This window comes from Protopterus annectens, chromosome 1.part1 (assembly GCF_019279795.1).
Source record: "Protopterus annectens isolate FY-2018-M chromosome 1.part1, PAN1.0, whole genome shotgun sequence".
NCBI classification, from domain to species: Eukaryota; Metazoa; Chordata; order Ceratodontiformes; family Protopteridae; genus Protopterus; species Protopterus annectens.
This window is the reverse complement of record NC_056726.1, coordinates 613,096,367-613,168,455: the sequence shown is the minus strand read 5'-3', so window position 1 is coordinate 613,168,455 and position 72,089 is coordinate 613,096,367.

Sequence of the window (72,089 nt, the reverse complement as noted above, 5' to 3'; positions counted from 1 at the left end):
GGAGAAAAAGGCAGATCTGCAGAATGCAAGTTGGTACCATGAACCCTAACATCATCATCATCTTCTTCATCATCATCATCATCATCATCATCATCATCATCTTCATTGCCATCATAGTTTTTTATTTTCTATGTTGCATTGGAGCATTGTGTTAACTGTCAACATATTTCTCAGTTCAGTGCCACTTTCTTGCCTTCTTCAATGATCATGTCTGATTGTTACAGGTGTTCTGTCACACAAACCCTCCATCTGTTTGCTGGATCACCTCATTTCCTCTTGCTTTCTTCATGTCTCTCCCAAATCTTCTTCACCAGATTGCTTCTGCTTTCCTGCCCAAACCACTATAATCTGTTCTTTTTTGCTTTCTCTGCAATTGAAGCTACTTTGGCTTCTGTACTGATGTCCTCATTTTCCCATCTGTATCACAGTTTGCATACTACCACCCATCTCCTGCACTTCATCTCCATCACCTGTATTTCCTTAACTGCTCTGCCTTTACTGCTTAGGATTTTGTAACATATAGTAGTACTGATTGCACCACTGCTTTATATAGCTTACTTTTCAGCTGCCTTTTGTCAAACACTATCACTGACATGCTGTGCTGGTAGGCTGCAGTCCCTCTGATTCTAACTTTGCCTGCTCATTCTGACTTACCATCTCCTCAACCATTCTGCCTAGCTACATGAAGCTGTTAATCTGTTCTACTATTTTCCATTTTATCTCAATTTCCAGCTTCTTTAGATCTCCTCATTTGCTGCCATGGTAACTGTCTTGTCTGTACTGTTTCATCCCATGTGCCATTAGTTTTGCATTCCCTTTCCCTATCATTTGTTGAAGTTCTTGTTCAGAGATTGTATGAAATGCCATATTGTCTGATACCGCAACTTTGTTGATCTGCTCCTCCGATCTGTTTGTTAATGTGGTCCATCACCAGTATGAGCAACAATGAGCTCAGAGCTGAAACTTTCTGAACACCCAATCTCACTGTGATCTCCACTATGAGTCCAAACACTGTTCATACGTGTGTCATTGGGTCCTTGTACATAACCTGCACTAATTCTACCAATGTTTCTGGGACTTTGAAATATATCAGTACTGTTTTCCTAGTACCTTGTAATAATCTTTCTCCAACTTTAAGGAATGTCCTGTTGGACCCTTTCCTCATCTCTAGCTTCTTCTCAACTATCTGTCTCACTGGAAACATTGGGTGCTTCATCCTTATCTGAAACCAAACTGTTCATCTTCCACCTTAGTTTCTACTGCTCTTTGTGTTCATTTATCAGTCACCCTCTCCTGCACTTCCATGTATTGTGACAGAGTTTGATATCTGTATACTGTCTTCAGTTTTGAGTGTCTTCTTTATTCTTGCACACTAACACTAGTATGCTTATCCTCTAGTCATGGCGAAATGCATTTCTCTGCTACTCCTATGAGTACCCTCAAGAGCCATTTGTCCCTTAACTCATTCAACATCTTAATCATATCTGGAGTGACCTCATCTGATGTTGCTGCTTTGCTGACTTTATTTTCCTTAGTGCTGCTCTTACTTCTTCTAGGGTGGGTCCTTCTCTCTGTTTTATCACAGGCTGTGTCTAGGGTAGTACAGCTTCTGTGAGGTTTTCATCATTGACAACTGCCAGAAGTACTCTTTTCATCTGCCATTGATGGCCTGTGAACTCATGATAAGGTTGTTGCCAGCATGCCTTATGAAGGATGTATGAGGATTATCCTCTTTTTATTTCTGTCTTTGCCTTGCAACCTGATATAGCTTCTTTGCACCATTTGCTTATTCAATTTCCAGAAGCTGGTACAGATCCTCTAATGCCTTGGCTTTTGCTATTGCAACTTCTGTCTTAGCCTCTATGTTAGCCAGTCAGTACTCCTTCTTAGTCTGATCCAGCTTTTCTGTCTCTCACTATTTCCTGCACTCCTGTCTTTTGATATCTTCCTAGATTTCTGCATTCACCACCGGCATTTTTTATGCACTTTATTTTCATACCTGGCTCAGCCACATATATATTCTATGGCCCTCAAACATGTTTTTTGAGATACTGCAATCCTTATTCACCATCACCTATTTCCTCTACATCTTAAAGTCATAGAGCCCTGAGTGTTTCCTTAATAACTTCTGGTTTTGCTACAGTCAACAGCAGATCTTCAGCCTTTTTTTGTTGACCTTAGAGTCTTTTCTGACCATTACTTGCAGTTGATTGGGGTCACCATTGGTTAATGCTTTGGGTCGTCCATTTAATTGGGGACTCAACCCTAATGTTCTTTCCTTGGTAGGAAAATATCTACTTTAGTTGAATGCTGGCCAAACCTGTATATGATCTTGTGACACTCTGTCTTGCAGAACTATGGGTTGATCACCAGCAAACCATTTGCTAGATAGAAGTCAGGAATAGTTTCTCCTTTTTTATTTCTGTTGCTCCATCCATATAGACTCAAGTAGTCTCAAATCAGATTTTGTCTGTCCCAGTATGAGCATTCAGGTCCCCCACTACCAACACTAACTTACGTAGTCCTCCTTTATCTAGTAGTTCTTAGAACTGCTGTCTGAATACACTCTGTTTCTCATCATCGCATCCCTGCTATGGGGAAGGCCTGAAATCATGAATACTGACTTGTCATTACATAGTCTTATTGCCATGACTGCATCACTAATTCTGATGACTTCTCACTGTCTTCTGAATACTCTCTCTCATCACAATTCCCATACCCTTTCTAGTCTGTTCTTTCCCTGAGTAATATAATCTGAATCCTAAGTCTAGTGGCTTTGTTGCAATGCCCTTCCATCTTGCCTCCTGGATACAGAGGATGCCCAGATTGCTCCTTACTATCATGTCATCCACTTCCAAGCTGCATCTTGTCAATGAACTTATAATGCATGTTGCAATCCTTAGTTCATGTTTGGCAGGTTGATTGGTATTGCTTCCAGTTTTTGCTCAGCAAAGCTATCGCAGGTAAGCCAAGCTGGGCATTTGGACACCAGCCACTGGCCATCAGAGGTACATAGACTCACCCCATCATTTGAATAGGCTCCTAGCATTGTTCTGACTAGGCTGGGTCCTCAGCCCTCTTGTCACCGGCAAATACCTATGTTCATTTTTCAAACACTAAATAAAAATAATGATGTAAACTTTCACACCAGTGACAAACTTCTGACAGAACTCTGCTGTAAAGAAACTGCAGAAGGATTCTACATGAACTCAAGTGGTGACTGATTCAACTAACTTCTATAATTTATGTCATTGTCTGAACTGATTGGATGACAGTCATTTATACTTCTTTGAAATGGGTGGCACTCATGTTTTAACTTACTGGCAAGCTGTTTAAAACATTCCAGACTGATAACTCATATGTGTGTATATCTATCAATCAGAGTGTGACATTTTAGCCAATATATTTAATGTATCATTTATGGAAATCACAGATTCACTCTGGAAATACTTTAAAAAGCAGCTTACTGCTGTGAAGTCAAACGTAGGAGCATACAGAGTAAAGAAATCAGTGCATTGTGCCATGATCATGCCAGTGCTTACAATCAAAATGGGTTGGCAAAGAAGACATTTAAACTGAACCTTGTCATTTCTGTTACATACACTATTGGTGATAATTTTATGCATGCATTTCTCTCCCAGCAAACGTAAGCACAGAATCACAGTTGGACACCTTGATGGCAGACCACTGTGGAACAAGCTGTCAGATTTTGAACTGATACAGTCAGCTTTAAAATCTCAAGCCATACTGGTATAATTAGAAGTCACTTAATCAGAATAGATTATTACAGGAGGTTCACTGTGTAACCTTATTTCAGGGGTTAAACCAACCTTTTTTTTTTTTTTACGAAATTAAAAAAATTCATGAGACCCATGAAAAAATTATATGGAATTGAAGAAATGTAGATATTTTTCAGAAGATAAATGTAAGGAAGGTGAACTGTGACATACCAAGATAAAAACAATTTTTTTTAAAGATAAACATGAAAGGAAAATAGTGAAACATGCAATCTTTACCAAACAAATAATTGATTTTGATAGAAATGCTTCAGTGCTGTTAAAAGTAAAACTGTTTGAGACTTACATGCAGTTGCAGAGCTCCTTTCTCCTTTGAAAGGCATTCACATTCAAAGGATATAAGTTACCTTGTTTGAACTAGATCTTTTTGCAAATCAGATTTGCTAAGAAATCATTTCATTAAATTGGATTTTAATATTGATGGTTCTTAGTTTGGTCTCATGCCTGTTTATTCTGATTGCAATTATTTATTTATGTGTAGGTTTTTTAAACATCTACTATGGCATGACCTGTGATCGTTCATCCTATTGTTTCCACATTTTATTTTGTGTTTGTGTTCCCAGTATTTTCTTTTTCCTTTACCTTTTCTACCTATTTTTTTGCATAATGGTGCTTGGTAACTTGAATTTGGGAAAAAAAGAAACAAAAAATGTTTAGAGTTAAGCTTCTGTCCACTGGGAATGCTAAACCAGGACAGCTGTACCGAAGTGTTTTGGACTCAGTGTGTGTGCATGTGTGCATGTGTATGTGGGCATGTGCACACACGCGTGCATGTGTGCGTGTGCATGTGTCTCTGTGCGCGCGCGCGTGTGTGTGTTTGTGTGTGTCAAGTTTACGATAGGCAGTATACCACGCTGTCACTCTGACCACTTCAGTAAGATAATACATCCACAGTCTGTTGTGAATAATGCATAAGTGAAATTGTAAGATTGTATTTTTCTTTTCTTTTTTATGATGTATATAATATTATCACATTGTCTTGTGCTAAGTAGGACATTATAAAAATACATACCGTAACTGAACTTGAATTTGAAACAAGGTCATAACTGATAAAAGGCCTGACAACTTATCTTAATAATAATTAATAGTACATTAAAAAGTAAAACTGACAAAGCATCCTATGTTAGTTTTTCAATATTAACTTAACAGTACGTTGGGATTTTTATCCATTTACTATAATGCTGGAAGAGTCCTTCAAGTAAAACAGTAGTATTAAGAAAGGTACTCTCATAATAACTGAACTTTGGTGAAGAAATAATATCAGTGCATATACCTTCTCACTATCCCCCTTTTTACACTTTGGATGATTCTTCATTAAAACTACTTGGTATAAATGGTATATTGTTCTTTTGTGCACTTGTTATGCAGTTGTCATATACTGCACAGAAGTCTACCTTTTAATTAGAATCTGTTATTAGAAGGAATTAGGATGGCATAGGATAATGGTGATGTTGTACTGTACTCATGGAGTCTAATGATCAGGGACAGCAATGTGACAGAGGCATTGTGGGTATTTGACTGCTGGAGAAAATTGGTGGTGGGATACTGACTTCACTGCGGAGAAGGCCATTTATCAAAAAGGCATAAATGTCTCATTTACACAGGTCTACTGTTATGCTAATGCCTGCTGATTCAAATGTACTTTCTTTTACATATGAAATATACCATCCTTACACACAAATGTATAAGTACATGTAATACTCCAGGAATTGCAATGTCCGTTTTTGAGAGAAATAATCACTAGAAAAGCTACTCTAGGATATCATACTATTGCATTATACAGTATTAACTGCCATGTAAAGGGAAGGGCCGGGACTGACATCTTACAAATGGGCATCAGTCTGAGATCAGAGAAGGTTTAGCTGCTGATTAGTTATGGCTGAATCAGCTTGCTCTGGAACAATGACATCTGAGCAGTGCTGCGTCTGACTGCTGCTGTTGGCTCAGGTTGCATTTATCACATTTTCCCTACACACTCACATAGCTTTTCCTTTAAAGCGTATACAATTATGTACTAACAGAAATGTCAAGACTTTGACTTTTCACGATGGTGGGTTGGAAAAAATACAATTTATCTAGCACCAACAGAAGTGATCACTTGTTAAATAATCTCTTTTCCTAATTAAAAATGTAACTCAACCAAAATGGTCAGCTAAAGAAGAAAACATCAGTAGCTTTGAAATTCAGAACTTTACTGAGTACATTAATGATATGTTTGTCATATTATTGTAAAAATAAGAAGTGCATATGCCCTGACCTGCCACAAATGCTGTCATCATTTATTTGCTGTGGAATGTTAAAAGTTAGCACCAGAAATCAAAATACAAAGAATCTGTACAAGCACATTATGCTAAACATGCACAAGTGGAAGGATGAAAAACATGAAACAGAAAAAAAATTGTAAATGGAACCAGACCTGCACTGAAATAAGCATATATGATCTGCAGTTCAGTAATGATTACAACAGCCAAGCAGAGTATGGAAATGCAGAACTAGTGGGAATTGTGGGAACAACACATGCAAAGGAGGAATGAGATTTAAAAGAAGGCAGGATTTGAATGAGGTATGTAAAGCTTGACTGACAATGACTGGTTAGATTACAATTGATATATAATGCATGCAACTAAAATTATGTCAACATGGTCTGTGATGTGTAATGTTTGCAACTAAAATGTCAATATGGTTGGTTTTCGTTTATATAAATGTATGACTTCCTCTGTCATACATGATAATTTAATAAAAATGTTTCTAGTTTTCTAAAGATAATTTAAAAATAAATGTTTATTTTCTAAGATAAATGAATATTAAACATCTTTTAAGTAAGTCAGGTTACATAATACATAAAGTGGTAAGTCAAATGAATCAGAAAGTGACCATCAAACACATTTAGAGAATGGGCAAATTATACATTAAACCTTGATTGGAGAATGAATGTTTTCCAGCTGGGTGTTAATGTACAGGTAATACCTGCTGAAAAATGAGTCTGCCTTCTCACAGCACTATATTAAGCTGATGTGAAGCTCAGACATTTGAAAAGCAAATAATCACCATTTTTAACACTCTTTAAGCAGCCCATTGCTGTTCAGGGAGCATAAAATTAAAATAACAAGTAAATAAAAGAAAAAGTGTGTGTGTGTGTGTGTGTGTGTGTGTGTGTGTGTGTGTGTGTGTGTGTGTGTGTGTGTGTGTGTGTGTCTGTGTGTGCGTCTGTGTCTGTGTGTGTGTGCATGACAGTGTAACAACAAGGCATGAGAGATAGCCAAGTGACAGCACTGACTGAAACAGGCAGACCATCATCATCATCGATACTTTAATTGTTAAAAGAGTTCTGAAACTCTTAATATCCAGCAGTAAAAATAAATATGCAAATAAATAAAATGTTGACAGCAGGAAGCAGAAAAATGGTCTATGTGCTGGGCTGGAGGGGTGGATTGAAGCAGTCAAATCAGGAACAGTACTGTAAAGGTGTGTGTGTGTGTGTGTGTGTGTGTGTGTGTGTGTGTGTGTGTGTGTGTGTGTGTGTGTGTGTGTGTGTGTGTGTGTGTGTGTGTGTGTGTGTGTGTGTGTGTGTGTGTGTGTGTGTGTGTGTGTGTGTGTGTGTGTGTGTGTGTGTGTGCACATGCTCGTCTGTGTGTGCCAGTTGCTAAGCCTGCCATTTTTTTTCATTCAATTGCTCAGGCTGTTAACTTTTCTGAGAGTGAGTGTGTGTGTGTGTGTGTGTGTGTGTGTGTGTGTGTGTGTGTGTGTGTGTGTGTGTGTGTGTGTGTAAGCATAATAATGGCCTCCAGGGTGTGCAGTGTCAGTCCTCAGGACATCCCTGGGCATGCATTATTTACACAGTAGCACACACCTTATTGTGCATTATTGCTTGCATATTAGATGTATTACTGGATATCACACATGGAACATAGAGTGAAAACAGATGTGCTGCATGAAATATGAATACTGAGAAGATAATTTGAAGTAAACATATCATACGGTTCTAACTGAATGCATATTTAGTAAGAAAGACATCAAACAAAATGTAGGTGTTTAATTTGATTAACCAAGTATTTTTGGACACATACAAAGCACAACATAAGGAAAAAAGATAAATCCAGGGCCATTCACATAAGAAACATAAAAAAACAAGAAAAATCGAAAAACAAGCAATAACCCACTGGATAAATGTTCCATCACTTGCTAATAACACTCAAAATATTAGAGAAGTACTTAAGTAAAGGAATGACCAAGGTGACATAAACTATAAAAACGAAAAGACGTTTATTATGTCCAAAATAAGAGGTAAGCGGTTTCGCAAGGAATTGCTTCTTCAGACCTTTTAAGAACAATTAATGAAACAACAATATATACACAAATAGTAAATTCAAAATCTCCAGTCATAAAAACAGCAGCAAGTAACTAGAGATGCATCATTAAAAATGCATCCATAAAGGCACAATGCAACCATTCTAAAAAACATTCTGATAAAACCTCATACAGATAATAAGGAAATATATAAATACTAAAAAACATATATCTATCAAAAATAAAACTATAAAGATATATTTAAAAAAAAATATATATATATATATATATATATATATATATATATATATATATATATGTTACAAATTAGTAATAATACTAATTCCAGTGATTTGTTTACTTAGGAACCCTTCTTTTCCTAAGCAAGGGCTTAATTGTGGCACGTTCATTGAGACCCCTGCCCCTATCAGCTCTTAAAATAATCATCCAGTTATTCTCCTTATATTCAGTATGGTTGCGAATGTCACCGGCTCTGACAGTGGGCTTAATAATATCTATAACTCTAAATGTAAAATGATGTCCTTTGCCACAACTCATTACATGAGTCGACAAGGCATTGTAATCAACACCCCTACATATACTATAAGCATGTTCCCTCATACGTTCTCTTAACGATCTGTTTGTCTTGCCCACATAAAAAGACATGCATGACACACACTCTGCTAAGTAAACCACATTCGTGGTCCTACAATTGGCATTCACCTTAAATCTGAACCTTCTCCTTAAATCAGGATGGTCAAAAAAGTCAGACATATTAACAAGACCACAAAAGTTACACTTCCCACATGGCTGTGTAACTCCAACCTCTACTACATCACTGGAGTTGTCCTTATTACTACATAATATCCTTTTCAAGTTCTTCGTATTCCTATAAAGGAAAGATGGATTGTCACCAACAATACCACTAATCTCTGGATCTACCTGTAAGATGGGCCAATTCAACTTAAAAATATCCCTTAATGCTCTGTGATCTCTAGTAAAGAATAGGGGTATTTTAACTTGCCTTTGTATATCCAAGTGATTGCTCAATGGGCCTTCCACTCTCCGACCATAATATGGTGCTGCTTTCCCTTCTCTAAGCTGTTTTAAATCAGACCAACATCTGGAGATTTCAGTCTCACCATACCCTCTCTGTAATAGTCTTTGCTCAAGCTGTTTAATTTCAGACTGAAAACCCTCCTCAGTAGGATTCAGTCTGGAGGCTCTGATGCCTTGTCCACGAATAAGGTTGTAAAAAACATAGTTTGGATGCATGCTCCTTCTACTTAGTAACGTGTTCCTAAAACAAGTCTTACGAAACACTCCTGTGTTGATCATAGATCCCTGCAACTTCTCTATAAATAGCTCCAAATACTCAATCCGAGTCATGGAAGCAACCATAGTGAATTTCAAATATTCACATAGCTCATTCATTTGGATAAAAAAACTTTCCAATTCAGGTCTCATCCCTCTCCAGAGAAAAAACAAGTCATCGACAAATCGTCGATAAAATACAACCTTCATGTCAAACTCTCTCAATTTAAATAAGACTGTATTTTCCCAATGCCCCAGAAACATATTGGCGTAGCTATTGGCACAAGACGTGCTCATAGCTACGCCATGCCTCTGGATAACAGTTTCATCATGAAAGATGAAAATATTATTCTCTAATACAGGTGTTATTCCTGTAAATAGTTGATGTGATAACCATTACTATTGGTGGGTTTCCTTTAATTGATTGATGAAAAATTAACATAAATCTTTTTAATTGTTCTGTCAAAATAGCTGAGCTACCAAATTTATAAGTAAATTAAAAAAAAATAGTAGTTTGTTCAAAGTTATCAAATAAATCAGAAATAATTCCATGTGGTCTCCACTGCAGGATGAAAATATTGTCCAAATAATATAAATATACCCCCTGATAAAAGGGTGATGAAAAAACAAAATTGCTTTTCCAGTTCAACATAATTAAACTGGCAAAAACTTGTGCACATGCTGCACCCATTGCAATGTCTTTATACTGTTGATTTTTTTTCCTTCAACAAACAAAGAAATAAATAAAGTTATTCTCTAAAATAAGTTCCATAATTGCAGTACTGATGACAACCTCATCATTAGAAAGAAAATTACAATTGGCAAGAAGTGCTTGTTGAAAAAAATCCAAACCCTATTCTTTCTGGATGCAGTTGAACAAATCCACTGCATCCACAGTCAAAAACCTTACATCTTCTCACCGTAATATGTTGTTAATCCCACCCAAAAATCCCAAGAGTCTCTAAAATGTGGGAATAGGTACCCAAAAGTGGCTTTACCTTCATATTGATGTAGACTGGAAAACGATAAGTCTCTGAACCCTGGGCAGGAACAATAGGTGTAAAAAAATGGTTCAAAGATGTCTTTTGAGATCCCAAAAATAGTTGGAATCAGTGGCTTAAATACATGCTCTCTTGTGATGATTGGTGTCATGATTCTATCAGAGACAGGTGGGTTTGAAATAAGTGCCTCAGGGGTGAAGTTGGCACTAAATTTATTTGCCTGTATTTTAGTGATATCCACTGGATCTGAGTAGTTGGTATTGTTGTGAATAAGCTAAGAGCAATGTAGGGTGTTATTTTCTCTCCCTTACACAACTAAAAAAGACTTGTGATTGCCTTTGTCTTTTGTAGCTAGACAGAGTTCATGGGATTCTTTCATTTTTCTAATGTCTCGTTTTTGCCTTTTATCTAGCTGTTTTTGTTTTCCTTAGTTTGGGGGCTGATTTTTCTGTTATATGCCTTTAACAGTTTCTTCCTTTTATTACATAGTTAATTAATGCTAGAGAAATAGTTAATTAATGGTAGAGAACCACTATTCAGGTTTGCTTTTAACACTCCCATTGGCTTGCAGTTTGTGCGAACTGCTGATATGACAGATTTTCCAGGTGCAAGCAGAACTTTTCTTCATAATCCTTATCATTATCTATATTGTGCATAATACTGTTATACATTAATTTAGAGACTCCATTATAGAATTTTAAGAGACTTGTACATTGAAAAGTCTAGAATTCTTTGATATTTTTTCATCTGTTTTGAAGTTTTGAAGTTTGGGAGATTTGATAGAGAAGGTTACTAGTTTCTGAAGAAACAAAGACCAACTGAAGAAAAACAAGTAAACAGTGACAAAAAGTTGCAAGATAAAAGAACTTGATAAATTACTTGTAAAAATAATAAAATACACATGTGAGCGCTTTCATTTAACAAATGTAAACTTCATCAGACAAATGAATAAAATCAATCTGAAATTTAAATAGTGCACTCTACTTTCGGAATGGATGAAACTACTGACATCATCTCAAGAAAATGAACCCCCTCATGTCCCATAATAAATAAAAGTTCTCTAACATATATATATATATATATATATATATATATATATATATATGTATAAAAAGTTCTAAACATTTGTATTTGTGCCAAACTGTTGTACATAAATCATAAGTCAAGTATTTTACATAGATAAAACAGAGAGGAAATTTAGCCATAGAATCTATGAACATGTATATGCCATCAAAAAGAACAACTTGAATAATGCTTTGGTGAGACACATTCATGCCCACAGTGACCACAATTTTAGATTCATGGCCATTGACCATGTGGACATAGATAAAAAGAGACCATGGGGTGTCAATTTGGAAGTGAAAGAACTAAAATGGCAGGCTTTATTGAGAGCAGACAAGTGGCCAGGCATCAATGAAATAACTTCTATCACACCTGTTTTAAAACTCAAAGCCCTAGAAAGAAACAAAATAGTTGAAGGGGCAGTATGATATTTAGCATGAATAAATAGTATAATATCATTTCCTATTGTAGGGATATATATCTATCTATCTATCTATCTATCTATCTATATATATATATATATATATATATACATGTGTGTGTGTGTGTGTGTGTGTGTGTGTGTGTGTGTGTGTGTGTGTGTGTGTGTGTGTATATATATATATATATATATATATATATATATATACATTTTTGCAACATTTATAAGAAGATGTGTATTCTGTATATCCTAGATGCATTAAGAACAACATGTATATATTAATTTATTCATTTATTTATTCATGTACACATTATGTAAGGTTTATGATTTATGTACAACAGTTTGGCACAATTACAAATGTTTAGAATTTTTATACATACATACATATATATATATATATATATATTAGAGAATTTCTATTTATTATGGGACATGAGGGGTTAATTTTCTTGAGAAGATGTCAGTAGTTTCATCCAATCAGAAAGCAGAATGTACTATTTAAATTTCAGATTGATTTTATTCATTTGTCTGATGAAGTTTACATTTGTAAACGAAAGCACTCACGTGTTTATTATTTTTACAAATAAATTATCAGGTTCTTTTATCTTGCAAGGTTACTAGTTTGTGGTCTAACTTAACCTATAAAGGTTATAACTTAAAGGTTATAACTTTCGGATAGTATATAGAGAAGCTAACATTGTTAGGACTAGATCATGTAAATGCTGTTCTCTACTAGGTCCATTTACAATCTGGTCCAGGAAGTTATTGTTTATAAAATCTAAGAATTTTTTGTGCACATCCTGTGAAGGTGATGCAGGTCCTCAAGTTAATCATTGTGTAATTAAAATCACCATCAAGAAAAGCATTCCTAATTAAGGGGATCAATTTTTGTTTTTTTAATTTTTTTTTTTTTTCAAATCTCTCTGATCACCAGAACCATCTGGTGAACTGTATAATTCCTTAGTGTTGTAAATACACTGACAACTAAAAAAAGATTTGGCACCCACTCAGTTTGAAGACGAAATTAAAATAAAAAAGCTCTTCTGTTTTACAATTTTAACAAGCAGCTTGCTAAAGTCAAACCACCAGACATGGAGTGGTACAGCACTTCAGCCATGTCTGCTGATGCATGATGATAAAGAAATTCTAATACTGTATTCACTTGCTCTGGCTAGGGTGGTGCAGTGGTTAGCATTGTCACCTCACAACAAGAGGTTCTCCCATTTGATTCTCAGCTGGAGCACCTTCTGTTTGGAGACTGCATGTCCTCCCCATGGTCGGGTGACATTTAAAAACATGCAGGTAGATGCGTTCATGAATGGGTGTGCCTTCTTTGAAGGTCGGGCATCGGGCTAGCAACTCGGCACCATAAAAATCCATTGCCAGTCATTAGCGGACCAGAGTTCTGCTGTGGCAATGCCTAACCAGGAAAAGCCAAAAGACACACTTGACAGCTTCAAGAGTAAGAAAAAAATGGTCTTCTGTTCACACTGAAAACAAGAAAACTCTTCTATTCTGGAACTCTTCCCAGTTACATTCTACAAATGTAACAAATAGCTTGCTACAGCTAAACTGACACACTGTGAGTGCTTCAATGCTTCAGCCATGACTGCAGTTCATAGATCTCAACTTTTCCTTTTTTGCAGAATGACCCTGATTTTGCCTCATATATTTGCTGTTTGTCACATATTTTTTTATTTTGTTGTTAATTGCTGAGGATAACAGTCATTCAATAATGTCAAACTTTATGTGAGTGCAAACACTGGCCTGTAGTACCTCAGAAAATTGGGCTATTTCATAGAACGCCTGTATAGTGGTGTTTCCCTCTTCTATGGTCCTTGTAGAACCACATGTGGCTCTCCACATGCTTCAGCCTCTGATACATTAACTGTGTCCCTTGATGGTTAATGGAAGAATTGTTAAAGCTACACATACCTTAATATTCCACAGGGACCAGTATTCCATCTATTTTAATGGATTCCATTTGTGCATGGTACATGTCTATCAGCTACAGAATGAATAGAACACACAGCCAATCCAACTAGGAAAAAAAAAACAACAACAGGAAAATCCTAGCTAAGTTTATCTTGTTATAACATCATCAGCACAGCATAAGGGACAGTCCACTTATGCTGTGCAGATGATGTCATAAGACTAAAACACGCATGTCCACAGCTAGTGGGGTTAGGTTTTATTGGCCTGAATTTGTCCATTAATCAACTTAAAAAGAAATAAGTCAGGGGCATTCAGAATTACCATATAGCTGAAACACCTGGTGTCCTTAAAGGGGTCATTTGCTTTTATCCCATAATCCTCTTTTACACAAGATTTTAAGGAGTCACTCAGTGAAAACTTAGGTTGACTAGGGTTTTTTTTTTTTTTTTTTTCCCCAGTCAGCTACAGAATGGTATCTCTGTCCACACAATAGCAGTTGACTATGTCTCTGATGGGAAGACAATGGTGTACGGGACAGTCACATACTTCTGCAATGTAGAAGGCACCAATATGTCTTCTTTTAGACACTATTTGTAAGAACAGTCTCTAACATGTATTGATTGACTATTATGGATGTTGTTCCTAGCATCATAACCTGGCCTCTGCATTTGTTCACCAAGAAATTGCATTGCACAAACTCTGTAGTGACTGCTGCTGATCTCATAACTTGTATACATTTCTGAAGCACTCCACCATCCTGTTTTCCCTAACTTGCATTTGCAGTTGGGATCATTACCATAATGCTGTTAATTTCCATGTCATTATGTAGTCAGTGGCATATGATGCAACCACACAATTTCACCTGCTCACATGATGGTACTACCTGTGTTTCTGAACTGGCCACGCCCTGTACTTCAACACTGATTCTGCTATTTCACCTAACTCATTAAACTGCTTTTTTGCTGAATTTTCACCATGATGTGGTAATTCAGCTTGTGAAGGAAATAGTGAACATAGTAACAGTAAACAATTTGACTTTCTTAAAAGGAAAAAAAGTAATAAGATCTACACTTCTAATAAACTACTGAAGTGTTCATATTTTTAAAACACCGAGAGCATATTAACATTTGCAATGCCATCTTCCCATTTTGTACACGTGGCTGGGGTGCCACATCAACAGTGATCATCACCTAGAGCAAATGTTCACACTGCCGAGTGGCTAGATACCACATGCATTTATATATCATTATGAGGCACTTTGTCTGCAGGTGCCTAGCTGCACAGTAACATATATTACATGACGTTAACATTGTTTCCATAAAGAACTTGAAAACATAGCTGAATACAATACTCACCCAAAAATCACTGTAAAAGCTAGAGTATTGCAAGATAACTAAATGTTCATAGTTGACGTACTGCAAGACAACAGTACAAGCCTCTCATTCTCTCAGTTCCCTGCTTATTACTCACACATGCAAACAGAACCCTATTCTACAAGTGACCTTATACAGATTCAACTCTTAAAAGACAAAAACGTCTTGCACATCTCCCACCTACACCTTGCCACTGCATGATCATCATTACCAATTTCCTTAATCGCAGTGTGTCTATTATTCTGCAAGGGGTTGCTGTGAATGACAGCATTGCAAACGTAATGAAAACATAATAAACAGCAGAATAATGCAACATGTGAGTTATGCACTAAAGACCCAAAAACTTTCACTACATTTTGTACCTCAGGAAAATAAAATATTCTTCATCAGACCTCCTCAAGCTTGCAGTGAAAGAAAAGATTAGTAGACTGGATTCCCAGCAGCAGTGTTTGTGTCATCACCTTATCCTGTTTAATAGAAGCACAGCTCCATTCTTAGCGAGAACGTTTGGCTTAGAAGTTGGTTTTCAACAATTTTTTGCAGTAAACTATCTTAACAGCCTATACAAGGGAACATTTAAAGATTCTGCAGAAAAGTGCATTGCTAGCATTCCTGGTTTCTAGCAGAGTAGACAGTTTCCAGAAATTAGAGCTGGATATTGCTTTTGGCAAATTTGTACATAAAAAGCATTAGACAATTTGGATTGTCTCAGATGGTTACTTAGCATCAGCAACAGGATTTAACAGCCTGTTTAATTTCAGTTGTTTCTAAAGGAATTTAACAGATGTGACAACTTTTTATTTCTACTTGGCAGTTCTGTGTACAGAAATTCTTGAGGTTCACATGATGTAAAACATGTGAGAACATAAGAAATGTGTGCTTTAATTAATGTTAGCTAAGAAAATATTAACAGTGCTTCTGGAGTGCTGACACCATGTTGAACTAATAGCAAAGAACATTTTTATTGGTAATTAAGGAATAGCAGAGTTGCAAAATACCTCAGCTTTTTTCCTCTGAATATCGAATGTGAATAGCTTAAATAATATGTCAGGATGTAACAACAGGAAGAGACAATTTAAACTGGAAGTTGACAAAGAAAGAGGGGAACAGAGCTGCAGATGTTTATGGTCAAGGTATTTTCAGTGAAGAAGCTATAGTAAAAATTAAAGAGAATAATATTCATTGTAACTCAGAATTATGTTTCTTACAATGTGAATCAAAGCAGACCTTACTGCACAGAATATATAGAGCTCTTATGTGTGTGTGTGTGTGTGTGTGTGTGTGTGTGTGTGTGTGTGTGTGTGTGTGTGTGTGTGTGTGTGTGTGTGCGCGCGTGTGTGTAGCAGAGCTCTCCATGTAGGTGGTTGCAGCCAGTAAATATTATAATTAATTCTGAGGACATCCTGTCACAGTAACCACCATCATATGAACATTATCCACACAGTTTAGAGAGCAATCTGTTTCCCTGAAGACCATTCATACATGAGCATTTTAACAGCACACTTACATTCATTCCATTCAAGTTTTACTTATATTTCTGTAACTGAATTTGGCCACTCAGCATATCTGAGCATGGAAACATTCACCCAACAAAAATGTAATTAAAAATGCTGAGGCTAAACTATTCTTAGTGAGAGCACCCTCACAAAACTGGAAAATACTACATGTTTTAGTTTGTATGTATTTTACTTTAGTTCTCTTTTGTTAACTGGATTAGTCTACTGGGCCAGTGGCCCATTTTCAGTGGAGACCTGAGTAGAAAAGCTTCACATAAAAGAACAAGTACAGAACAAGTACAGAGTTACAAAATTCGTAAATACATACATCTGGGGCATAAAAGAAATCAGGTACACAGTACAATAATGCTATATAGTTGATAGAATGTACCATACATAAAAAAATCATCAGAGATAAAATGTAACTTACAAATGTAGATACATACATTATAGGCATAAAGAAGTCAAGTACAAGGTAACATAATGCTATACAATTCTGACACTCTATCACACATAAAAGAAAAAAATTAGCAGAGATGAAGTATGACTTTTTAAAAGAAAAAAAAGTAGTTTGGAAAGAGGGTAAAGTGGAAGCCATTGAGATTTCATTAATATTGTTGTACCAAGTAAGCAGAAGGAGAGAAGCAGTAATTAATAGAAGTTGAGGGAAGGGAAGAAAAGTGAGGGAGGGTCAACAGAGTACAGCGAGAAAGCAGTAGAGGTAGAGGGGGTGGGCAGACTAGTATTAGTGGAAGAGATAAAATAAGGTTTGAGTAGAGAAAGGCTCCAAAATGCTAATGAGGGATCTCAGTGCTAGTGTTCAAGAGAAAGTAAATTTGGGTTAGGAGTGACTATTGTACTGTAGAATAGCTGGGTGGGTAATAGGTAGGGTGCTGACAGGTATAGAAGGGTGAATTACTCAGGTATTTAACAGTTTAACAGTACAGCAACAACAAAACAACCCCCCATAAAAAGAAATACAGGAAAAACAAACTACCATAGTATGTTATAAGTGTCATGTGATGAAAAAGAAATTTCTAACATGAATTGATAAGATGTAATTTGCAGGATGGGGTCACATAATGATACCTGTATACAGAAAGATTGTAAGTTTATATATATATATATATATATATATATATATATATATATATATATATATATATATATATATATATTGGTGCTTTAGTGTATGAACAAACCAACTACTGATCTCCTGCTGCAGTAGCACTGAATATAGTGGTAAAGGCACTTAAGCACTCTCAATCAAAAATCACAAACATTGTTGCTTAAATAACAAGAATATTCTGTGTGCTTTGTGAACTGCAGCAAGTTGCTCCTTGCAACAAATGTTTTGCTACATGTTTGGATTCAAAAGTTAGTAGAACATCCTTTATAACATCTCAGAAGTGCTTAGAAATAATGGGAAATACAGTATTGAACCTTAAAGACGTTACTGGATTTTCTGAATTTTGATGAATAGCATAATTGATTCAAGTATTTAACAATGAAAGACATTATTTCATTTATTTTTTTTTTATGTTTGATTTTTGCTTCTTCCAGCCCTAGAAGCTCACTATTATTTTTAATGGTTTTGGTATTATAGCACTTCTGGCATGTAGAGGCACAAAACAGTGGATTACATAGGCAGCCTGACAACCCAGCTATAGCACTAACATCCTGATATATCAGTTTTACCTGGCAATGCTGACTAAACTGACTCTAATCAAAGAGCAAACAACAGTGTGACAACAAACGCATGTAAGGCAGGAGCTCAGACAGAGATGAAGTAATACATCCACGTCTGGAAGGTACAGGTAAGTCCAGCAAATACATGTGGCTGGGGATGTGTCAGTGTGTGTGTATATGTTTTGGAGTGAATGTTCTTTTGGAGTGAATGTGCGTGTCTGTAGGGGTATGAGTGAAGCTGAATGTGTGTGTGTGTGTGTGTGTGTGTGTGTGTGTGTGTGTGTGTGTGTGTGTGTGTGTGTGTGTGTGCATCTTCCTAGGTGGTTGCAGTATGGTAGGATTGGGATGCCGACTCTGGATATGCGTGTGTATATGTTAGAATATGTATTCAGATATGTATCCTGTGCATTAGCAGGTATGTGGGCACATGTTTGTGGAAGTGCATGTGTGTGTGTGTGTGTGTGTGTGTGTGTGTGTGTGTGTGTGTGTGTGTGTGTGTGTGTGTGTGTGTGTGTGTGTATGTGTGTTTCTATCATGTCATTGAACTTTTAGAAATTCAAACCACATATGGTCGTGACCATATGTTCGAATTTGTAAAAGTTTGAACTTTTGAATGGAAATCTCCATAGGCAGAGGTTTCCATTCACTTCAATGTGGTGCGATGTCAGAGTTGGTATATTTAAGTAGTGGGGGGTTCAGGGGGGCTTGCAGCAGTTTATTTTGTTGACATTGTGTTTTTTTTTTTTTTGTAGTCAACGTTATGTAACTTCAAACATAATGCTTCGACCATTAGGTGTTCAAAGTTACGTAACTTTGACTATGTGATATAGACCCTGTGTGTGTGTGTGTGTGTGTGTGTGTGTGTGTGTGTGTGTGTGTGTGTGTGTGTCTTTATGTGCATGTACATTTGTATAGGCAGCTTTGCTAATGAAGTACATGGGCTGCTAAAGAAAATACTACCACAGTCAAGTCTTAAAGTGTAGTGCTTTACCACATCTCTGAATTGGAATTTCTTTCCATGGCACTGATTGCATAATCTACATCAGGTGATTAGCAGGCGTGTTCAGCCATGTTCTGAATTCTGCCTTAAACCTTTCACTTCTGTTATGTAGAGTCACAACTTCTAAGTGGAATGATTAGCTATGCAGCTAAAGCACTGCAGGGATTTTAAGTTAACATAGATTGGAAAACTTTTATTGAGAAACCCCTCTTTAACTTCAGACTAACAATGCTCTTTTTAATATTCAGGAAATCATGCAACGACAAGGTCCACTGGCTGACAAGCTTGGAAATAATGTTATCTATTTATCTAGTGGCTAGGTGGTGACAGAATTTTTAATGGATTTCTTGTTAGAGACACATCAGAATCACATGCACTTGTCTGATGTCACCTTAAGCATAAGTGGCTGATTATTAGAGGACTCTACCCTATCCTTATTAAAAATGGTATTAGCAAAAACAAATTAAGGTTTGCAAATCAGGTTCAAACCTAGGTGAGATAACCATAAGCAAAGGATTTGACTTCTTAATTGCTCAATATTTTTTCTTAAAGTTTAGTTATAATGGAGCTGGGATGGTTCAGGAAGGAAGAAACAAGAATAGGTAGGAAATTTATTCTCAGTCAGCTAATCAAGCAGCTATAATATAACTATAATATAACTTCACAATAAAAATGTCCAACGGATGTATACTGTAAAATTTACACAAGGCAAAACTGTCTGTCTTTAAAGCAAGTCTATTATTTCTTCTTCTTCGTCTTTCGGCTTTTTCCCGGTTAGGGGTTACTACAGCGGATCACCTGTCCGCTCATGATTGGCAGTGGAGTTTAACAGTGTTGGATTGCCAGCCCATCACCCAACCTTCCACAGAAGGCACACACATGCACGCACTCATGCCTAGGTCAAATTTAGAGTATCCAATCCACCTACAGCATGTCTTTGGGATGTGGGAGGAAACAGGAGCACCCGGAGGAAACCCACGTAGCCACAGGGAGGACATGCAGACTCTGCACAGAAGGCATTCCAGCTGAGGATTGAACCAGAGAACCTCTTGCTGTGAGTTTATAATTACTAATTCATGTAATATATTAAACTCATTCATCTTCTTAACTTCATATTTCTATATTTCAGGTGTTCCCTTTGTTCTGAAACTTGTGTAATACTGCTAACCTAGGTAATATTTGTAGTTCATATTTTCTAAATTATGCAGCATTAGTAAAGTACAAATGTCAGCATTATATATTTGGTTGACCAAATATAACCACTGCTACATTTTATTTTTTCATTTGTTTATTGGGTAAGCCCACAGGACAAGAGTCCCTTTTCAAGGTTAATCCAAGAACACTGTCTAAGTGCTTTACTGAAAGTCACACAACAGGTAAATAAAGGCTGAAGGAATCAGACTCTGTATTTTGAGTACCTGAAGCAGCTTAACAGTTTAGAGCATTAATTCTCCACACTTGCAGGCAGACTATTTTAACAGGATATAAACAGTTATCCATGTTGTGGTAATATATCTGTCCATCAGTGAGCATAACAAAGGACACTAACTGCTAATAATTCATGGTGGGACAGGCATCAGAAAGCACTGCTTGACTAGAAGATTGGAAAACACTGTTGAATCTGCCTGCAGAAACTGTACAATGCAGAGCATGTGACTACGTTTTGGTGCATTTTATAATAGCAAAAGATCTACTGCAAGTAACTTGAGCAGTGGATTTCTTTATTAGTTGTTTTGATATGTAAAATCTAATACATAAGAACTTCCATTAAAACATTTAAAGAAAAGAAAGGAAAATGTTTTACAAGAGAGTTATAAATAAGGGTTTACCTTTATCTGTAACATTTTATTACAGCTGTTTCCTATAAATTTTCCAAATTTAGCAGGAAAGCAGTTTTCAGTGTTTCTGAAGTACTTATCCATAATGAGGAAATATCTTCTTGAACTTAAAGGAATGTTCTGAATTTTGAGCAACAGCAGTTTTGTTCCAGGTATTTAGCCTTTATAACTCAAGTATCTTTTGAATTATTTTTAATTGATTAGAAATTATCTTGAAGTTTTCTTTTATTGTGAATTGCCAAAAAGAGACTAGCCAGCAACAAAACAATCACATTATCTAATAACTTTATTCCACCTTCTGAATAAGTTTATCTGGCTGGGGACATAACATGTAACATGGTTCCATGCAATTTTTTATACACATGAATAAAATAGACAGTATTTAAGTTAAGGGGTGAATATCAAAACCTAAGTGATAGCTTTTAAGCTGTGTAGTGCACCAGATATGAATAGACCTGTCTATTTAAGGATTTTAACTGATTTTGAAATTGCATTGTTGAGTATACTTGCTACATCAGGTGATGTCCAACATTCATTTTTAACAATATATCTCATATTTATTAGTTTTCAATATTTTGCCATGAAAAAATATGTTGAGGCATATAGCCGGTAAAGCACATTCTTGAATGCTGAGGACTTAGACTAAAGCTGACAGACTATAACTGACAGAGTATAAATACTTGAACATCAGTTCCTACACAGATTATTTTCCCTAGCTTTGTAAAATCATGAATAAAACTCCCCAACCTGTGTTCTAAACAGTACAGCCATATCCATATAGGCTCATAGGTTCATTGGTTGGTACTAGGCTATCGGATCTAGGGCCTATACAAGCCTAGCTATAATAATTCCCTGGCTATTTCTTCCCACAATATTTACTTCTCTGGATTCCTGTCTAGCAGTGTGATTGACGTGATCCCTGGGGTGAATTTCCTATCTCCCATCCAATCATCAAGGTTCCTTTTGAAGAGGTCCAAAGAGGTGCTCTGCTTGACATGTATGGGCAGTCTATTCCAGAGTCTGGGGAGTCGCTGGGTCAGGAACCTATCCTTCCAGCATGTTTTGTTCATTGTGATGACAAGGTTTAGATCTCTGGAGCATGTGTCTCTGAGGGATTGAGATTTCTTTAAGTGTAGCATGTCCAACAGCTCTGGGTTTGACATGGCCTTGTATGTTAAGCAGAGATTGCCTGTGAGTAGATGATATGCGACAGAGTATAGGTGGAGTTTTTTTAGATGGTCAGTATAAGGCATCTGCTTTAGGCCTGTGATTCTTTTAGTGGGTTATTTCTTCGGCCTTTCCAGTTGTTGCAGATGTCTTGAGAGGTACATACCAAACGGGGCATTGTATTCTATGATGGTCTAATGAGGGATGAGTACAGTGGGACAATAACCTCCTTTTTTCTGGATGAAAAGCCCTTAGTGATGAGGTGTGCCACATAGAAGGATTTCCTGACTGTTGTGCCAATGTGGTTATTGAAGGTGAGACCACTGTCCACCTGTGTCCCTAAGTCTCTTATCACACTTTCGCTGTTTAGTGTACTGCCACCTATGTGGTAATTCACAGGTACGTGTTTTTTTCCCAAAGGGGATGACTATACATTTCTTGGCAATGAGCTTGAGCCCATGGCTCTGGCACCAAGCATCTGTTTCTCTAAGGCCCTTTTGTAGAATATCCACATAATTTGGGGATTCAATAATGGCTCCCAGTTTGCAGTCATCTGTGAACTTTGTTAGCCAGAGTCCCTTAGTGGTGGCCTGTACTTCTGAGAAGTAGATGCCAAACAAGAGCGATTCCAGGACTGAACCCTGAGGTACTCTATTTGTCACTTGTCTGGAGCTGGATTTGGAGTCAGCTGCTTTTACAGTGTGGGTTCTGTCAGTAAGCCAGTTGGCAACCCATATACAGAAAATTCACAAGTGTGTATAAATGTATACAAGCACATTGTAAATCAAAATAAAAATAAGAAAAAATAAAGACATGAAAAACTGATATAAACACATAGCCATAACAACAGAGAAATACATCTAGCATAAAACAGAACACATTGCATACTGTTTATTTATTTTATTATTTTTATTTGCAGTTGGTTTACCAGGATAGTCCATTGGGCCTAGAAGAACTCATTTTCAATGGAGTCCTGGGAAGAAAAGCTCCAAAAACAAACTAATAATTACAAACAAAAATTACAATTAAAACTTTTGTTATAGTAAGTACAAAAGTACTAGTAAAACATTGCATTTAAACATACAATTTCTAAAGCAAAAATGACAAAGCATTGGTTATACTAATTACAGATAAAATATTTCATTGAACAGAGATAATTTCTGAGATAAAGAGTGTCAGCATTGTAAATCTAGAGTAGTTGTTCACACATGGATTGGTTCCTGCTAAAACCATGATTGGAATTGGAGAAGACCGAGATGAAGAGGGGAGAAGAGATTAAGAGGAGTGAGAGTATGAGCATTCCCACTGAGATATAAGGTGTGAGTGGAGTGAGAGAGGTTTGCGGTGGTACGGATGGATGGAGGTAGGAAGTTCCATTGACGTGTGAGGGTGAAGGATAGGAGATTTTTGCCTGAGGGATGGGTAGGTTTATGCAGTTCTATTAGGTTTTGATTGTTAGATCTTAAGAGTCTTTCAGGGAGGTGCATTTTGAAGGGTGAGGATAGGGAGGGACAGAGGGAGGGGTGAAAATGAGTTTGTGGGCCTGAATGAGTTGAATATAGGAGAGATAACTGGGCAGCTCTAACCAATTTAATTTATGAAGGGCTACACAGTGATGGGTAGAAGACTTTTGGCTTGTGGCAAACTTCGCAATTTTGTAATAGCAAGAGGAGAGTTTTGTCTTAAGAGAGGATTGTAGGTTTGTTAGAAGTGCAGCACCATAAAAATGAGAAGGGATGAGATATGTGGTAGAGAGAATGAACTTAGTAGGAGTAAGGTAGCGATTGTGGCGGTAAAACATGCCAAGTTTCTGGTGGTTTTTTTTATATTTATTTATAGGTGAGAGTTGAATTTGAGCTGGTCATCAATGTGGACACCTAGTAATTTAGCCTCAGATACTAATTTGAGAGATGTATTGTTTTGGCTTTTGATGGAGAATTCATTTTTGTCAATAATGGTTGTCTTTGTAGGGGTAAATAACATTAGTTTGGTTTTTGAGGCATTGAGTGCTAGGTGACTGTGTAACATCCATTGTTCAGTGATAGTGAAAGCTTCTTGTGTGAGTTTTATTAGTGTGGGAGTGGAGGTAGCAGAACAGATTATAGTTGAATCATCGGCATATTGGATATGTTTTGCATTAGGGACTGAGCGATGGAAATCATTTATGAATATATTGAAGAGGAGGGGACCCAGTATGGAACCCTGGGGGACTCCAGTGGGGATATCAATGAAGGAGGAGGTAGCTTTTTTCCATTTCACTTCTTGCTGCCTATTTGAGAGATAACTATCAAACTAATTGAAGGTGGAAATGGATAGGTTTAGATTAGAGAGTTTAGCTAGGAGAAGGTTGTGAGATATTGTATCAAAGGCCTTAGAGAGGTCAAGTAGGAGGGAGGATATTGTGCAGTCAGAGTCACAGGCTTTGTTAACAATTTCTAAGAAGGAAAGAAGAGCAGTGGTAGTTCTGTGGCTGGGTCTAAATCCATGCTGTGTTGGAGTAAGTAAGTGATTGTCAGTAAGGTAGGGAAGAAGTTGTAGATGGATACATTTTTCAAGGAGTTTAGAGATGGGGGATAGGATGGCGATAGGGCGGAAGTTTGTAATATTATTATTGTTACCCCCTTTATGTAGGGATATGATGAAGACCTTTTTCCATAGTTGGGGTACATGACCTTCTTGGATAGAATGGTTGATTAGTATATTGATAGGTAAGGCAATGGCTTCAGTGGCTATAGTTAGAAAGTGTAAGGGCATGTTATCGGGGGCATTGAAGCATGATTTTAGTTTTTGGAGAAGTTTTTTTATGGAAGATATGGGTATGGGTTTTATGGAGAAAGGAGGGGGTTGGGAGGTGAAGGTATTAGAGAGTAATGGTGAAAGTGAGGCCAGGGGAGGGCATGTGGAGGTAGGGAGTGAAGTGCTGTTAGAGAAGGAGGAGGTTAGTTTGGAAATTGAGTCGATGAAAAAAGAGTTAAATTGGGTGGCCAGATCTATGTCTAGAGCATCAGGATCTGGACAAGGGTTTTCTTTTTTGCCAGGGTTAACGAGAGTGGAGATACCATTCCAGAAATGTTGTCGATTTGTTTTATGGCTATTTTATAGTGAGACAAAATAAGTTGTTCAGTCTGTTGTAACAAGCTTTTTGACTTTATTGCGAACTGATTTGTACTCATAGATAGTGGAGGGAGTCTTATTTTTCTGGTGGCGTAACCAAGCTTTATCTCTAAGGTGCATGGCAGCTAGTGAATTTTTGGTTTGCCAAGGGACTGTTTTGCTTTTTATTCTTTTGGATTTTAGGGGGGCATAGCTATCTAAGAGGTTTAGGAAAGTTGAGTTGAAGTAGGTAACAGCATTTTCTAAGGGTAGAATTCTTAGAGGGCTCCAGTTTATTGATTTTAGAGAGTTAGAAAAGGTAGTGGGATTGAAATTTTTAGGTAGCGAGTGGCGATATAGTTATGAGATAACTGTAGGGGGAAGTAAGGTGCTGAGGAAAAGTGGGGAGGTGATCGCTGAGGGAGTCAGAGAGTGTGCCACTGTCAGAGAAATAATGAGGGTGAGAGAGTAAGATCCAGTCTAGGATACTACCGCTGGAGTAATCTTTAGAGGGTCTGGTTACAGAGTTGATAAGTTGTGAGAAATTATAAAGGTTGATATTTAGGGAGTTTGAGAGGGACCGAATAGAGTACCAGTTAATGTTCATGTCACCCAGTATTATAGTTTCATTGCTAATATTAGTGGAAAGCCAAGATAGGATATCTTTGAGCACTGAGATATTGTCTCCTGGGGAAATGTATAGTAAGGTTATGCATATGTGCTTGTGTCTATTTACTTGAAGTAAGGCCAGAATTAATTTAGCGTTGGTGAATTGGGGGATAAGTTTAGTGTAGGGGTAACTGATAAGGACGATGAGTAAAGCAGAGCTACTCTGCCACCCTCTTTGTGGGTTCTGTCTTTTCTGATAATGGAATAGTTGGGTGGTACTATTTCTGAGTCTTTTATATGAGGTTTTAACCAAGTTTCAGAAATAGACACGATATCTTGTTTATTGTGGTGAAGCCAGACATGGAGGTTGGGAATTTTGTTAGCTATGCTTTGGGCATTTAGAGAGGTAAATAGGGTGGATTTGGAAGTAGAGGTGTGGGTATGGGGGCCAGGGTTTGGGTGTATATCACCGGATAGAAGGATAGTGATTAGGTGTTGAAAAATGCTGGAGAGGTACTTGAATTGTTTAGTGTTAGAGTTTAGTGTTATTAGATTTCTAAGGGTTGGTTGGTTAGGGATGGGGTAGAGTGCTTATAAGGAGAAATTAGTTTATAGGGAAATAGTAGATAATTATTGATGGGGTATAGATTGGGGGGTATCGGAATGGGTGAGTGTGAGTGTAGTATGGGAAGTGTGTTTGTAATATGAAAAGATGGTGAATGGTGAGAAGTAAGGGACTGTGTAAGATAGTAGATATAGGACAGGGTTAGAAGAAGTAGTATTTGAGTTAAGAAGGATGCAGGTTTAGATAGCATGGTGGAATTAGAGATAATGTAAGGGTGTATAAGGTATTTATTTGGTAGAAGATCAGATTAGGTTTAGTATTGTGGGAGGTGAGATAGGGGTGGGTATGTGTTGATGAGGCAGGAGTGTATTGGATAACGATGGAGTGAGTGTGGTTTCAAGAGTATAAGTGTAGAGGTACTGGGGCAGGTTGGAAATGGGGGCAGGGTAGGGGAGTGGAGTGAGCACGTAGGGCAAACGGAGAAGGTTGAGCCAGGAGATGAGGTTGCCTACCAGGAACAATCAGCGGAATTGGAAATTAAACAGTGAGTATATAAGCCAGTACAGGTAAGTGTATGCTGGGATACAATTTTATTTGGGGTTAATTTTGAACTGTGACCAATGTAATGAGAAAGCTTCAAGTAGGGATAAACACTAAGTAATGTGTTATTGTAGTAATAGTTGTTCAAGTCCCTGTATGATGGTTAACCTCACTAAAAATAATTACAAATAAAAGGCAGACTTCAGCCTCAACAAGCTAGCTAGGGAAACATTCTCATTTAAACTCAGTGGTTCCATGGCATTACATCTAATCTGCCATTTAAGTACTTTGTACTCTAAAATAATCATCACTTGGACCCCCTCTGGTACCTAGAACAACATGATCAATAACACAATATTTAAAATAATGCCTAAGGTATGCTTTTACATGTTTACTAAGTGCATTTTTTTTCATCCTGTCAATGTATGTCATTATGGTGCTGGTCGATTCTATTCTTAAATACTGTATTAGTTTTCCCTCTGTAATAACTGTCACATAACTGACACTTGGCCATACATACCACTCCCTTTGAATAACAAAAATATCTTTTTGTTAACCTAACATAACCCAGTCCTGGTATCTTTAATCTCTCCCCTTCTGCTGTAAATTTACACTGAGAACAGTTTGCACACTTTACCATATGGCGTCTTTCTCTATTTTTCTAAATGGGCAAATTCTAATAATGTCTTAAAATTGTTTTTTTTATATATATAAATGATACAAGGCTTGTCATCTACAATGTTCAAGTATTCCTGGTCATCTTTGAATAAATTTGAATTTCTCCTCACAATATCCTGTAGCTCATTGAACTGCACATTATAAGGAAGGATCAAGGACCTTTGAAATTGTTCCTTTGGTTCTTGCAATCTTAGATGCCCAGCAGGAGTAAGTCCCACACCAGACCCAAGTACCAGTTTGTACATGCCCTGCTCCCTCTTTCTAGACACTTCAGAAACAATGTTTTGTACAAAAGATTCTGGGTAGTAATCCCTCTTCTTTAACATACCTTGAAGTTTTTCACATTCTTTTGCATATAGTTGGTCATCTATGAACATTCTTACCACCCTAACATACTGTCCCTTCACAAGAGATTTCTTTTGGTGTATAGGGTGACAACTCTCAAAATGAAGGGGGAGAGTTGAATATGTTATATATAAGGTTGATTCAAACCTGTGCAGTACTGTGTTCTTACAAATATTTACATCTAAATAGTTTACTTTTTGTTCCTGGACCTCTATTGTAAACCTTAAAAAACTGGTAGTTGAATTTAGATACTGGAATAATTCATCCAGACTAGTAAGGTTATTGCTCCAAAAAATAATAGCATCATCCAAGTACCTACCATACAAAACCCAGTCTTTAAATTTAGAACTGAATACATGTAGTTTTTCCCATTGGGCAAGAACAATATTGGCAAAAATAGGGACACATATTGCCCCCATTGCCATTCCTTGGGTTTGTCTGAACAACTGATTTTCGAAAATTTGAAAATTATTTTTGATGACCACTTCCATGAAGGAAACTGAGTGTGGACAGCTTAGCTAAAGTTAAATCTGAGTTTTCTGACAGAAACTGAAAAAAACAATTCCAGTCCTTCTTGTTGGGGAATAACTAAGTACATATCACAGACATTGATAGTAACAAACCAAAGGTAATCAGAGTAAATCCCATTAGATATTTTTGATAAAAAATCCCCACAAGTCCTTATATAAATAACCAAATTTATTCAGTATACCTATGGCACCCTGGTCAATATACTTAGCCAGAGGGAGCATGATGAATGCCTTAGTGTCCACAGTGGGACATAAGGTAGGGTTGTTTAAGCCCTTGTGAACTTTTTGGATGTGGGTATCTTAAGGTAGGGGAGTTTCAAAATGTTATATTCATCAAGAGAAATCTCTTGGTTCAACAACATGTCCTCTATCATCAAATTTGTATTTTTGTGGGCTATATTTAACTCATTCCTTGAAATTTCTGTTTACATGTTAGTGTATAATAAAGAGAGCATTTGCTAAGGTAATCATTTGAGTTCATCACAACTATCCTCCCACCCTTGTCGGGTTTTATTACTCTTATGTTTTTTGCAATAATAATGCTACTTAGTAGTTCTTCCCATTTTATAAGATTAGAATGAGTCTCTTGAATGTTTGTCTTTTTGCACAGTTTTTCAGAAATACCAACCGCAGGGTGTATAGATGTAATAAAGGTACTGGGTCTTCTCATGCATAAAAGTGCATTAGGATTGTTCCCCCGAACAAAAACGCAAGTCCAAGTTTCCTACAGTTGAGCAATGTCTCCACTACATCAACCCCCTTTGTTGGGAAAAAGGTTAAACCTTTCTCCAATAGGTTAGTCCATTTCCTGGTGATTGGGGCATCACTATAGTTAATGATTTTAAAGTCATCCTTGGAATTATATTCAACTTTTAAAATATCCTCTTCCCTCTCTCTCTCTTTCTGTCTCTCTCTCCATCCCTTTGTCCTGCCCAACTTGCAGTTGTTATCTGTAATTTCCCCTCCTTTTGTTCAATAACCTCTGGGACCTCCTCAAATGGGGGTACTCTAAAGGGTAAGTTACATCTTCAAGTTCATTTTTCTTGCCTATTTTATCCAAGTAGATTACAGAATTAATATTGTTGGTTTTGTTTGTACCATTATTTACTACCTGACCCTTTATAAATGGGGAGGGGGTAGGCCTGACCCTTCTCATGTTCTGTCTCATCTCTGTTTAACTTTCTTTCCTTCTTATTTTTTAACTCACTAATACTCCTATCAACAGTGATACAAATATGTTTGTACAAATGAATTTTAAATTCAAATACCAAGTCTGACTGAATGATGTCATCCAGTCATCCAATATCATTGCTTAATATACAAAATGTTCTCTCATTGTCATTAATTAACACAGTAAGCAACTTACAACCATGGTGGTTAAATAAAGAAATCAGCTCAGAGTGTAAAGGAGAGTCCTTTATAAGTCCATTAGGATACTTCCAGCAGCATAGGACTTTTGCAATTTGCTGTCTCCTCACACATTCTTTTAAACAGCACTTCTCTACTTGAAGCTTTTTACATTACAAAATCAAATCCTGAAATAGTTTTAGCTGCTGGTCTAATGTCCCTTGTTCCTCTCTTTGTTCCTGTGTTCCGGTTCTCCACTCACCCCCATCCTTTAACCAGTCACTGAGCGAGAATGTGAATGGCACTGTAGGAGTCTCTGGAGCTGCAAATCGGTTAGCGCCTGGCCTGCTTCATTCACTTCCTTTACCATGTTAACATGCATAGGCAGGTTCTCCCCTTAAGTTAAGGCAACATTAGTTCTTTGAGCTGCAGTGATGAAAGAAACGGTTGTACTTTGTGGTAAAGCAGAGAAAGTAGTCTGTTAGAGAAAGTGTCTTGTCGATGATTATTCTGTGCCTGAGAAACAGCAGTTACTTGTTGTGACGGTTAACCAACAGTGTAAGGTTATCAGTGAAAACTTTTATTTCATGTTAAAACTGGTAGCTGTTCATTTCAGTTTCACCTAAGATCTCCACTTCCCTTTCAAAACTAAGTAACAAAAAATAAAGTAATCCAACCAAGATTCCAAAAGAAGGAGGCAGAAGTGAAACCAAAATTCTATTATTCCAGAACAATTAGTATTTTCGTCCAAACTACATGGACTTCATCAGAAAAATCTGCCATTGTGTCGCCAGGGCCTGATGGTATTACAGCTGAATTTTACAAAGAGTTTGCTGATAGTTTGGGAAAAGAATTGTCTCATGTATTTAATTATATAACTAAAAATAAAATTAGTGACCCCCACCTCAATGCGTCAAAAACAATTTTCATACATAAAACCAATTCGGATCCCCTTAACCCAGATAATTACAGACCAATAGCACTAATGAATGTGGATATGAAAATTTTAACATCAATTATAGCATCGAGACTAAAGAAGGTTTTGATATATCTAATTTCTAAGGAACAAGCTGGATTTATGGCAACTAGACAAACCAGCGATAACACACTTACACTGCATAATATGATGACGATGCTAAAAACAACTTTAATATCTATGCTCTTATAATAGATGCCCAGAAAGCATTTGATAGAGTAGACATACATTCTTTGTTTGATGTGTTACCCTATTTTAACTTGCCCCAAGAATTCATTCAGATGCTACAAATATTATATAGTAATCCATACACTACGCTATACATCAATAGGACTTATTCTAACAGAATACAGATTAAAATGGTACTAGGGTTGTCCCATGTCCCCCTTATTGTTTAACCTATATCTAGAACCCCTATTTTTATATATCAAGCAAAATTTGTATCATAATGCACCAATAATTTATAGGAATAAAATATTAATGTCAGCATTCGCCGATGATCTTATTATTTATTGTATGACCCCAATTTCAGACAGTGAAAAGATATTAAAGCTCATAAACGAATTTTCAGTAGTTTCTAATTATAAAATTAACTTACAGAAAACGAATATCTTCCCATTAAGAACCCCAAAGCCTTTTTCACTAATGGCCCTGATGGGGAAGTTAACATGTAAAGAAAATATTAAATATTTGGGTATCAACTTCTCTACGGATAATAAGGACTTTTATAACAATAATGTTAAACGAGTATGGGAACACATAATAGCTGATTGTGACAGATGGAAGAATTTAAAACTACCGGTATTAGCAAAAGTATCAATAGTGAAAATGAATATACTACCACGAATGTTATACATATTTAGGTCTGCCCAATTATCAATTTCAAAAACAGTTTTTAAACAAATGCATAAAGATCTAGCTAAATTTATCTGGAACCCAAAAGAACTAGAATATCTTATGAGAAATTAATGACCCCTAAAACAAGAGGGGGCTTGAGCTACCAAACTTTGAAGCATATTATTTGATTGTAAACGCTAATAAAACTTTAAGAATTGCTAATTATGATGTAACTAATACAACATGGATACCAACTTGGGTGGTCTTGAATCATAAGCATATTTTGGATAGGAAAATAAATCCTAAAGCATTGCCCTTTATGGACAAAATTAGTCTGATAAAATATGGGGTCATGGACCACATAATAACCTGTGTCTCATCTTTGCAAACTTTATTTCAGTCCGTAGATTTATTGCAATATATAATGGTTCTTCAACCTTTCCACAGGAATCCTAATTTTAAACTAAATAATCAGCTGATCGCTCTCAGCAAATTTCCATTAATACTTAATCTGACTCTATTTGATGTTTTTAATAAACTTGACTTATCGGCTTTACAAATTAGACAGGAAATGAATCTACCTAGAAGTTATATTGTTATAATGAGACAAGTTAAAGAACTTGCCTTGAGCTACTTTAGGAACTTTAAACCTGCAGCCGGATTTGTGGATAAGTGCTCTGAATTGTGGCAAGCTATCCAACAAGACACTAAATTTATAGCAACTGCATATAAATTAATTAAGGATTTGAAATTTAGGACAAAATTTTGCTTTCAGAGTATTGGGTAAAAAAAGTAACAGTAACAGACAATCAGATATTAAAAGCAATTGATATAACTAGGAAATCAGTTTCTTTTCAAAAACTGATGTACACGCAATTGATGATTTGGAACAATGCATATTACACACATCTTAGATTACATAAATTTAACCCTAGGAATTCTCCAATTTGTCCATACTGTGCAGATCAAACAGCGGATCTTCTTCATATGTTCTGGAGTTGTAAATGCGTATATAAACTTTGGAACTCTCTTAAAGTACAACTGCAAAAGATGGGTTATCAAAGTTCTACACTGTCATGGGAATTTATGATTCTACACATTCCTCCAAGAGAGCTTTCCAGATCGCAAACTATTATTTGTATGAATATTTTTTTGCTGATGAAACTCTATATAGGCACAAATTGGCTAGAACCACATAAGACATCGTGGAATAATTTTAAGCTTGTGGCTATAAAGCATATACTAGCACATAAATTACTTCTGAAACAAACTAACAAAAATATTAATAACCCGAAAATATGGGAAAAGGTCTTCAATATTATATTAGCATGATACTGATTTTAGGAATATATTAAATATAGGAAGCATTTCATGTAGATATTGTATAAATGGTTTGTAGTAGTTATAGTATATTATGTGTGTGATGTTTATTGTATTTTTGTAATGTTTTTGGAAAATATATTTCAATAAAAATTTATTATGGAAAAAAAAAAAAAAGAAAAATCTGCCATTGTGCACACAACTCTTTAAATACAAGTAACAAGTCATATGTCATGTTAACAAAGTGTGCCTCTCTGCAATTTAAAGAGCCCTTTACAGTTTCTTAAGAAAACATAAAAATGATTAAGTTATATCAAAAAAATACAATACATTTTTTGTGTAGTCCAAATACTTTTTAAGTAAAAAGTGTAAACCACCAATTGTTAGTGTGCATAACACACTAAGCCTCTAGAAGCCTTAGTAATTGAACAAATTTAGCTGACAGAATATAACTGACAAGAGTATAAATACTTGAACAGCAATTCCTACACAATTTATTTTCTCTACCTTTCTAAAATCATGAATAAACCCCCCCAATCTGTGTTCTAAACAGTACAGCCATATCCATATACAGAAAATTCACGTGTGTAAGTATGCAAGCACACTGTAAATCAAAACAAAAATAAGAAAAATAAAGACATGAAAAACTGATATAAACATAATGAGAGAAATACATCCAGCGTAAAACAGAACCCATTACTTATTGTTATTGTAGTAATAGTTGTTCAAGTCCCTGTATGAATATATAAATAGATTTTTGAAATAGAAAGGAGAACGACAAAGACAGTAGGAAAAGAGATGCACAACAATGTATAAAACAATGAAATTGTGTCCATAGCTATGTTGGTACTCAAATAGTGAAACAAAATAACCTTTTAATAGTAGGACTTAATGTCATCAGGCTATATGATGATTATTAGATTTGTGGAGGAGACTAGGCCAAAAGACATCTTCACATGTAATGTAACATAAGATCATACTAACTGCTAGAGATGTTTATCAGGCAGGCACAACTGTGTTTGTGGCCAGAGATGCTTTCTCAGTTTTGACAAAAATATAACTGCAGATATACTTTAGAAACATGCTGAACGCAGTAAATGTATTAAGCACATGTGACAGACAAGGGCAGATGTGTTTACTGTATATTGCGTAATATCTAGTCAAATAATAAGCATGGAGAGTACATATATATGGACCTCGTAGAGGTACATTCATGCTTCTGGCATGACACCTAAATACATTCTGCTATGACAACAGAATTGCTTTTGTTAGGTGGGGTGAATTGAATCCACAGCCATCCTAGCAATCTACACTAAACATGATGACCCACTTGTTAACGTATACCAAGTGTAGCATGCAGGCGTATCATTCTAACATTGCACAAGAAGATATGGAAGTAATGACATATGTGGTACTGTTGTATAAAGGTTTTACAGAGTTATGTTTAATGAGTCTAACTGTTACTATTCAAACAGTTCTTGCACAACAGTATGTATACCTACTGCAGAGCTCTTTTAGGCATTCATGTCGGCTTCTATGCATCTCCATGTTCCTCCCTCTCTCTGCATGGGCTGGAGGTATAAAAAGAAAGGTCATAATGAAAGATTGTATGGTGGCATGCACTGGAAAAGTAGTTTGTTGATGAAAGGATGGATACTTAACATACAGAGCTGGTGATTGTGCTGTAATTTCAGCCTCCCATTGGCCAAGTAGGTCAACAGTGGGTTAACTCCAGTTACTGTAGTGATGACAGCACTGTTCCTCAGACATGGACTGGCAGTACCATGGGTGATAGCCTTGGCCAAATGATTGCAGACACCATTCTTATACTTTGATCCAGTGTAGTCCTTCTACCGGACCCTCTGCTTGGACTGCTTATGGAGGATATCCCAAAAAATGCTGGACTCCTCTTCACACCACATCTTTGCTATAAAAGGAACATTGCCCTCACCTTCTCCAACTATACTTTTTTTTCAGATCACAGGAAAATGGCATAGAATTGCATTCAAAACAGTTCTTGTGTGTTTCAGCCTTTGCACAATGACAGACACTGATGGGCAGCTCATTTGTGGGATGAATGACAACATAATGAAGTGTAAGTGCTGTTGTATTATGGATCTAATGGCAATTTAATGTATAAAACATGGCAGCTCTCCATCCCTCTGTTTGACACTGATAATAAACGCTCAACAGCAACTCCATCTTCAGATGGTTAATTATGGGATGACGGTTGTTTGAACCTAACAAAACTGGCTTCCCACACGTGCACAAAGCTTATCATAAATGCTCAGGTGTGTGTATAGAATCGTAATGATGTTTTCAGGTTTGCTCACTGAGAAAATTGAGTGATTCAGAAAAAATAATAACAGGAGCCCTAATAAACATAATCATCCTTCCCAGACAGTTGAATTATCATGATATAAGTGCAGACAGAAGGCTAAAATGTCATTGCACTATGGAAAAAAAAAACACTTTGGAATGGGTTTGAATCTTGCAAGCAGATTTTCTGAACTGCTTTTTCATTGTGAGGCGCACACCCTACATAAACAAGATAAATGGTAAGTTGTATAATGTTACCATTGACTGTTCATAGACTCTAATGCCTATGAGGAATGCTACTTTGGCAGTACTTTTAAAAAGTGTTAGGCAAAGCTGTGTTGAGAGGTAAAATGGAAAATATTTAAGGCTGAAATAGTAGGCACCCCTTGGGCTCATTATACCCAGTAATATTGACTACTATTTTACTGTTGTATGTTTTGCATATGTGTACACAGACACACAAACTCATGGAAATTGTTGTTGATAGGTTCATAGGCTCATAGGAGATTACTAGGCTAAAAGCTTAAGGGCCCTTACAAGCCTAGTCAATATAACCCAATTTTACCCAATATATGGCTTCTAGGGGCAAGAAGATGGCATGAATTTTTGCCTGTGCAATGAGTATCTTAGAGATGTCCCCTATCCATAAGGGACATAAGCATTACACCAGGTTTGAGTTTGCAATTCCCCATCCATTGATCCAAACTATGTTTGAAGGGGGCAAGAGAAGGGCTGTGCATAATGTGAATAGGAATCCTGTGCCAAAGAAGGTGCAATCTCTGAGACACATATTTGTCTCTCCAGCATGTTTTGTTTGAGTCACTAATTAAGTTTAGATCCCTAGATCAGGTGACCATTATGCTGTTAACCTGTGGATGTGTAACAGCTCTATCAAGGATGGATTTGTGACTGCCTTGTAGGTCAGCTTAGGTCACCCCTTAATAGTTGGTAAACAGAGTAAACAGATAGGGCTTTTAGTCTATTCACATAGTTCATGTTGTTACCTTGTATTTTCTTTGTGAGGAACCTCTGAGGTCACTCTAAGTGCCTAGTCAAGAACATGTCAAATGGCAAACTGTACTCGGTTATTGGTCTAATGAGGGCTGAGTTCAGTGGGACTGTAATTTCCTTGGCTCTGGATGTCATAAGTTGTTCCACATAAAAGGACTTTCATACCACTGTGGACAAATGGTGGTCAAAGTTCAGGCTTCTGTCTATCTATGTACCTAGATCTCTCACCTCTGAGTCTACTCTTAGGAGTGTGTTATTGATTTTGCAATTTGCAGGTGTATTTGACTTCTCAAAGGTATCATAATGCATTTTTCACATTTAGTTTTAGGCCATGGGTCTGGCACCAGTCATTTAATTTGTCTGATCTAGACCCTCCTGAAGGAGATCTCCATTGTGAGGCCTTTCAAGGGTTGCCAGCAGCTTGCAGTCATCAGCAAACTTTGACACACAGAGGTCTTCCAAATTAGCTTTGACTTCAGAGAAGTATATTCTGAACAGGAGTGGTTCCAACACTGAGACCTGTGGCACACCACTAGTAACTGGCCTGTTGCTGGATCTGGATTCACCCAGTTTAACAAGATGACTCCTGTCCATGAGCTAGTTGGCTATCCACCTGGTGAAATAGGGATTTATGCTCAGTTTTGTGAGTGAGAAACTGTGTCAAATACTTTGGCCAGGTTTGGGTAGGCAGTATTTACTGTTTTACCATTATCCATGACCTTAGTAACTTTCAGAAAGGAATCCTTCAGATTCATGCCCTTGACAAAGCTGAATTGGTTCAGGTCCAGTATATGGTGATTTTCTATGTCACTATATATCAGGTCCATGGTTATTCTTTCCATGGTCTTACATATAAGATGAGTCAAACTTATTGGCATGTAATTTCCCAAGTCAGTAGATGGTCCCCCTTTATGCAGAGGGATGACTGTGCTGTCCTTCACTCTACTGGGACAAGGCCACTCCAGAGGCTGTGGTTAAATAGAGATCCTAATGGGCCTAATACATCCTGATTTAAGCTGTTTAAGAGGCAACCTGGTATATGATCAGGCCCCACTGAAGCCATGTTTTTATGTTTAGAGAGCATGGTGGCAATCTGTTCTTAGATGATTATTGGCAGTGGAATGGTAGAGGGTATTTCATGGGGGAGAACTAGAGGTGATGGGAAAGTGAAATTTGAGCTGAATTTTTCAACCAGTAGATTTTCTATATCTTCCAGCTGAGTGTAGGTGATGTCATCTACAAATAATTCTGCACATTTTTGGGTGTTGCCCTTAAGACTGCAAACATCATTGAAAAATGCCTTATGGTTATCCTTAGTTTGGAGGCTATTTTTACCTCAAAGTCTGGTTTCAGAGACTTGGCTAGTTCCCTGATTCACTTGTTAGACTAATGAGGGACTTTTTGCTCTGTTGTGCACATTCCCCTGTTCCTCTCAACATGATTTTCTTTCTTTTGCTGTACAACCTACTAATACCAGGGGTCCACCACGGTTTCTGTGTTTTCTGTATTTGCAGGAGTTTGGAAACTAGCTATGCCATCCCCTAATAGGTATAAATTGCCTTATAGAAGTTCTTAAAGTTTTGGGGGTTTGGTGGTTGGGACTAGTTTTTACCTTTATTTCAAGGGAAACTGATTTGTGATCTGATCTTACCAGTGAGGAGATCCCACTAGAGGGTGTGCAGTACTCTTCCTTATTTGTGAGTACCAAATGTAGGATATTTGTTGCCCTACTGAGAGTGCAGACTAGTTGTTCCAGGGAATTTGAATTTACAAAGTCAAGAAATCTTTGAGCCTGCATGTTAGTGGTTGTGCATACATCCTAATTAATGGAGTGGTAGTTAAAACCACCAAGACTATGGTATTGGGATGGATGAATAGTGATTCTAATAACTGTAGGTATGCTGTATGGGTTTCCTGGTTCAAGCTTGGGGACCTGTATCTAGCAAGCATATGGTTATAGATTTTTCCCATGGTTAGTTGGACATGAAGTAACTCAAGCATGCCATATTGTTTGACAAGCCTTGACATGTGCTTATCATTTATGTAGATAGATACACCTCTGCATTTTGCTCTTTCATGTTCAGTGTGGGGTCAGAATGTATGAAAGGTATTATAGCATGTACTTTCCGTCGATATGAACCATGTTTCACTAACTGCACAGACGTCAGCATTCTCCAGGGTGAGGAGAGTTCCAGGGAGTTCAGTTTTTTGTTAGGCTCCTTGCATTGAACAGAAAGACATTTACTTTGTCCTAAGTAACTTTTGTTGTGTTGGAACGTTTGTCTGTTTGGCAGTGCCTACAAAAGGCACTATAGAGGTGGATAATCTTTTGGTGAATATCCAAAAGCCTAGAGGTGACAGGTGAAGACCATCCCTGGCAAAGCAGCTTGGCCTGTCAGCCTTGCCTTCCAGGCTGACAAATAGTGGACCCCTTTGGAATGACATCAGTAGCTAAGCCAATTGTTAAACTCAATCATTTTCTGTTTGTATTGTGACATCATCTTTGCAGATGGTAGAATGCTGCTCAATGTCAGACTCATACCTGCTTGTGACACATATTCTGAAAGCTCAATCATGGCTCTATTCATATAGTCCAAAGGGGTAAATCTTAGGTCATTCATGCTCACATGGACTATGACTGAGTCATACTAGACTTAGGGGTAAGTGACATCTAAGCAGTCATGCAACTAACTGTAACCTTCCCCTTATCCAGCCTGGTAAGAGGGACATCAAAGTCTGGATCGATAGATATATGTGGTATGCTGTTTTTACGTATGTATGTGTGCGTGTATATGTATGTATAGGTGTGTGTGTGTGTATACGTATACACACATATATGCATCTATATGATGCTGTGAAATTAAATTGTGTAGATATAGATATATATATATATATATATATATATATATATATATATATATATATATATATATATGGTTCTACCTGACATAATCGAAACCCCAGAACACCGACAACGAAATTACTGACACCACATAACCGACAGTGCAAAAACACGAAACCTCACATGCCCGACAACGAAATAACCGACGGTACACAAACACGAAACCTCATACACTGCACACACCACAATAACAACAATCAACAAACAAAACACATCCCCTGTCCAAAAACCACACACACAACACAAGCACACCAAAATCCCTACAAACCCACACTAAACCACACATACACAACTATCTACAACCCTAACCCAAACCCTAACCCTAAGGTCCGTCACTATCGATACTCAGCTAACCCGCTCTAACCCTAACTCACTTAACCCGCCCCTAACCCAAAGACTATCACTACCGTGACACTTACCTAACCCAGTCCCTAACCCTAACTCACTTAACCCACCCCTAACCCAAACACTGTCACTACCACCCACTTACCTAACCCGCGCCCTAACCCTAACTCACTTAACCCGCCCCTAACCCAAAGACTATCACTACCGCACACTTACCTAACCCAGTCCCTAACCCTAACTCACTTAACCCACCCCTATCCCCACAGACCGTCAATAACCACACTTACCTTACTCGCACCCTAACGTCCGTCACTACCGCATACTTACACAGCCTTTTCCCATGTCGGCATCCTCGGCATGGGTGTTTTCATCCATCGCGTCGGTCTTCTGCATTGTCGATCTTCTGGCACTCGCGATTCGCTTGTCGGTGTTTTCCGCTGTCGATGATGTCAGGTAGACCCATATATATATATATATATATATATATATATATATATCTATTGTTATAATATTGTATTTAATAACAATAGCAAAAATATTTTGATTTTAAATATTTATTAGAGTGGTCAAAATGTTTTAAAATGCTATTTATTTATATTAATGAGTGTGAAGTTACTTATAGATGTTGAATGCTTGATTATATATGTGTTTAATTAATTTTGTGAAATGTATTTATTATATGGATGATATTGCTTTAAGAATTGATCATGTGATTTTTTAAAATGGTATTTAAAAGTTAGTCAGTTGGTTGATTGTATCTGAAGAAGTCCAACAAATTGGTTGGACGAAAAGCGCTTCATTAAAGTTGGTGTCCATACTTAGTACCTGGTTCTGTTTTTTCGCTTGTAAGTTTATAGAGTGACATTTTTTTTTGGTACTTAAAAGTATAGGGCTGGAGGGTGTTTGTAACCAGATGAGGGAAGGGTGCTTACTTGGTGTAATCTGCAGCTAATTTAACCACAGATGCTGTCCAGCAATAAATCAGATGCTGTCTGAGCAGCAATAGTCCTGGGAGCTAGCACATTAAACTTTCATAGTATAATGAAAATTAGTAACATTTCCAAATGTTTTCATCTGTACCGGGAACTGGCACAACTCCGTGCACATGTGCCAAATTTATACCAGCATTGGAAATACAGAAAACTGACTACTGAGCCCTCTGGCCAATAAAATGACTATATTTAGAGCTTATTTGTGTACTTCCCAACTCAGATACACCAGGTAACACCTACTGTCATTAAATGAATAATCCCAGACCTCCTAATGTAAAAGTACAGTAAAAGAATGTCAAGAATGAAATGGTGCTACAAATAAACTTAACTATACAGATATAGCAGTGTACTTTAGACAGCTTATAAAAAGTGTGATTATTTAATAGCATTACTTTGTAGAAATGAGCCAATAGCCACTCAGTTGTGCAGAATTTATAATTTATAATTTTTAAAGGCACTAAAAACAAGGTAAGCTGACTAATACGCCCTCCAGCCAATAATGCAATTACATGCAGGAATCTCTAGTGTGCTTTCCTAGCCAATATAGACTAGGCTACCTCCCACTGCCACTAGATGGAAGCTCCACTGTTCTCTTGATGTAAAAACACAGAAAGCTGCTTGCTAGAGTGTAAAAATACACTACTTTTTCAAGCAGATACCTAGATAATGAATTCAGAGTAAGTAAATCAGTAAAACAGACAATAAGAGGCAAAATGCACTTTTTTAAAAATGTGCACAGTGAAAGGCAAATAAATAATTAAAGATATAAACAGCAGTACAGAAAGGCAGATGCTTATATAGTTCAATTTACAGTAAGGCTGGGCAGCTTAAAATCACCAAGTGTAAAAAGCATGCCAAGGAGATGGTGGGGAGATAACAAGCAGAGACTCACCAATAGTGCTTGTAGTTTTTTTTTTGCAGGCCTTGAGTCTTACCAAAAAAGACAAAGACCCAGAAAGTCTCTGTGTATTGAAGTATGACTCAAGAAACAAATTTACCAGTGGAAAAAAATGTGTTAAATGTGCAGCCTAGGTAATTTAAGTGTCTCTCTGCCACATAGAAGAAAAACACTAGACCAATCAGATTTCTTAAAAGAGTAAATAAAATGGAACAGGTAATAAAGAAAGCAGCTCTATCAGTTTAAACATCTCACAAACAAAAAAAAAAGTAGATTAATTTTCCTTACCCAGTAGGGAGTCAACAAGAGTGCTTGTACTTTTTGCAGGTCATGAGTCCTATCAGAAAAGAGAGGGACCCAGGAATTCTCTGTACCTTTTAGTATCACTCAAGAAAGAAATTGTTGTAATGGTTGCGGTTGCTGTGTACATTTACTTCTGTAATTGTTTTGTGGAATATAATGGTGGTCAGTATACATAATATGCCTAAAATTTCCTTAAGGATTAAGGGTAGACTAGTTCCTCTCATTCCCTTGTCAACTGAGTAATGCCCCCAAATATAGGACCTAAACAAACTTCAGGATCTGAAGTCCGATCTACATACACCCACAAGCTGAAATTTATGGATATGGAAAATGTGGTTTAACTGCAGGTGTGCCATCTCCTTGGCCAATGTCTCTTTGATACCCATGCCTCAGGACAACATTTCTATGACCATGATTGGGCTGATATGATCAATAATGTAAATGTGGTGAGAGTTCATGACAACTATGACATTGTCAGTTGCCAGTGCATGGATATGATCTGTGCTGCCTCCCACCAAGTATAGGACATGGCATGCAGAGGACAACAAGATGGCCTATCAGCTGAGCCACCCCTTTAAGAGACAGAGAAGTTCTTGAACTCTTGTGTACTATCAATAGCTGCAAACATACCTTAATAAGTTGTTAGTGTAATGTTCCTTAAATCTGTCTAATGCACAAGATACAGGTATATTGGAAATACAAATTCCAGCTCCCTTAGCATGAGATATGACCAGGGTTATTAATTCTAATCATATTTTAATATTTCAGTTATCAGTTGTATGCATATTTGTGGTTCTGGGCACTACTTACACTGTTTCCATACGTTTTGCTTTACTGTAGTCACAGCTGTATCTGTAATAGGCATCAGCTTTGTGGAATTGCCTCAGTCTGATGTTGGAGGATCTTCTGCCTCGGATAATGATGATAATGAGATGGCACACTTAGGGGATGCAGACTGTGTATCAGATACAAAGAGTGTGACCACAGCATCCTCTGTGCCAATTATGAACACAGTGTCTATGGTTGCAATTACCCAGGACCCATCTGGAAGTGAACAGGTTCATAGAGGCACTCTAGATCAGGGAAGTGTGGTTGCCCCCACATTATAAATGTTTGCATCTGCTCCTAGCACTCATGGGCAAGGTGACCCACACAGGGGAGTCGGTAATGGCACTTGCCAAATATATTTTTACTTCCCTCCCCATAAGGTTGGTGTGTCAACAGCTGCTAACTAATGCATGTGCAAGGTCATTGTGGAGGCACATGCTAATTCCACTGGAGCCATGGCATTGATAGAGAGGATGCTCAAGGCTGTGCACACAGAAGTATTGGAATGCATGACCCACATGTGTGATTCATTGAATTTACTGAATCAAAGACTGGAACATGTATTATCTTCCCTGCATCATCTCTCAGGAGTAAAAGGCTATCCCCATGGCTGGTCATTCACTACTTCCACAAATATCAGTCAACATGGCCATGGATGAGGCAAATCCCACACCTGCAATGCTAGCACTTCCACAGCAGCATCCATTTTGGAGGAGTGTAGACTCAGCAGATTCCATCCCCATGTTCAAGGTCATCATCACTCTGGCACATCTGTAAACAGATATTGATCTAGGTTATGGAGCACACCAACATTGAGCCAAAGTCATGATACAGCCAGAGTGATTCCTGGTAAAGTCACTTCTTATGGGCAGAGGTGTGGACAGGAAGCTGAATCCTAAATAATTTGTCATGCATTCCCTGGACCTGTCCAGCAGGCTGAGTTGCAGTACTGCCTCACATGCTGAGGTTATGGCCCTGCATACACACACACACACACACACACACACACACACACACACACACACACACACACACACACACACACACACACACACCATTACCATCACAGCACTAGCACATCACAGACACTCAATGACTCTGGCTCATTGACACATCACCATCCTATGCATTAGTAAGCACATTCTGGTGTTTTATGGTTTTCATGTGTCACTTTCAGAGTATGCATCTGTTTAGGTCTTGTACAGTAATTTTGGAAAGCTGTGGGCAATAGGCAGCTTTTTTGCTAGTGCTATGTCATACTTGTACATGCCTCCATCTGACATGGTCATCCCCTTGTGTTGGCTCCTCCCTTGACTCTTTGTCTGTCTCATCTGCTACTGCTTGTGGTGCTGAAGACTGCAGTCCCTGCAAGTGGCTACACTGCTGTAACTACTTCCACATTATCATGATATGTAACTTGTATGGCAAGTATTTTTGTGGCTTCATGCTGCAGGGCATCATTGAATGTATCCAGACAGGGAAAGTGTGACTGTGACAGCTTGAACACATGCTCTGTGATTTTTTTTTGTTTTTTTTTACAGTGCACGGTTGTACTATGGTCAGTTTGATTGTGTAGATTTCTGATGGGTTTCATGAGCCAGGGTTTTAGGACAAATCTGGCATCACCCAAAAGCTAGCCATGTAGGAAGTCACCCCTTGCAAGCTATTGATAAAGGTCACAGGTTTGCCATATGTGAAAGTGATGAAAACTACCTGGGTGGCCTACACACACAATGTAGATTATATCCTTTGCATTACAATCCAACTGGCAGTTGATGGTTAATGGACCTCCTTTCCACTTCATCAAGTGGAATCTTTATTTCAATGTGGGTAGAGTCTGTGGCCTCAAAGCCTCAGGGGGAAATGACCTATGGCATAGAACTCCCACATTGTGTTTGCTCCCTCCTGTGGGTTTTGTGGAAACCAAATATGCTCACCCACATATTGCAGCATGGCATCAGTGAATTGATGGCGTATTCTCAAAGTAGATGCCTAAGATATCCCCATTGTATCTCCAGTAGGTCACTGAAAGGTCCCTGTTTCAAATATACCAAGTATCCCCTAGGTATTCTGTGACTTTCACTGGGCTGTAGACATGGACAATATATGCCCATGATTTCATATAGGGTGTCTGTGTCCACATGGTGCCAATCTATTTTGTTGGTGTCATACAGGCATGAAATGTTAAGGGTGGTCAGATGACTCCATGCTTCCTTGAATGAAGTTGTAAAATGATGGCTGCAGTGGCTACTATGACAGGTTCTTGCAGACTCATATTTACAATAATGCATATTAACAATTGTTGTAGCAATCCCTAACATGACATGCTGGTTTAATCTGCCCAAACATGAGCATACCATCATCATTATCATAATCAACCCTTTTTCCCATTTTCTGCAAGGGCTTGGAGTATTGTGTCAGCTGTCATCATCTCTCTCCATTCAATGGCACTCTCCTACTTTCTTCAACGCTCATGTCTGACTGTCACAGTATGGTCGTGTACAGATCTACAGTGGGCATAGCACTGCTAAGTAGCACTTAAATGTTTCTAAATCACTCCTCCATGTTTTTTGCCTTATTAGCATATGTAGCACTTCATTATACTGTAATTTACATATAGCATGGACAGCTGTGTTATTTTGGCTGGCTGTGTTGTGTTGATAGGGTTTCTGAATAGCACACACACACACACACACACACACACACACACACACACACACACACACACACACACACACACACACACACACCCATACCCCACCCCCCACACACCTATAATGCAGATAAAAATTAATGGAAGAAAAACAGCACACACAATATTGGTTGTTAACAGCACAAATTTGCTTACCATGATGTGGTAAAGTTTTTTGAATTCAACCACATTTACATGCCAAAGAAATGCCATTCATTCTTTGTAAGTACATATAATTACATGAGCCACTTAAAAAATAATTGACTTTGATACTACAAAAGACTTTTATAAATGAGAGAAACTTAGCAATTACATGAAATACTGTTGCATATAATTTCTCAGGCAAATGTGCCAGAAAACACATCTCAGGATGGAAGCACTACAGAATCCTGAAAGCCCAAAATCCTGAAGCCCAAAATCCTGAGACCAAAATCCTGAAAGTTCAAAATCCTGAAAATTCAAAATACTGAAAACTTAAAATCCTGAAAACACACAGGATACAAACACTTACTATATTCCACTACAAGTACATACAGAAACATATTACTCTTCAATTATATGCAGGGGGGCAAGCCCCCCCTGCACCCCACACCCCCTGCTACTTAAATATATCAACTCCGAGATTGCACTTCACCACACTAAGTGCAATCTTGGAGTTGAGATATATAAGTAGTAGCGGTGTGGCCGCAGCCCCCCACGTGGGGGTTGCAGGGGGCTTGCCCCTCTGCTTATACTTGCAAAACAGTAATATAGTTTGTGTTTTATTTCTTTTTGCATGTACTTGTGCTGGAATAAGTATCCTGTGTGTTTTCAGGATTTTGTGTTTTCAGTATTTTGAGTTTTCAGGATTTTGAACTTTCAGGATTTTGGTCTCAGGACTTTGGGCTTCAGGATTTTGAGCTTTCAGGATTCTGTAGCGCTCCCCTCAGGATGTATAGGCCATCAAAATACTCCTCTCTAGTGAGTGCTGTTTTTCTTCCATTAATTTTTATCTGCATTATCCTAAAATAAATCAATTTGAGGAGGGGGAAGCAAAGATCAGTAGTTGCATTTTTAGTCAAGCTGTTAATTTACATCAATTTATTTAGTAATAAATAAAGAGATAGACAGATAGATAGTGAGTTGGATAGCTAGGTAGATAGCTTGTTTATATTTGAATTTCTGAATTTGTTCACTGTTATAGAATTATTATACTAATAGGACCTATTTCAGGTATAGTTCAAAATTAAAGAAGCAAAACAGTTAAATATGTTACACTGTATATACAAATCGCATTAAATGTCATATATACATATCATAGTTAGTGGGACTAATCTCCTCAAGAAAAGTAATTATATCAATGTGTACAGTTCATGATGTTTCCCCTTCAGTAATACCTACAACAAGTGAATGCTTTTTACTTGGTGAAGAGACCATGGGTAGGAAGGTTTGCAAGTTAGGCATGATAATTTAGGAAATGAAGTATGTTTATAATATTCCAGTATGACAAGGAGAGAAAGGTGTATTTAGACAACATCACCACTTATGTAGGTGTGGCATTATGAAACTTCAGTATGGTGGTTTGTCATTTGAATTCTGAACTGCTTATATATATGAGGATTTGAGTAGTAAATGAAAGGATACAATGGTTTTGGACAAAGGGATAATGAAGAATGTTCATAATTATGCGATTCATTCTGAAGATGTATTAAAGCAAGGACTTTATTGGCATGAGTGATAAGAGACTGCATTGTAAAGTAACACATGATAGACTGGTGGCAAAGTAAAGAAAACAATCTTGCTTTAATAATTTAGGGAATCAGAATCAGACCAAGCTGCTTGGAGTTACCATAGACAATACATTAAAATTTGATAAACACATCTGCCTTACAATTAAAAAAGTCCACTCCCAAGCTCAGTGCTCTCTATAAGGTTAAACCTTACCTTACACAACAAGCTAGACTTACTACTGCTAGATCTCACTTGCTATCCACTCTCCTCTACTGCTCTTAGATCGTTACCAACCCATCCAAAGCTGACCTTAATAAATTAGAATCCTGCTACAACACAAATAGCTACGTTTGCTACCAATCATCCCCATAAAACACACCACTGCATGGTTCTCTGACAACTCAACTGGTTGGAACTTCCCAATCTGTTAGCGCTAAAGCAACTGTCACTTGCCCATAAAATCATATACAATCCCACTAACTGACCAGCTCTTTCTAACCTGGTTCAGCCTTACACTAATTGTAGGTTGCTTCGGTCTTCCAACAAACTAATGCTAAAAGTGACCCAGTCTCACAAATATTATGGCAGCTATCTCTCTACTCCTATAAAATAGTCAAAGAATTGAATAATCTTCCTCAGCACAGCCTAATAAATCCTAATCTGTCCGCATTTAAAACTACTCTAAATGATTACCTAAATACTAACTGACTTTGCACCTGTATTACTCCTGGCTAGTTTTTCTTTCTTTCAATTTGCTGCTCATCTCTTGCATGAAATTTCTATTACTGCTCACCCCTTGCATAACTTGCATATTATCTCTTTTCTTTTGGATGTTGTATTCCATAATATAACTTCTTAGATTTGTACCTAACTTATATTGCACACTATGTAACAGTTTATTTCCTTTGTATTTCTTATGTGAACCTGCAACATGCTTTTTGTTATTTTTTACTATATGTACTTTTAACCTTTAACTAATTTGTACTACTCTGGAGATTTTCTCCCCGGGTCTCTGCTGAAAACATTTTTTTTTCAACCCAGTCAGACACTGCTTAGTTAACAAATGTAAATAAATAAATAAATTTAAATGATAAGGTACAGAAGTAGGTCTGACTGGACTTACCGTATCAGCATTAATTTCTGAATGCCAGTATTTTGATAAAACCCCATTGGCAATTGATGACACCTTGCACCTGGAGCTGTTGCCCTCTTCCTACAGCTTTAGCTATGTTTCTGGGCACGACTACTCTCTGGCAAATAAAAAAATCTACAAAGCAAAGGACACGTCAAACAAAACAGTAAACTTTGGAAAATATTTAGTACTAGGAATAGTATGGTTCTGCCCTAATTCAGCAGTTTAACATATTTTGAATCAGCAACACTTTCTGAATCGCCTGAAAACTGTTATGCCTGAAGAGCCTGTCCATGTCTGAACATTCTGAAAGTATAGAGAGTTCACTAAAATGGTGAAAATCACTGCTTCACTTTTAAACATGCAAAAACAAAATTCTTAACTTTGAACTTAAATGTCTTACTTTTGGAATGTTTAGACCTAATAAAAAGCACAAGAAGGACTAGAACTCTGACTAGAAACAAATGCCTCCTGGAAGACTACTTGAACATAAAAACAGTAAATGGCCTCAAGATCCTTGTCCTGGCAAAATACTATAAAACAGGCACATTGCTAAGAGTATTCAGAAACATTTTAAAGACAAACACTCTCAGATACTGCTGCCTAAAATAAGTCTTTCCTACACTTGCTCATACATTTACTCTACAAACACTAGGAGCTCATATCTGATACATACAGCTAAGCAACACAATAGTATAAATATAAAATTTGAGAAATTTCATACCGGGATTTAGTTTATTTTTACAGAATCCATCAGGGATGACTGTACTCTGATGCATACTCAGATAAATATACTAGCAACTTAAGCAAAATAAAGAAGCAGTTAATATAATTTAAATTCATTCCCTCAAAAAAAATTGACAGCTTGCTTCAAAGAATACTTACAGATCTTACAACAAAAATGAAAGTACAGTCGGGTAAAATGTTATCATAACAGTAGATGTCCTTGCCTTCATCGCTGCAGTATTCATAACTTATGTGATTCCCTGCTGTGAAGCCCATCATCTGGGCACTCTACCAAAGATGCACTGAGCGTCACCTACACAGCCCCTGTGTACTATAGGGCATAAAGGTGGCATTCAGGTGTACCATCCTCAGAATTAATTGCTTCATTAGAAACAGCAGTCCAAGGAAAAGCAAAGAGAACCTGCACATCCAGGAAAGAAAAAAAGACTAGGGGGATAGAGGGAGGGAGTGAATACTGCAGCAGTGAAGACAATGATATCTACCATTATGGCAAGATTTTATACAACTGTACTATGTTTTTACATTCATCACTGCAGTATTCATTACTTATGGGAGAGTACCAATGCTTAAGGAGAAACTTGAGAGGAGGAGGCAGCACTAGAGCCCTCTAAGAAGCCATGAAGAATGACATTAGCAAAACCAGCTCTAGCTCTGGAGATGCCATTCAACTTGTAGTGTTTGGTAAAGCTATGCACAGAAGTCCAGGTAGCTGTTTCAAGAATAGAATTTGTGTCTGAACCCTTGAAAAAAAGCACCAGACAAAGCCACAGCTTTAGTAGAATGAGCCTTTACAGAAGAAGGAAGGTCCCTTGCCATGAAAAGTGCAACAAAAACAAATAGCCTTTGAAATCCAAGAAGAAATAGTTTGCTTGGAAACAGCCAATCCTAAAGAACTACCCTGGGATTCATGAAGCTAGGTGCAAGGACGGTTTTAGCCTTGCACCGAGCATCCTCCTTACAGATGGTGCAGCAGCGCCATATGAATATTTATAAGGCTGCCGCACCCTCGACATGCACAGGAAATGTGTGCGAGTGCAGTGTGCGTGTTTAAGTGCTCTATGGAGGTATAAACATGCCCGCACAGTTTCACAACCTACTATGCTTACTATTAGAGCCTGCCTCTAATAGTAAGCAATTAGGTCAGTGTCCCTGAATTCTGAAATGTATGCTAAGCATACAAGAGTGTCCACAAACACTGAAATAAAATCAAAGTAGTAAACACACAAGCATGTAGTGGAATGTTGAGTCCCCGTCCCTAGAACTATCACAATTAGATTCCCTGTGTCCCTATTTTACATTTGTATTGCTTCATTATTGAAAATGTAAGTGAAACACAGCATGTTTGCATGTCGCTGCCCCCTGCTTAGCGTAGCTTACACATCAAAATCATCCAAATAGAAAAAAAACATGCAGCACCAACATTAATGTCAATAGTGTAGTGGTTAGAGCATCTGCCTAATGAACAGGTATTCATGGTTTGAGTCCCACTATAGTACATATCATTTTCCATGTGGAATGTGTATATGAACATATTTATACATTGGCTTGCTGCATAACCTACATAATAACATGTAAATGTGAACTGGAGTACCGCATGAAATGTTTAACTAATGTCATTCAATCAAAGTGGTAGTGTCATAATGAATAAGGCACTAGTAAGCGGGTGCATGCACAAATAAGCAGTAGTAAACATATATAAGTGCCAGTAAGCAAGTCTAAGTGCGTTTGCGCAGGTATAAGCAGTGCCCAGCATAGGAAATGTATATAATTATGTAGATGTATGTCCATGTGTATGTACAGATATATAATACATATATATGTGTATATATATATATATATATATATATATATATATATATATATATATATATATATGTATATATCTCTATGAAGAATGAATGTCGTGACAATAAAGCATTCAAAAAGAATGAGAAGGGAATCAGCAGCTACTCCAGTATTATTTAGTGCTGTCAGTGCATGTCATATCAAGCTGGGAAGGGGTGAGCAAAGCACTGCTACTGACACCACAGGAAGGATACTACCAGTGGAAGTAACATTGTCGATCTGCTAAGTCGACTTTACAAACAATCACAGGGTAGTCACTGGTGGGACTACCCAAAAATTGCTAGAATGGTTGGCAGGAATGTTCAAGGACTAAATGGTGGGAGAGCCTGATGATACATGGGTTGGGACAACATACATGTAGGGTCCCTAACGCTGGGGAGAGGGTAATGTGTGGAGGTGTGTCATGGCTGTGATAGCAACCGGAGAATGGATGGTTTGCATGTATGTCGAACTTGGGTTAGGTGGAGGAACCATGGGTATGAAATTATGGATCCAGGCATGTCATGGTTGGATGGCCTGGTTCTAATTGGACCGCCTCATGGAGGTTAGCGAGTTCGTTATAAGTATATATGCATACACACATGCATACATCTATATGTACAAGTATATTCCCTGTAACACATTCATTCCTTTTGCAGACATAAATAACATGAAAGTGCCCCTACAAACCTCAACAGTAGATAGAATAATAGGTTGTGCATAAGAGGGAAGGGACGAATCTGCAAAAATGCAGAAGTGTGTTCATTGTCCAAAGTCAGTGCTGTTCTCAAAAAATCAAATTTGAGGACTTTCTCACACATGGAATCATTCCTGTGATTTGCTTGCTACGTCAACGCCAATCACTAAACCGGTCCTATTTGCAATATAATGTCGCCGGACACGTACATTACTAGCTCTCATGTGTAACGTGTGCATTGCACATAGTCATAGTTATTAATTTATTGTAGTTTCATGTTAGCGGGAGTAATGAGGGAATGAAGTATAGAGTCTAATCTTGAAATAAAGATATGTGTGTCCCAGGTGGGACAACCCAAAAATTGTGAATAGTGTCCTATTGGTCACTCATTTCACCAATGTGTGTGGACTAAAATTTTGGGATGTCTAAGGATACGTGGAGTAACTCAACTCATGGGTTGGGTCTACAGGAGTAGGGAGTGGCCAATGTGTACTGGTGTGGATACACCGTATATCCAACTGGAGAATGGATGACTGCTGTGTTAGTGAAGAGTTGGGGTGGGTGTTTGGGGAGCTAGGAGTCATGGGTATATGGGTATATATACAAACGAAGCAGCACAGCAATAGTGTAGTGGTTAGAGCATCCGCCTAACGAACAGACATTCCCATTCTGAATCCCACTGTAGCACATACCATTTTCCATTGGTAATCTGTATATGAACATATTTTGACATCTGTCTGCTGTATAACCTGCATAATAACAATTAAAAGTGAACTGGAGCAAAGTGTCAGTGTCATAATGAATAAGGCACTAGTAAGCAGGTTTAAGCATAAATAAGCATTAGTAAGCATATATAAGCACCAGTAGGCGTGTTTAAGTGCATTTGCGCGGGGGGGTATGCATTGCCTTACAGATATATATATATATATATATATATATATATATATATATATATATATATATATATATATATATATATATATAGATTATATATATATATAATATATATATATATATATATATATATATATGTGTGTGTGTGTGTGTGTGTGTGTGTGCATAGATATACACAGATATACAGCTATGATAGGAAACAGCACACAAGAATGACATATGTTCACAGGCTATGCCAACGGAAGTGAGGGGCCCAAACAAGAAACATGTAACATGTAGCATGCCCTCCCCCGCCCTCCTAGCCAGACAGAGGAAACATACACACAAACCCACAAACAATGTAAATAGTCCACTGCTCCCCAGACCACAGGCAGGATACAACTGGGGAGGGGCAGAGTGCACCCATGAAACCTAATCTTGGAATAGACAGGAGCGTCCCTTGTGGGGACATATAACCAAAGGAAGCTGATACGAAGACCATTCTGGCTGGGGTGTGTACATACCCGGAATACAAGGGTTGGAAAGCCTGATGACCCATGCGTTGAGACAATGTACAATATGGGTCCCAGTGAAGTGGTGAGTGGGCAGCATGTAGTGGTGTGTTCAGACACAACCTGCACCCTGAGTAAGGATGGGTGCTGTAGAGGAGGTGTGGGTGGGGGAATTATGAGTAGCTAGTGATGGGTCTAGGTTTGCAGGTGTTGGTTGATGTGGGTCTATATGGACAACCCCAGGGATGTGAGCAAAAGGGTTAATTGGGCAGAGGCATCACCCAACGAGCAGCCACATCTGATACAATTCCCACTGCAGCACAATGTTATCTACATGGCGGAGAATAACCAGATGTAGATGTATATATGTAGAGGAATGTGTGTGCATATCTACCCATAGCTACATGGAGATACACCTTTCCCTCTCTGTAGTACAAATGTATGCATACAGAGACAGAATACATATACATACCCACATATAGATATATACATATGCAGACACACATACACCCATATGTTGTTAGATATACATAGACAGCAATATATAAATATATACATGTATGCATTCATATACAGATATATCTGTATATAGTAATGGAGATATATATATGTGTGTGTGTGTGTGTGTGTGTGTGTGTGTGTGTGTGTGTGTGTAAATATACACATGTAAATAGCTTTGATATGATACAGCAGTTATGAATTACATATGTTCACAGGCCGTGCAAATGGGGGTGAGGGGTCCAATCAACAAAAGTGTAACATGTAGCATCAACCATCCCCACCTAGACAGGTGAAACATACAAATACATGATACAAGTAAACACACCACTGCTTCCCAGACCACAGGCAGGATACTACTAGTGGGAGAGACCTGCCAGGTCTAATCTTAAAACAAAGACATCAATGTCCCTTGTGGGACACCCCAAAAATTACTGATCATTGGAGTCAGTCCCTGTAATGATTCATCAAACCAGACTGTAGACGTACACGGACCAGTAGGCCTGATAACCCATGGGTCGACAAAACATACGACATGGGTCCTGACACATGGAGAGTGGGCAGTGTGTAGTGGTGTGGTTAGACCCCACCTGCACCCACAGTAAGGATGAGTGCTGTAGAGGAGGAGCAGGTGGGAGAACTATTGGTATGCAATTATGGGCCTAGGCATGCAGGTGTTGGCTGGCACAGTTGTATTAGGACCGCCCCAGGGATGTAAGTAATATTCTGAAATATGCAAAGCTTATGCCCATACCTCTTAACCCCTAAGAGCAAAACCACTGAACAGAACATAAACTGTTGGGGGAACAAATAGGGACAGAAAGCACATATTCCACTTACAACCTTAGAAAGCTGATAGAATAATAGGTATGCATTAGCATGACTCGGCTGAAGGATGTGGGGTTCCAAACCCAATTACTTGTCTGTATTTAATAGTGTCAATTCCCAGGCATTTGCCAGACAGGTGCAGATTGTAAGAGGAACACACCAATAGTATGAAGCAAACTCTGGACAGGCCGCGGATTCTGTACAGTCAACTGGCATGCTTACGCCCACAGCATAGTCCAGTTTAAATGGCTAAGTACGGTATGACCATATGTGTCGTTGCATAACCCACTACACAACACACCTACGAACACATGGTTGCAACACCCCACTGTAGGCATGTAAGCTGATATAATAGGCATCACAAAGTTATTATTGTAGTCCTCACCCCCCCAGGGGTGTGAGTGTCAGATGCAAACACGAAATGCAGTGCATTTGCAAGTGCGGGAGCAAGCAGGTGTAAGCCTATTTGGCCGCCGGTATGCGAGTATCACAGTGGTGAAGCAATGTAGAGGCTAACTGAGTGTAAGAAACTAACCAGAGGTTAGCATTGCTTAGCTCCATGCAAACCCACGCACACCTGCTCACAACTGTTTTAAAGTGCCTTAATCACTCTGTACCCAACAGCTTGTGTTCTGGCCAGCAACAAAATAAACAGCCTCTGCAAGACTAGAACTCAGGAACCTGTACATCACAGTCACAGCAGTTAACCAATACGCCATGATAGCAGTAGATATAAAGGAGGTATCAACAAGCTAATCCTCACCACAGGGAAATCAAATCAAACGTGAACTGAATCTATGTACAGTGTAATATTCTATAACCTGCCACAGACCATAAATATGTGAATTGGAGCACTGCAGTAAACTTAGAGTTGAGCTATCACAGTAATAAAGTTATGAAGTCCCCAGGACCCCATACAGTGTATGTATGTATACATGAATGACAGATACCAGACACATATATAACCTGTAATGAATAAGACATAGCTTAGCTTTTTCGAAACCAGCCATTTACGGAAAAGTGTGGGAATCCGGCCCTGATTACACCAAAGAGGTGGGAATATGGCTCATAACCGGTTGTAGCATCCCCCTGCAGGCAGAATGGCTAGAGTGGGGGAAGGCACTCGCTTTAGAGCACAGTGCTGGGGCATCCAGGAGTCCAAATTCATGGTATGGCTCCTGGTAAAGCACCATGACTGGAGACTACTGCAGGGCCAGTACCAGGGCTCGCACAAAACGGAGGCATGGGACAATCTCACCTCACTAGTGCCACAGGTGTCCCCCGGACTGGTGAGCAGGTCAGGCACAACCATGCAGACCTGAAGTGGCGGAGGGGGGATGTCCTGGAACAGTGGATCCAGGAGGCAAGGCAGATGCAGAATGCCCCAGAACTGAGTAAGTACTCCTTCCACTACGAAGTTAATAATTGCCTAGCTTGTGTACACTATGGTTAGGTATGGCTAAATATCACTGTACTTCTCTGAGAGCTGCAGATGAGCGTGCTGTGAACCAGCAAGCCTATGATGCTAGGCTGCAAATGATGCTTTGCGAGGCAGGTTAGTAAATAGCCTTCATGTACTGTCATAACAAATAAATGTAAGAGCCTCAGAAAGTGTTGCACCAGTATACATAATTGTGTAATATGCTGTGAATAAAGATGTAACCCCTGCATTGTTTCTGTTTACTCTGCAGTCATATGTTGTTGTACTGTTGCAGTTATTAAATAGTACTGTTGTAGTAAGCAGTGTTACCCACACTGTGGTATGCAGCTAAAATGTGTATGAAGTGCTGTATAACAATGTTGGAAGTGCAAACAGGTCAGATATATTAGACTAAATACATTGCAAAGCCTGACAACAATTGTCTGATGGCATAGTGTACAGTGATCTGAACTGTAATGCTTTTGTCACACACAACAGGGCTTTGGATCCCAGGAGCGCCGGTGAGTTGTATGCATAATCATTCCACACAACTGCACACAGTTTGTTAGAATGTTCAGAGAGAAAGCTGTATGCATATATTCACTTAACAATTGTACAGATTATGCTAGACTGCTCAAATAGAAAGTGGTATGCATATTCATACCCCTCAACTGTTCCAATCTGCCCAGTATGTTCTGATAAATGGCCCATATCACCTGCCTTTTGCCCTGTTCCCCTGACAAATTAGTGTGATGAGCCAAGAAATGCAGGCAGCTGTAAATGACATATAACCTATAGTCAGACTTGTACATAGTCAGAGAATGTACATGCAAACATACCTGTCATCCCAGCATCTCACCCAAAGTGTATGACAGCAGTCAGCAGTCTCAAAACATGTTGCATTAACACCTGCATCTTGTCAAGCCTGTACATAAGACACAGGTCCCATACATACTAATCTACAAACATACCATAGTACAGTATAACGCCATTGGGTAGTGTAATAATACATGTAAGGGACAGACCACTGCAGTGACTATGAATGTTGTGAAAACTACAAGGATTTATTAGTTGTTAATTGAACTCTCTCTCTCACCCCTACCATATGTGCAAAAATAACTGATTTACACAACTCATTTGGTATATCTACACTCCTAACCTTTGTTGGGACATATGTCCTATTGGTTTATAAATATTCACATCTGTTTCTATGCATGTGCCATGTTAAAATACTCCCATATTGGTGTCCTATTGCCATCAGGGAAACCTGCATGTTATTGTAATGGCCACTGTTTACCTATATATGCATGTGTTCTGCCTGCTCTGCAACTATTTTATATTTGGTGCCCTGGGTAATGGGAATACCTATGCATGCTGTTATAACTAATCATGAATGCTGTTGACTATTGCTAACCCATATCTGCCTTAAACATGCTACAACATAGTTAGTATGGGAAGGCCGGTCCCAGCAGACCCACCTGTCCCACCTCAGCTGGCCATGGCACTGGGCACCAGCACATTTGGGGCCCAGCCTGGGACCTCTTCATCTGTTGGCCCTGCAGCACCTTTGGGTGGAACCGCCAGAGGGGATGGGGCTCAGCCCCCCTGGGAGCGGAAGCGGACAGGAACCTGTCATTCGTGGTACGGTCCAGGTCCTGGTGCATAGGGAGCTTGACATGGAGATTTGAGACCGGCTATCCCAACTTGAGGGCCGAGTGGAGCAACTAGAGGGTGAGCCTGCCCCTCCTACATAGCCCCCAGCACAGCCACCTTCTGGGTTGTGAAGGTGCAGTGGTGACTGCCCATGGGTGGGGACCTCAGTCCCACTGTATCCATTTGTGGGCTTATAGGCTTGCGACTTCCAAACACCCCTCCCCGTCCAAGGTGTTCCTCCCACATGTGTCATATACCACCCCAATACATGTCTTGTTTGTCTTGTCTGTCATCCTACCCAACCTATCCTCCCTGATCATACCTACTCTCCTTCCCCAACATCCCACTCTCACCTAAAAATAAAATAACAAAGGGCAATCTGTTCCCACAAAAAAAAAGCACGCCCCATACATAGCTGTGTATTTCGTACGTGTCCACTGGACAGATGTAAACATTTCTAATTGGCATCACAACATACTATTGTTGTCCTCACCCCTCTTTCAGGGTTGTGAGTGTCCAAATGTACAGCCAAAATTATTGCATATTCACAGCCGTTGCTGTAGAAGAAAAGGACAGCTATGGACCTTCCTACACCCTTCCTGCACATCCCTAGCTACCTTACCTACTGTCTTTCCCTCTTTGTGCCCCTGTTCACCACTTTTCTATCAGCCCTTTTTTCTTTTTTTTTAAAGAAATTAACATGGGGTAAGCAGGAGTAAGCACTTTTAAGCAGCAGTGAGCTGGGTACAGCCTGTTTGCGCAGGTGTAAGAACTGCCTACATAGGTTAAGCAATCAAGAAGATAACTGAGTGTAAGGAACTGTAACCAAAAGTAACCACTGCTTACCGTTGCACAAACCCATTCACACTCACTCACAACTGCTTAAAAGTGCCTTAATCGCTGTGTATCTAATGGCCATTGCTCTGCCCAGCAACAAAATGAACGGCCTCTGCAAGGCTTGAAACCAGGACCCTGCACACCACAGCCAATGTGATTTACCATTAAGCCATGGCAGATAAACAGACATCGGATGTTATCACAAATATAGCATCCAGCACAGTCATGCAACAGTATAGGAAATGTATTCCATTATGTAGATGTATGTGTGTGTGTTTATGTCCAGATATATATACATATAGATATATATATATATATATATATATATATATATATATATATATATATATATAGATATATAGATATACAGATATATCAAGAACATACCACGTGACAACAAAGCAGTAAAAAAGAATGAAAAGGGAAACACCAGCAACTCCTGTATTATGTAGTGGTGTTGTCCAATGTAATATCAAAACTCCCTCAGACATGTGTCATTAATACACGCAAACATTTCTACATTTCCCAAATACATTACTTTGAACATTTCATTTACATTAACAAAACAGTTCCTGTCCAATCATTATGTGAGAACAGTACTCTTGCAAGGTGCTGGGTGCAACATCATCATCATTAAAAAGTTAAATGGGGTAACCATAGAGGGATCGATAGTGCCGTGTGTACAATAGGGTCATCTGCATAATGTATACCTGGAACCTTTAGGAGTCAAATGCATACCAGGATCATGTGCCTAAGGGAGGGGTGAGGACAACAGTAGTATGTTGTGATGCAACTCATTACAGCCGAGTGACGTCTCCAGGCGTTTCTGCAGTTACACCCTACTGCTCCTCTAGGCGTCAAATATTGCCTGTTCATATTTGCATTGATAATTCCAAAACCATGTTACATACAAGGTATCGGAAAATTTTATCTTGAAGCATACATGATAGCAAACACAATTGTATTGATATATGAACTCTGTCAATGGGTATTTGTTAAAAATGTAAGGTGATAACTTCACTTTGTAAATGCTGAAGCCACACGCAATAGGAGTTAAAGGTACACACTCAAAAGAGCTCTACTGGAGGGAATGAGTTAAAAAGGTTACCTGTGTCCAGTGGACACTTGTGTGAAATGGTCAGCTATGTATGGGGCAAAAGTTGTTCTAGGAACAGATTGGCCTTTTGTTTCCATAAGGTGAGAGTGGGATGTTGGGGAAGGAGAGTAGGTATGCTCATGGAGGATAGGTTAAGTAGGATGACAGACAAGACAGCATACAGGGGCGGTATATGACACATGTGGGGGGGATACACCTTGGACGGGGAGGAGTGTTTGGCAATCACAAGCCCATGAGCCCTCAAATGGAAACAGTGGGACGGAGGTCCCCACCCATGGTCAGGCCCCACTGCACCTTCTCAGCCACAAAGGTGGCTCTGGGGGCTGTCTAGGAGGGGCAGGCTCACCTTCTAAATGTGACACTCTGCCCTCGGGCTGGTGTAGCTGGCCTCAAAACCCCTTATTGAGGCCCCTATGCACCACGGCCTGGACTGTACGATGGCTGACAGGTTCCATTCTGGACCTGCTCCCAGGGGGGGCAGGCCCCATCCTTAGTGGCGGTTCCACCAGAAGGTGGTGCAGAGCCAACAGAGGTGGAGGTCCAAGGCTGGGTCCCAGATGTGCTGGTGCCTGGTTCCATGGCCAGCTGAAGTGGGACAGGTGGTTCTGCCGGGACCTCCAATCCCATACAGCCTATGGTGTTGCAGTTTTAACACAGATAAGGTTTAGTAATAGTCAACAGCATTCAGGATTACTTATAGCAGCATGCATAGATATTACCATCACCCCAACACAACAGATGGCATACATTTGCAGAGGGTGTACAAAACATGCATATGTATACTGCATGACATCTGTCGAAAGCGTAGATTACTTGTGACTGCAGCTATGAACAGTGGCCCACTATTGGCATGTCACTGTGATAACCTCAGACAGTGACTGTCATACCACTGTTTCATGTAATGTATGTCCAATCAGGGATGCGATGGCAGTAACTCTCATCACTTTCACCGTGTACTGACTGCTATCCTCACAGCATGCTTCTGCAGTTCATATATGTGTGCTCTGTGAGTAACACAAGAAACAAATGGTTCCACACACTGACACGTCCACAGATGACCCTACAGATGGGGGTTAAATCGCAAACAGAGCAATGTCTTGTCAGTTATTAAAACATGCAGACTAGCCATTACCACACACAACTTGTTAAATTGGCAGTAGTCTGAATGAAGCATGGCTACACTTACATGCTGTAGTCATGTCTGGCACATTACCCTCCTGTCTTTAGGCTATTTTCTACTGTGTATGTTGTTTGAGGAATATCCAGATTTCATCTGTGATGCTGTTTACCAAACACCAGATCCAGGTTCCACTCACAGCGACTGTCATGGGCAAACACCAACATGATGTTCCTAGATTTAGTACTGTTTTTTCATGCAATTGGCTATGGGAATGTCACTACAGCTGTTCCACATGCAATCAGCTAGAGGAGGACTGCAATAGTTGCAGAGGCCATCACCTGATCATGACCATCACTTACAAAACACAAGCTGCTGCTGAGCAGGTGTACATCTCCACATCCACCAGAGAGTGTGTGTGAGGGACAGACAGAGGCAAGGTACATCAGAGAAGGGCTGGGAGACTAAAACCTAAGCATCTTCTGTCTCACACCTACCAGTACAGGGGTTCAAACCCCTGAATGACTAGCCATTACTATTACAAGTGCATGCAGTTACTCCATGTGCTACATAGCTGACATGTTGGTGTGCTGTAAGATTATATATGTGTGTTGGTTAGTGACATCTGCAACAGAGATATAGCAGACATACATTAGGTGTAGCACACATGGCTGTCCACATGAACAGATGTCAACCACACAATCTAAAGGATTCAGACACATTGGCACACTTTAGCAGGCTCACAAATACACTTCCTAACTATTTAGTTTGCCACACTACAGTAATGCACAGGTATTACATGCACCACAGGGGTTATCCTGAGATTCTCTGGGCTAGGGCATGTGAATGTGTCTGACATCAGTCATTATGCCAATGGGAGTTATACTGGGTGTGACTGTGGTTGGGAACATCATATCCCACACACAGACACTAGGTGCCAGTACTGACATGCATGTGTGCATTGCTTCATGGGTGTGTAGTGGTTGGCTGTGCAAGATGGCTACACAAGGCTGGGTGAGGGGTAATCCTTGGAATCAGGCCACCTGGCAATGATCTGCAGTGTGGTTCAGGGGTGTAGTGTCTGCAATGTCCCACACAGATGGGTATTGTATTAACTGTCCTGTCATCCTGGTTACCATTGTGTGTGGCCATTGCTTTGCAATGCATGCCATGTCTGTGTTTGATAGTCCTTGACATGGAGATTGCCTGGGATGTGCACGTCCCACATTAATGTATAGTGACATGTTTAAGTGTACCTGGTTTGCCTGGCACATGTGTACACAGACTGTTATCATCAGATGTGCCAATCCTGGCCTGGTGTGGCAGGATCTGCTAATAGACAGCAAGTTGATGCTGCACCTGTATTGATAGCATGATACATGTATTCCCTGGTGTCAGTGGCATCTGTCCATACAGAGCATGTGTGTAAGGCATTGTATGTTCTTTGTGGATCACATTTGATGGCACCACATATGTTGTAGGCATCCAGTGGGGGACAGTGAAGGCGCATTGTCCAAGGTTATGTGCCTATTATACTGGTGGACAGGGTGCCATTCCCTCTGCAGCCACACCATGCCTACTATCTGTCAACAATGTGCAGGGCACTAGTGACATAGCGGGATTTTCTAGGCAAGTGTGTTTGGGTATGACACACAAGTTTCAGACCATATTCTGGGTAATGGTAGGGTTGCTTACTTTGTTCACCAGGCCTTTTTCCAGATGTAGGGGTAAGGCTTCCCAACACAGTCTCTTGGCTGATTGAAATCTGTAATCCTCGTGAGGTGGACATTGTGACATAGAATATGGCCATCATATAGGAAAACTACAAAACCTGCTCCTCAACATGTCCAGTGTTCGACACTCACAGCCACCTCCACACAGTCTCTGACTGTCAAACACACATACACCCACCTGCCATGTCTTGGAATAGAATCCCTACCTAACTAGTTTATCACACTACAGCATTGCACAGATACAGCACACGCTACTGAGATTACTGGCTACCCCATCCCCAAAGGTGTATTTCACAAGGTTACCAAAGTAGGGCATTTCAATTTCCTGCAAGTGAGTGACCCAAAATGCATTGCTCACAAAACAGACAGTGAGACATACACAACACATCCACAACTGACATGTGTGGGTATAAAACCAATGATCAAGATCTATATCACACTACTGCATGGAGATGTCATGGGATGCACCACAAGGATTACTAAGGAACTCATTCCCCAGAGGTGTATTTGAAAAGGAATGACATCTGCAGGATCACCAACATAGGGCATTGTAAATGTCCTGCGAGTGAGTAGGCTATAATGCATTGCTCCCTTCATAGACATTGAGACACACAGAAAACATACATAACTGCCATAGTTGTGGATGGAACCCTACCACAGTTCTAAATCACACTCCAGCAGCACGCAGTTACCTGGTGAGCTCCAGAGATTACCAGGTTACAGCAGTCCCAGAGGTATATTTCTAGGTGGGTGACATCAGCACCCTTGCCAAAGTTGAGTATGTGAATTGTAAGGAGTGTACATACTCTAAAAAGCATTGTTCCCTTCTCAGGCAGACACACACACACAGTTGGCAAGTCTGGGATTAGAACACCTACTAAACTAGTTTATCATACTACAACACTATGGAGTTACAGGACACGCTACAGAAATTAGTGTGTTACAGTAGTCCCAGAGATGTATTTCTAGGTGGGTGACATCAGCATCCTTGCCAAAGTTGAGTATGTGATATGTAAGGAGTGTGCGTACTCAAAAAAGCATTGTTCCCTTCTCAGGCAGACAGGCACACACACACAGTTGGCAAGTCTGGGATTAAAACACCTACCAAACTAGTTTATCAAATTACAGCATTATGCAGTTACAGGATGTGCTACAGAGATTACTGGATCACAGCACTCCCAGAGGTGTATTTCTAGGTGGGAGACATCAGCAGGATTGCCAAAGTAGGGCATTTCAAGTGTACTGTGAGTTGTACATGTCTTTTACCTGCATGTAACCACTGCTTACTGTTGTGCAAACACATTTACACCTGCTTAAAAGTATCTCATTCAGTCCTAAATGCCATTATCAACAACCCTTGCAGGTTTTAAACCCCGGATCATGCACACCAAGGTCACTGGACTTACCACTAAGCCATCTGGGTTACATACATGTGTCATGGTTTTTATAATACACATTTTACTACAGGTATTCCACTGTACTGAAAACAAATGGGATAGTCACTTTGTGTACATATGTACAGTACCCTTGAATGTACTGTACTCTGTGAAACATCATAGACAAGTCTACATATGTACAACTGTTATAACTAAATATTAAATACATATATGCACTTACGGGATGTGTACACACACACACACACACACACACATATATATATATATATATCTATATATATATATATCTATATATATATATATATATATATATATATATATATATATATGCATGTACACAGACACAGCTATAGCCATATATATAAACATGTCTGAACACCCTTTGTGACACAGAAGGGTTCCAAAGGAATTTATGTGTACACAAAACAGATGCAACTCTTGTTTTATAACATTTAAATCTTAATCAGTTCACCAGAGAAGGGATGGTTGTTGTGTATGTGGAGTTTGGGGTGGGGAATGATGGCTAAGGAAATATAGTCCAGTGATTGTGGAGTTTGGGTGGGGGAATGATGGGTATGGACATAAACCCCAGGGACCACATCTGTGTCACTGCTCAACAGTGGCACAGGAAAATAACAGACCCAACAATGGTCGTTCTTGACTGTCTATTATTTTCTATTCCTAACTATGTAATAATTTGTAGACTCCACTCACCACAGATGACTACCATGGTGTGCAGCATGTTCAAAGACATAACACATGTGTATGCCTGGCTACAGGGTAGTCACACACACACACAAACACACACACTTGCCAGTATTGGGGTTACAAGTCTTGCCTATGTAAAGGTAACTAGTAGAGTGGTATGCAGTTGGGGTATGTGCCACAGAATCCATACAATTACACTTATTCTGATTCTGCTTCTGAGCTGGGTGACATCACAGGACTGATTACTTGCAGTGGGGAGGGGGGAAAAGGGTGGTTTAGCAGATGAGAAGGATAAAGGCCAGTGCAAAAGGTGGTTTCTCTTTGGAAAGCAGTAAAACCCACTGTCATGACAGGATGCAGACACAAATACACACACACAACCACAGTCAGCCATTTGCTGACACACACACACACACACAAACCGTTGCCAGTGGTGGGAATCAGAACTCCTGCCTATCTACAGATCACTATTACAGTACTACTCAGTTATGAGACGCGTCACAGAGATTACTCATTTCAAGGCAGTCAGAATGCCCTTCTAAGATTGAGGATATCAACAGGGATACTGACAGTTAAGACATACATAGCTATAAACCTGTGTGTTTAAAGTAGAAGTACACTAAAATCTGTATGCACAAACATGACACATCATCTGCAGGTAAGACATAGGTAGGCCTGAGAGGTATAGTTGTAGCACAACAAGCCCTGAACTGGAGTATGTCCATCTGTGGAATGGACAACTACTATCACTATACAGGGTTACAGTGGTCATGCTCATACACATAGAATCACAGGACTTGTTTGGATGCATTGACTCCAATTACACAAGGTCACAGTGGGCATACTCATACACTTAGTAGCACAGGGCCTTTTGGGATGCACTATGACTACAACTACACAAGGTTATACTGGGCATGCTCATACACTTAGAAACAAAGGGCTTGTTTGGATGCACTGACTCAAATTACACAAGGTGGCAGTGGGTACGCTTATAAACTTAGTAGCATAGGGCTGTTTGGGATGCACTCCGATTCTAACCACAGAAGGCCACAGTGTGCATGCTCATACACTTAGATGTACAGAACATGTTGTAATGGACTCCTATTGTAAACACACAGGTTTACAGCTATGTACATCTTAACTGTAAGTATATATGCACATCATACAGGTTTACTACCAGATATCTGTATGTGGTCCATAAATGATATATCTACGTCTGTGCTGTGTGATACACATGTATACATGTACATGAAGTACTGCCATATATATGTGAAGTATACACAATCATGCATGTGTGGAAGTGACAGACAATAGGTTAACTGGGACACACAGGTGGATGCTACCTACAGCATGTGTCACACACATTGCTGCCCTGAAAGGCATACATTGATATCAGGTTGTGGACAGTGGTATTATACTTGGAACAGTGGCATGTGCAAGCATAATATGTGAGCCCCATTGTCTAATGGTACTGAGGTGTAGGTGTCAAGATGACCTCTTCTGGCTGTGTTAGTAGTTGTCATTATTAGCAGGACCGTTCCACTAAGTATATCTGACATTGGTCATCTACACAACATCTGCTGCTGTCCATCACCTTAGATGTAGCATTTGATACCAAGCACAATACTGCCACTCGCAATGATGTCATGGTACGATTGGCAACTACTTGACCAAAACAATGAGCCAATGTCCTGCTGTAATTATGATGTTGTCCAGTGTCTGTCATTCCAGGATGTCATGACTGAAAGAGGACAAGCCTTTGTCACAGAGCACATGCATCCATGATTCAAGGGAGTGTGGATAATACCTAGGTAGCATTTACCCATATAGTGGCATTCCAAGGCAAAAGTCCTATACACAGAAGTAACACCCTGACACCTACAAGACAATTGCATTGGATGCATATGCTAACCAGTGCTAGATGTGTGGCTTTCATAATCCATTTGCTCGATGTAGAACCTACAATGGGGAATACTGACATATGTGCAGTGAGGAACACCTGGCTGAAGGCTCTGTAGTGCACAATAGCACTACCACCATATAACTCAGATCCAGACATGTGGGCCATAACACTGGTACGGACCACTCCAGGTGGTGGTGTCCACATATTCGTAAAGGCTACTCACAAGTAAAGACCACTGCTCTGACATAATTCATTACAGATGAGTCAGGTACAGGTGACAGTGGCAAAAGCTGCATTCTAGGTTGTATCCTCATATACATCCACCACCATGTCCTCAGACTACCAACACACATCCATAAATGTGGTATGAAATAGTATGGTAGAACACCAAATAACCATCGACTGGTGGAGTGTACCTAGCCCTACATCAACTGTATAAAGTATCCATGTACTGACACAGTTGCATAATGTGTTATGCAATGCAATAATACCACTGTTTGTAACCAGGTCAGTTGTACACATACCAGTGTCCCTCAGATGTTGTCAGCATTAACATAGTTGACTGTTGCTGTACACCAGTAAACAACACCCTCATGGTTGGATATGACCTAGATGTACCTGTCTTGGATATGTACATCCCATACTCATACAACCTAAATGAAAATACCATAGCTGTTGTCCTTTGTATATACAGGTGGTTACATTCATTACACACATGCACATGGAAGATAGGTCCATGGCTACTGAATGCTAACAGTACATAAGGTTTGATATCTATGTTGACAGAGGTAATATTCCCTCTCTACTGGTCACCCATGACACCTATCATATCATACAACAACCCATGTGGCATGTATGTCATTAGACATGTCCACCAAATGCAATGCCTACAAACATACCCAAATAACAGGATCATAGGACCTGCAAACATAGCCTGTATTGACAGACTCAGGGAAATACAGCTATGCTCTGTATGTTCCTGATTAGTTACAGGTGATATGTCCATGACATATTCAGCCATGTGTGCCCACAGCTCCTACATATACCCCATGTCAACAATTGCAAGCCATGCATGCTGTGTGCTGTCTGGAAATTAACCTTATTACAACAATAGCCAGAACATGCTGGTGTGAGATGTTTACAAGCCACAGACCTCGCACATGCTTGAATAAGTGTAATGCCTAGCTCAAACAGAGCACATTGCTGGCACTCTTTCAGTAATCATGAGCTGTGTGTGGCAAATATGATGTGTGTGTGTGGCAAATATGATGTGCTCACTGTTAACCATTACAGTGCCCTGGCTTCACAGTGGAACTGTCAACTAACAGTTTGTGGGATCATGACATGGAATATTGCTGTCTGCGTGTCTTGCTAATGTGCTGGTAGCATAAATGTACACTTGGCTACTCAGTGAAGGTGGTTGTGTGTCCTACCAGTACATGAATACAAAATCCATTACGGTGTAATGCTCAGCTAGGTTTCACACATGGTGTGGGGAAGGTGTGGAATGTATCCTTTTGACCTGCTAGTCCACTTACTGATGGAGACTGCATATGTATACATGTATTGATGTGTGTTTAGATACCATGCGTGTGCATTGTCTGATGTTTGAAGGTGACTGTTGTCTTACTACATCATGCGGGTGCAATTCAGCCTCAACATTGCCAACTGTATATGGTGATATGCTCAAAGTACAGTAAGCTGTACTTTAGGTATGGACAGATGTTTGAACATAACTACTAAGTGGTGGGCCTACTTTGCAGATGAATGATTACTGAGGACAGCTCACAGGTGTGTTACAACTATTCCTACAATAACCTGAGTAACTGCTAAGCTATGGTTTTGTTAATTGAAGGGGATGACACACAACATAGAATGCAGTAAGGGTGACACTGAAGGTAAATCTCTTGACACCTGGAACAGTAACACCTCCCCTTTGCATATATTGTGCATATATCAGCACAGTTGGCAAAGGAAAGAGTCAGTATGCTTTGTAGTGCATATGATAGTGCTGTCACTCTGTAATACCTATCATGAGATAGGCAGGTGTTTGATTCACATGTTTGTCACGTATGGTGAGGAATACATCCCAAATGTTTTTCACTCTCCTGTACAATGTTGTAGAGATCTGTACAAAGTGAAGTGTAGAAAGCAAGACATAGGCAGATGTTTGAATCTCACACATGTCAAGTGTCTGTATGTGTGTGACATAGCTGTATATCTTTGTGAATGCCACAGTGTGTGTGTGTGTGTGTGTGTGTGTGTGTGTGTGTGTGTGTGTGTGTGTGTGTGCGCGTGTGTGTGTATATATGGCTGTCCAGTCCCTGAAGTGAGGCTGTATTTTACCATAGTGAAATGATAAGACTCCCTCCCCCATCCACTCTAGTATCCCTGTTGATGTCATCAATCTTAGAAGGGCATTCTAACCGCCTATAAACATGTACGCCCTGGGGTGAGGCTTGTTGTTACATAGCCTTCTGATGAACCCCTCCCTCCCCACATACACTCATCGCAATCTAGTATCCCTGTTGGTGTCCTCGATCTTAGGCCATTCTGACTACCTGTACATGTGTAATCTCTGTGTTGTGTCTTGTAGTTGCGTAGTACTATAATTATGTTTTGCACATAGGCAGGGGTTCTCATCCCAACACTGGCAACTGTGTGTGTGTGTGTCAGAGTGTGTGTTACTGTGTCTGTGAATCCCTGAGTGTGTGGGTGTGTTACTGTGTCTGTGAATCCTTGAGTGTGTGGGTGTGTATGTGCATGCATCCTGTCATGAGAGTGGGTATTACTGCTTCCCAATGAGAAGCCACTTTTTCCACTGGCCTTTACCCTTGTCATCTGCTAAACCACTCTTTTACCTCCTCTCCACTCCAGGTAACTATACCTGTGATGTCACCCACTATGAATGTGATGGCTCTGGCCATAGTAGCTTACTACACAGCTATCATGCTCTTGGATCATTAGATCAGTAAATGTGTGAAACTTGGGAGATTATAACTGTGATGTGGAAGCTAGAAAGTGCATGCAGGTATTGTTATACAAACCTGTGAGTAGTCTACATTTACATGTGGAACACTACCCGCAAACACTGACATCCCCCAGCACATGCAATTACACCTGAAAGAGGAAGGCAGAACATCAAGATCAACATGCAGTTACTGTTGCTATACATGATACGTACTGTGAAAAGTACAAAATGCATTCTAAAACTGTAGTACATGGTATGTCTGCTGCCTGTCAACACTACTCAACAATTGTAATCTACAATTGTCTTCCTAGTATGTTCAAGATGTGCATCAGACCATATGAGCATGTCCCTGCACCGATGGTGTGGATGATAGGGATGCGGCACAGGCATCATCATATGCACAGGGTGATAATGTTTGCTAGAGGCCTAGGATGCACCATTGGATGACATCATGTGTGTGGGTTAGGGCCTTCAATCATATTGGGTGCATGTGGATGTTATGTGTGAGTGGGTTGAGGTGCCCTACATTTGTTTCTGGTGTGTGTGTGTGTGTGTGTGTGTATGTATGCACACAAGTCTGGCATGTGGCTGGCCTACACAGGGGTATTAGTGACAGCTGCAGACTGTACAGGGCAGGTTTCACAGTTCACAGTGTCCAGGCACGTCCATGTGATCTCCGCCTGCCAGGCATTGCATGGGCACAACCAGGCAGAGGTCCAGATTGGGTACTGTCTGATGACACATGTCAACTGGAACCTTGTCCCTGTTGGGACCATCCAGGACCATGTGCACATCGCCTGCGTTCTCCTAGTGTGGACAGCACAGCATCAACTGCACTGCTGCTGCTACCACCACTGTTAGAGCGGGCATGTGAAATAGCATGTTCACATAGACCTTGAACAGGTGATGTAGCTGGCCTATGTCCACATGCCCGATGCCTCAGTCCCACCAGATGTTCCAGCACAGACATTCCACGCTCGAGGATTGACATGCCATGGTCAAGGACTCCCACCATGTCACCCAATCATCTATCCAAACCATCTTCAAGATGATGGTGAGCATTTGCAATTGCCTGGATGTTGTCAGTTAAAGAACAGACAGCAGCCCTCTGAAGCCTCAGACCTTCTCTGTTGTGCCATTCAGCACGTGCCTGTGCCTCCATTACAGCCTGAAACATGCATCAGGTGACACCAGCTTATGTGCTATGTCTTGCAGGGCATGCTGGCCAGAGGTCCTTCTACGAGCAGTACTGGGCACATGCCTGTGTGGGACATCACCAGTCAGTTGGTTGGGATCATGGTGTGCAGGCACACCTTCCATAGTCTCCACACTTTCCTGTTCCATGCTACCACCTGCCAACTGTCCTTCCTCGATGGCCACTGGTGATGAGGTACATGTAGGCATGAGAACTGTGTGAGTGGATGAGTGGGATGCATGTGGAATGGCAACCAATGGCACCAATTCAGCCCCTGACGACCCTGCCTTTGCCTCAATCATACTTTCATCATCACTGCTAGAGTCTGTGGGGACACTAACATCAGGAGGAGGAGGATACTGCACCTACATCAACACCTGTTAGGGGCAGACAAGAACTGTACATTAGAAGTTATTCAGCACAGTACACACAGACACAAACACAGACAGACACAGACACACACAGACACAGACACATACAGACAGACAGAAGGCATTCAGCTTAGACAATTATAGGGGTAGCTATCATACATTCCTGAGTTGCACACAAAAGCATGCATGTGTTATAGCAGAAGGCATGCACCTTATACAATTATAGTAGTAGTTAGCATACATCCCTATCTTGCACTATTTGTGTTAGTAGGTTATGCCCCAAACCTGCAACACAATGCATACACTATGCACCGTTGCAATGCACTGCCATGTTTTGTGCAACATACTCCACATGTTAACAGACCATTGCTAACCTTTGTACATCTGCCACTGATGATTTGTGTTGGCCACTGCCCCTATGTATGAGGAGGACATGTCCAAAAGGGTATGTTGAGTGAATACAATGTTTGCCTGAGCCCTAGCTTGCATATCTCCCCCAAAGTAGTGCATGTCTGTTAGCATTATTTTGCTTACCCCTGAGCTGCGTCTACAGACAATGTGCATGTGGCTGTATACACATTTGACATGGCTGTCCCTACTTTGCAATGGTGCCACAGACCAGCACAGGTTAACAGTACACCAGCCTGATGTGTGGCATGTGACCTTGCCAATCACATGCAGTATGACATGTCTTTTGCTGATGTGTTGAATGACATCCATACATGTCTAACAGAATGGTGTCCTTTCAAATATACAGTGAGGTAATGGTGCCCCAATGCAGGGACGTGTTATACTAACATGGACCTTCAGCTGACACAATGTTGTCAGTCCACCCTACAGATATACAGTGACGTACTGCACATTGAGCTGATGTGCATAGCCATTGCAGGGCATCATGTGGCTTCACTATTGCTATACAGTGTGAGTTACAGACACAGTTCATAGCCATGACTGTGTTCATATACAATACATATCTAATGTGGAATGTGACCTACATCGCTGAGGTGTATACACACTAAACCCTAATGTGGAATGTGTGACACAGGTCACTGAAGGGTATACAGATGACACCCCTGCACATCTGCAACCATATTGCTGATGCCTGGCAACTATGCCCAGACATGGCTAACTTAGCAGTACTCCATGTCCCACATGCCATCTGTGTACCTCACACACATGAGGAGCAAGCATGACAGTGATATCTGACACCAGCAAGGTGAATGTACTGTGTCTGTGGCCTGATGTGTATGTTGTGCAACACATTTATGTATTTAGATACTGTATAGGTGAATGTTTTCATGTTGTGACACACTCAAGATGATCAAGGCATGTTATG